The sequence below is a fragment of the Euphorbia lathyris genome, chromosome 8 (genome assembly GCF_963576675.1).
Source record: "Euphorbia lathyris chromosome 8, ddEupLath1.1, whole genome shotgun sequence".
Classification (NCBI taxonomy): domain Eukaryota; kingdom Viridiplantae; phylum Streptophyta; class Magnoliopsida; order Malpighiales; family Euphorbiaceae; genus Euphorbia; species Euphorbia lathyris.
The window spans coordinates 39,100,004-39,172,092 of NC_088917.1; the positions used below are offsets into that span (position 1 = coordinate 39,100,004).

Below are 72,089 nucleotides of genomic sequence, written 5' to 3' on the forward strand. Positions count from 1 at the left end.
AATTATTGTGTGAATCCATAAGCGAGTAATCGAGCTTTATATCTTTCTATTATCCCATCAAAGTTTCTTTTGATACGAAATAGCCACTTGGAGCTTATGATGTTACGATTCGTTGGTCAAGGAATAAGTTCCCATGTCTGATTATCAAGAAAGGATTTTATTTTGTCAGACATCATTTGGCGCCATTCTAGGGCTTTATTAGCTTTACTGGAGCAAGTAGGATCAATGTCTCCATTAGGATGAGTTACAAGTAGTGCCTCAAATCATCTTCAGGAATGGAGAGTGGACTCTTTAAGTGTCATAGGATGTCTACAAGGGGTTGGCCGCAGATCCTGGGAGTCTAGAGATGATGAAGATTCTATGATGGGACATCCTTAGTGAGAGTATAAGTAGTGGGACAAGAGGGTTGTGTAAGAGTGTCGTTGAGGGATTGAGGTATGGGCAAGGCTGGTGTTTCTATCGAGTGTCTAGGAGTTGGGTTTGGGGAGTCGAGTGGTAATATTTCATTGTTGGGTAAGGGAATAGTGTCGAGTTTTGTAATCGGGGTCATGTTTGGGTTGAGATGGGGCTGTTGTGTACGTGTTCTAGGTTTGGGAGTCTTACGGGTTTGGGTAGGTAGAATGTTGGGGATAGGAGTTCTAGTTTCGGTAGTATGGGTAGGCAAAATGTCTAGGTTGGGATTTTTGGGTTTCGTAGTGGTGTGGGGTTGGGTAGGCAGAATGTCCGGGTTAGGAATGCTCAAAATATGGTATGGAAGTGAGGTAAGGTAGAGATTTTGGTGTGAGGTAATGGTAGTGAAGAATAGATCATAAGATATAAAAGTAAATGGAGAAGGATAAATACATGGGCATGAGCCGAGCAGTGATGGCAAGTGATGCATGTTGTCACCTTGAGAAGCCATATGAGAGTTGTCATTTGTAGGTAGTGATGTTGGAAAGACATTCTCTCGAAAATCAGCAAATTTTCATGTGTAGATCATGCCTGTATCGAGATCGAGATAGACATTACCCGATTGATTGGTGGATAGCCCTAAGTATACACATAGTTTGGAGAGAAATGTGTATTTATGTGTGTTTTAAGGCCTAAGGTAAAGGTAGATTCCATATCCAAATATGTGAAGGGATTTGTAGTTTTGGGTTGTGTTGTGAAGTTTGAAGAATATAGATGTATTGTGCAGTGTTTTAGTAGGAAGCATGTTATTGAGACGCACGTTTGAGTCATAGCATAGTTCCAAAATTTGAAGGGATGTGAGGCATTTGCTAACAAAGTAAGTGATCTATCAACTAGATGTCGGATCTTGTATTTCTCAATTTCATTCTGAGCATGGGTGTGTGTAGGGCTGGGCGCGGATCCTGGAGATACTGGACCGGACCGAATATCCGAGGAAAAAACTCCGGAATTGGACCGGACCGTTGACTTTTTTGGAGAACCGAACTGGATTGGACCGTTGACTTTTCGTCAAAGAACTGGACCGAACTGGACCGAAATTTATCCAGGACCGGACCGATAACCGGATTGGATTGGACCGAACTGAAATAACCGAAAATTTAGCAATAATAAATTTATATTTCATACATTAACTTTATATAAAGAGAAATATTATATAATATATAGTTCTATATTTTGTAAGGTTCGGTAAACTAATTACAATAATATAAATTTAGAATTTATTAATAAGGTATAACATTATTATATAGTCATAAAAATTATCCCGATTAATTCCCGTTTATAAAATGAAATAAAAAATATTTACCTAAAATGTAGGCATGGAGAATCAAACAACTAACCAAATGGAACATTGTTAATCGCCTCAACCATCTAAACCAATTCTACTTCTTGTTAACCATTTAATTAAGTAACAAATATTAGAAGTTTTAAATATTAAAATTTTTAAACATTTTATAAAATAGAATCTCGTGCTTCTTTTATCCATTCTCTCTGCTTCGATTTTTTTCTAGGGTTCTATCTCCTCCACTGCACTCCATCGCCGCTACCACCTCGTACATCGCTGCTACCACCTCGCACGCCGCCACCTTCACCTTTTACCGATCTAAACTCTGGTAAGTTTTCTAAACTCTGAACTTTTATATTTCAATTTCTAAACTCTGTGTTGTGTATATTGTGTAGATTTGAAGTTTTATATGTTCTGTGTTATATTTGAAGTTTTATATGTTAGGGTATTAGATATAGTTCTTAATTAATTCACAGAAGCTTCCTCTCATGGAAAATCAATTAGGAAAATTTTCTTCACCTGGTTTTTTAGCCATGGAAAATTGACTAGACAGTCACTCCCACCTTTCCCATCTCATCACCTCTTGTTCAATCGGGTATTATGGGGTCTTATAGCTAAAAAAGCTTTGCTTAATCTGCCAATGGAGGACAACATCAATCTGTGACTGAGATACCGACATTGATGAATTGAACCTATAGAAATGCAGCTATCTTTGAGTGTCAAGATTGGTTGAAAACTTCAACTCAAGCTTTCAAGCATGAAGAAGAAGTTGAAGATCTTGAAGCTATTGAAGAAGGTAATATTTACTTAGCAATTATATTTCATAGTTTTATTTTAATTAAATGTTTATGAATACTAACTATATAAATGTTATTTAATTTGTAGAAATTAGTTCTGTTCCTGAAATTGCATCATCTCTTTTATCCATATTTCAATTGGATATCTAAGGTTTTTTTAACCGAATCAAATGCACTTTGATAAGCATATTTTTTTCCTTTTACTTTTTGCTAGTGTGTTGATTAATTTTATTGAAGTGAAATCTAATTAATTTAACATTTGTTGATTCACTAATATGGTAAATTTTATATGTTTAGGTTGATGTTTGACTTTTACTGCATTTGCTTTGGAAAACAAGTGTTAAGAAGATTCAATTACAAATTGGGATGATGATTAGAGAGATTTTACTAATGAAGTGTTGTCTTTTTTGAATTAAAGGTTGTTTGTTTTTATGGATTTGTTATTTTGTAACTTTGATTTTGTGGGTTTTTTTAGCCTTGTTGTCTACCGTAACTTTTAATACTTTGATTTTGTGGGTTTATTTTAGCCTTGTTGTCTACTGTAACTTTTAATGAATGTTGTTTACTTCCTAAAAAAATATCATTTATTTCAAGTTATGTAAATTAAATTTTATATTTTATTATCTTGTAAATTAAATTTTTAATTTATTTTTTAGGACTTAAACTATTAGATATTTATCCGAATCACCGAAAAATTATATTGGATTGGACCGGAACCGAATCTCCGAATCCCCGAACTGGACTGGTCTGAAATTTTGGGGCAATTCAATTCTGGAGATTTATTCTTTCAATCCAATCCTGGAGATTTCCTTTTATTAATCTCCGAATTTCAATCCAATACTGGAGATTCATGAATCTCCGACTTGGACCGAACTGTGCCCAGCCCTAGGTGTGTGGGCATGCCAATTTGTATATAATGCCATGACTTTAAAAAAATGGTTGTAATGTTTGGAATTCTCCTCCAAAATCTGAGTGAAAGTTCTTGACATTTACATTATATTGATTTTTAATCATTGCATAAAATTCACCAAGCACTGGAGCAACATCACCCTTATTGTTTAGGCAAAATATCCAACTAAAACACAAGAATTCATCCATAATCAATAAAAAACACGGATGTCCCAAATGACATAAAACAAGGGCAAAGCCTCAAACATCTTAATGCAAAGTTTCAAAAATAGAAGTACTTGATCATTTTATTAAAGGAAATAGGAATCTAGAAGATTTCCCCAAAGGGCAGTAAGGACACATCTCAACTAGTTGGGCAGAGGAAAGCTGATGCTATTTACTGATAGTACTGATTGTATAATTTTGACAGTGACCAAGACGAGCATGATGTCACCTTTCAAATGACATATTTTCCCCAACGGAGCTTGCTTCAAAGTGGCTGAAATCATATACAGACCATCTCTACTCGGGTCGCGCAACATGATTTTCCTAGTTCATGATTCTTGACAAGAAAATTATTAAGCTAAAATTCAAAATAATATTTATTATCTTTTATGAATTTCTAAACAGATAAGATGGATTTTGTGTGTTTTGGAACAAGTAGTCCATCACTAATTTTCAGGTTTTTAATTGTAACATTACTAAAGTGAGAAATAGTCAAACTTTGTCCATTGCAAAATTAAACATTGTCATGGCCCTGATAAGGCTGCAGTTGTTGTAGTTGGTTTGTATCTACTGTCATATGATAGGTGGCTCTAGTATCAGGGTACCAAGGTTGTTGTGGTATGGTGAATGGATCATACTATTGTTTCCATGCAAGATGAGCCCGAGGATAAGGTCTGTGACTTCTGGTCTGGGGTAAGGGCCACACTTGGTTGCTTGCACTTATCAGCCCATTGGGTGACACTATTATAACGAAAGCATTGACTACACTTTTTATGTGGTTTCTATAATGTGTCATTTGTTTTAGTACTGACATTAGCTAGAGGTGTGACTATAGTTAGTGTCTCAAGTGTCACTATTGGTGTTCGGGTGCTTGTAATTAGAGTTTCATAGGCCACCAAACGTTATCGAAGATCATAATAATCAATGTTAGCACCTTTCCGTGTGATCAGTGTTTGGATTGTGTTATGGGAGTCCTCCTCAAGGTTTTTGAACAAAAGAGGTGGTAACAGATGCATCAGGAATGGGTTACTTGATGCTGCTAGGTCATCCATTATAGTTTTTATTTTTTGCATGTAGACATTGATATCTCGTCGATTTTCCTTCACCGGATTACGTCCCTGAGAGGCTCCATTTGTAATCACAAAGTAGGGTTAGAATAATGTGTACCTCAAACACCAGATAGTCGGGGTATTTATATGGGATTCTGTAACAATCGTAACAATCCCCCCTTTTATTGCCTTTAAATGTAGCTTAATGCTAGTTTCTTTATATTTGGATGTTAGTGTCTTCAAAGAGTCATTAGTGTTCATTAATGACGGCAATTTCCTTGATAACAGCTTGATGACACCATAGGCGGATCCTCATTCAAGGGCGTGTCTCCGTTTGCCCAGCGGATGTGGGTCTTTAGATGGTGAAGGGGATTGTGGAGGCATATACCTTGATGACTAAGCTCTCTTGGTGTTTCAGATACTATCATACGCCAAGTGCTTGATTCGGCGGACTTCTCTGATGATGAAGGTCCTTTACACCATTTGGTCCTTCCTTTTATGGATATTTGTAGTTGGGCCCCAAGGATAATATCTGGATGTTATCAGAAAAATCATTCTTTTTTAGATCATAGAGGTCAAGGCTTAATATTGAAATGAGTTTTTGCCTCTCACAGTACGATTTATATATTAAGATCATAATAGCTTTATTTATAGGTGCTCTGTAGTGTTTCAGTTATCCTTGCATATGCATTGATTCTTTGCTAGACTTCATCTTCATTTAATTGAGAAATAGGTGGTTGTTTAACAATAAGAACCAAACGATGCGATTAAACACAGTTATAGCCTTATAGGATTATTACAGCTAAAAGTTCCAAGATGATTAATCTTAACACGAGTTTTATGTGTGGATGTATATACATTGTGGAAATGGGTTAAGGAAATGGCTTAATATTGAAACTGTCAATTACCTAAAAATAGACCATAGGTTCTTTCAAGTGCACACCAGATGTCATGTGAGGGAACACATCTTTACTTGTCAAACTCAAATTAAGAGCACCTACCATATTTTCAATATCATTCCAGTTTGTGAAAGTAGGATTGTTCAAGAAATCAGAAGCTATGGTAGCATACAAAACTCGAGGTAGAAATTTTGGTGGTGGAGAGGAACATCACTGATAACATGATCATACAGGTGATGTGCATGTTTGCTTCCATATTCATCTTCCAAGAGCAAAAATTGTGTGGAGCGAGTTTGATGTCGATAGTGACATTGGTGGGTGTGGATCAAGGTATGGGTATTGTCAATTGAGGGTTGTTTGAAAATATTGGGCTGGTATAATTTATGTTGAATGGTGGGTGAAGGGTGGGACTGGATACAGGTGTGGTTTAGGATGCTTGGGCAGCGGTGAAGGGAAAGTATGATTTGGAGGATTAGTATTAGAAATAATATTTTGATATTTCTATTTTGTATTTTGCTTTATCACTGCCAGCTCAGCAGTGTTTCTCTTTCTTCTTTTATATTGTTAGGGCTAGTGGCTATATATAGCCATCCCTGTTCCCTTTTCCAATTAATGAGAAATATCAGCTTCCACAATCTTTCTTTCTCAATTGCTTCAATGATTTTATGGTATCAGAGCTAAAGGTTAGAAACGATCTCATAAGTTCATGGTGAAAATCTCATACAAACAAGCTTTGCAAACTGGAAAAAGTGTTGAGCAAGAGAAATCTGAAGCTACAGAGTCTCATTCAAATTCCACATCTGATTCCGATCAATCTACATCTGAATCAGAAATGTCAAACAAAAATTCATCTCAGAGTGGTGAATGTACAGACTACAACACAGATGCTTTCGACTCCGTTCGAAATCATGATAATCCAGGTCTGGTGTTAGTAACGACGCTGCTTGACGGAAGAAATTACATCTCATGGAGCCATGCGATGATTCGAGCTCTACGAGCGAAACAAAAGCTCGATTACATACTGAAACCAGATCTGAAGCCAGAAACAACTGCTAAGGAGTATCCTCGCTGGGAAGAGGTCGATAGTCTGGTATTTTCATGGATTATCAACACAATCTCGAAGGAATATGCAGAAGGATTTCAATATGCGACATCAGCATACTCTCTTTGGCAGGAAATCAAAGATCGATTCGGTGGAAATAATGGAGTTCTATTTTTCCATCTGAAACAGGAAGCTCACTCAATTACTCAAGGTAATATGTCTATTACCTCTTATTTTACTAAACAGAGGAAGGTTTGGGATGAAATGACTACACTACGTCCTTTACCTACTTGTGATTGTGGTAAAACTCGTGATACGATTCAAAAATTTTATGATGAAGATCAGTTAATGTTGTTCTTGGCTGGGTTAAATGACGAGTATGAACATGTAAGAAATCAAGTGCTATTGAGTGATCCTTATCCTAATCTGAATAAGGCATTTTCAATGATACTTAGAGTTGAAAAACAGAAGGATCAACTTGATTCCTCATTTGAAATGTCCCAAACAGTTGCTAATGTAGTTTCTAGCTCATATAGAGCTCGATTTGATGACAAGAAGAAGAAGACAGTTTTATCTAAGGAGGAGAAGTTTTGTGTTCATTGTCAGCGTGGAGGTCACATTAAGGAAGAATGCTTCAAAATTGTTGGCTATCCAGATTGGTTTAAAGGCAATAAAAAGAAGAAGCAACAAGGTCAACAGGCTAACTTGTTACAGGAAGGGACTGCAACATGCTTAATGTCACAATCTCCTTGTGATGTTGAAGGAGGAGAATATAAGGACATGTTTGAAAGAGGAATGAGTCAATTTATACAGAAGGAAATGCAAAGGTACTTCGCCAAAGGGAAGATGGAAGGAGATTTTACTGCATTTGCCAATGAATGTAGTGGTAATGATCGTTTCCTTGCTCTTACTTCTGCCAATAAATTGTTGACTATTGATAATATGTGGATCATTGATTCTGGAGCCAGTACACACATATGTCATGAAATGTCATTTTTCACTTCACTATGTAAAATTGATCATCCTAGGGTGGTGTTCCTTCCTGATGGATCCAAACAAGTTATTACTCATGTTGGATCAGTGCTGGTTACTCCAAAATTGTTGTTGAAGAATGTCCTGTTTGTTCCAACTTTCAAATACAACTTAATGTCTGTTGGGAGACTGCTTATGGATAATCAGGTGAGCATTCAATTTTCTGTTACACACTGTGTATTACAGGACCTGGCCTCTAAGGCAGAGATTGCTCAAGGAGCATTGATGGATGGTCTGTATCAATTGCAACAAATGAAGGTTAGCAAAGCCACGACATCACTTTCAGCTTGCTCTACAGTTCACAGTTCATCTATTGCGTTATCTGGTATGATATCTCCTGATATGCTTTGGCACATTAGATTAGGTCATGTCTCTTCGTATAAGTTGTTGCACATGCCTGGTCTGAATTGTAAAGTTGATGATGTAGTATGTGAAGTGTGTCACAAAGCTAAACAACATAGAATTAGTTTTGGTCTTAGTGCCATCAAAACTACCAGAATTTTTGAGTTAATTCACACTGATGTATGGGGTCCCTATAGACAAGTTTCTTTATTAGGAGCACAGTATATGCTTACAGTAGTTGATGATTTTTCCAGAATTACATGGACCTATTTGTTCAAGACAAAAGATCAAGTAGCAACTTTGTTAAGCAATTTTATCAATATGGCACATACACAGTTTGAGGCAAAAATTAAAGTTCTTTGCACAGATAATGGAACAGAGTTCATTAGCGCTAAAACACAAGATATTTTGCACAATTTTGGCATCATACATCAGAAAACATGCAGTTACACACCATAACAAAATGGTGTTGTTGAACGAAGACATAGATTTTTAGCTGAAACTGCAAGAGCATTGTTATTCCAAGCTAATCTTTCCAATAAGTTTTGAGGAGAGGCCATGCTACATGCCACTTTTCTAATCAATTTGTTGCCCACTAAGGTACTTAATTGGCAGAGTCCACATGAAGTATTCTATGATAAGTCACCTGTTTTATCAGTGTTGAAGTGCTTTGGTTGCCTTTGTTTTGTGACTGATGTTTCTCCACAGAAAGATAAGTTTTCTCCAAGAGCATTCAAGGGTATTTACTTAGGCAACTCTGCAGGACAAAAGGGTAGTAAAGTGTACAACTTCCTTACACATAAGGTTTGTGTTTCCAGGGACGTGCAATTTTATGAACATATCTTCCTTGGTTATCCCAATCCTAAATCAGCTCCTAGCCTGACTACAAACAGCTTGGTCCTACCCAATCTTAGTTCTCATACAGAAAATTTTGACTTTTATCCTATCTCCCAATCTCATATTCCTGCTTCTTCTTCTAACACACCTCCATCCCCTAATTCTCCTAATTCTCAACCAACTACACCCATTTGTTCATCTGAACCATCAAGCCCTGCCATAAACCTTTTAAACAATACAACAGACTCCAATGCATCCCGGCCACCTATTGCTGAAAGAAAGTCTACCAGAACTTGTAGACAACCTGAATGGCTTAATGATTTTGTGGTGAATGTGGTTGATGAGTATTCAATGTTGAGCAGTATTTCTCAAACAGCATTTTTGACCAATATTGTTAAAACTAAGGAACCAAGTAGCTTTGCTGAAGCAAACAAACAAGTTGAGTGGCAGGATGCTATGAGAAAAGAAATAGAAGCTTTAGAAAGCAATGGCACATGGGAACTCATTATATTACTAGAGGGGAAACAAGCTATTACAAGCAAGTGGGTATTTCGTATCAAATACAATCCAGATGGGACAGTTGAGAGATTCAAGGCAAGGTTGGTTGCAAGGGGGTATGACCAGAAGTATGGAGTGGACTATACTGAAAGCTTTTCTCCAGTTACTAAAACAGTTACAGTGAGACTGTTTCTTGCTATAACTGCTGCTAAACAATGGCAAATACATCAAGTTGATGTAAATAATGCGTATCTTCACGGTTTTGTAGATGAAGACATATACATGGTTCCACCGGCTGGTTATGATAAAGCTAAGCCAGGACAAGTTTGTAAACTTAGAAAATCCCTATATGGGCTGAAGCAAGCTGGGAGGCAGTGGTATAAAGAGTTTACACATTCTTTACTGCAGCTAGGTTTTCAAAAATCTATCAATGATTATTGTTTGTTTACTAGGGAATTGGATGGTCATTTTATGGTGATAGTCATTTATGTTGATGATATGCTGCTTACAGGGTCTTCTCTTCAGCAGATAGCAAATGTAAAGAGTGCATTGCATAAAGCTTACACCATCAAAGACCTAGGTCTTGCTAAATATTTTCTGGGAGTAGAGTTACACAGGTCTGTAGAGGGGATTATGTTATCTCAATGCAAGTATATACATGATCTGCTTATTGAGGCTGGGCAATTAGAAGCTAATTCTGTTTCCAGTCCCTTTCTAAGTGGAGTTCAGCTTGACAAAGAGGATCCAGAAGCAGTTCTCTTCAATCAACCTGAAAAGTACAGACAAGTGATAGGCAAATTGCTTTATCTTGGCTTCACCAGACCAGATATAGCATTCATCACCCAGCAGCTTAGTCAGTTTATGCAGAAGCCAACTGAGATTCATTGGAATTCTGCTTTACATGTACTGAAGTATTTGAAGGGTACTCGTACATATGGCTTATTTTACTCTTGTCACAATGATTATAAGTTGGTTGCGTATTGTGATTCTGATTGGGGCCGTTGTAAGATCTCAAGGAAATCAGTTACAGGTTACTGCATTCTTTTTGGTTCCAGTCTAATCTCTTGGAAAGCAAAGAAGCAATCCACTGTAAGTAAATCATCAGCAGAGGCGGAATACCGTGCTATGGCAACTACTGTTTGTGAACTCAAGTGGTTGAGTTACCTGTTGCCTGAGTTCCTTGTCTCTGTTACTTTACCTATTTCATTATACTGTGATAATCAAGCTGCAATACATATTGCTGCTAATCCAGTTTTCTATGAGCAGGTCAAATATATTGATATTGATTGCCATATAGTCAGGGAATGTGTGGTCAAGGGGTTCATTGTGACACCATATATTGCCACACAAAATCAATTGGTTGATTTGTTGACAAAGAATCTTACCAGTTCTCAAATGAAGACTTCATTGTTCAAGTTGGGATTGTTGCAATTGCTACCATCTCCAACTTGAGGGGAGGCTATTAGAAATAATATTTTGATATTTCTATTTTGTATTTTGCTTTATCACTGCCAGCTCAGGAGTGTTTCTCTTTCTTCTTTTATATTGTTAGGGCTAGTGGCTATATATAGCCATCCCTGTTCCCTTTTTCAATTAATGAGAAATATCAGCTTCCACGATCTTTCTTTCTCAATTGCTCCACTGATTTTAATTAGTGAGATGTGTGTATGGAAACTGGAGGGTGAAAGTTTGGTCATGGGACACATTGGCCCGTCGAATGAATATGGTGTTGTGAGAAGGAATGGTGGGAAGTTGAAGATTGGGACTGATTGAGGTTCCGGATAGAAGTTTCGGTTCTAGTTCGGGGGAGATGTCTGAACTGGTGATAGAAGATGGTGGTGGTTGTTGGGAGGTAAAACGCCATAGGTGAAAAGGCGAAGGTTGGAGGAGGCAGTAGTCTCGGTGTTGATGTGTTCGGAGGATGCTTCCATAGATATATGTATCATTAAATTCTCTTTAGTTCCTCAAATTGAAGCACTTGATGAGGCTTCAGAAAGCTTGTCCCAAGTGTTTAAACTTGTCTATACTGAGACATGAATCCATTTCCTTACTCTTAAGTACTCGAAAGAATGCCTGATATGAAAATAGATACTTGGAAATCTGGATCAAAGACGATAAAAAATGAAAAGAAGTTTTAGTTTGGCCTTTAACCATTATTTGGGAAGGTTTATGGTATGATCCAACTCAATAAGACAAAAGGAGAATACAGTTTCAAAAGGAAAGAGAAATGTATGGCCATGATATAAGGGGATTAAATGCATTATTAGTCACTAAATTTACATTGTTGTTTCAAAATAGTCACTCAACTTCAATTTGTTTCAATAAAATCACTTAATTTTGAGTTTTGTCTCAATTAGATTACTCCGTTGATTTTAATGGTTAAAACGCATCGAAATAATAATAATATGGGTGACACGTCAACATGAACTCAAATCTCTGACCGAAACGATATGTGACAGCCACATGTCGGGTATTTGTATGAAAAAACTAAATTTTAATTTTTTTCATAAAAATAATCGACACTCGATATCCAGGTGGCGCATATGTGGATGTCATGTGTCATTTCGGTTAGAAATATGAGTTGTCTCATATTGACGTATCACTTATATCATCATTCCTATGTTTTTTAATCACTGAAATCGTCGTAGTGACCTAATTGAAACAAAACTCAAAATTGCTTGATTTTATTGAGACAAATTGAATTTGAGTGAGCAATTGTGCATTTAACCTTGATATAAGGCAGAAGGGTTTTCGATGAGCGGTTAAAAATTCCTCACATAAGTATCATTTTCAAAAGCAAATGGAAAAAATTCCCTATGATTTAAGTGGTCATTGAAGAAAAAGATACCAACAACATGAATTGAGTATCTGTTTGCACCGAAGAGTTGCAGAATTGGACAGCTCGTGATCTAACAACTTTAAGTAATGAGCACATGCTATTTTTTTTTTTATATAAATTATATATGCCTAAGGTTTAAAGAAAATAACTGTTAAAATGCGTTGGTTTTCAATAAATAACATTTAGCAAAATATGAATTTTAAAGCCACGTCTCTCTTCACTCCCTATTTTCATAGTTTTAAGAATTGAATTGCACCGGCGGATTCAACCCAGTTTGATCGGAACTGGTTACATTTTTCATGTTAGAGGTAGTTCGGGTTTTTAATCTTTAAAAATCACTCAGAGTCGCTTAAACCGTCTGGGTGAACTATGAATCAATTGACCTGATGTTAGTTGAGCGGTTTGGTCTGGTTAGACTTTAGACATGTCACGTCCGTGTTCTAAATTCATGGTCTTTATACCTCTATTTTTGAATTGTATAAAAAAGAAAAAAAATTATATGGTGAGGTAAGAAATTTAAAAAAATGTTATATTTACATAGTGGTAAATGTAAAATAGTAATTTTACAAATGAAAAGAAAATATATATATTAGAAAATTAAGATAAACACCATTTTATTGTTAAGAGGTGTCCATTTTATATTAAGTTAAACTTTTCAAACTATTTAAAATAATAATAATAATAAAAGATAGAAATAGTATAATTAATTAAGAGCTTTAGCATTACATGAGTATTGGATACATGTCACTTTGCATGTATAATTTCATACATTTGTCTAAGTTGGAACACATGTAAATTTTGCATGAAAAGAATTCATGCCATTTGTTTAAATTTTTATTCCAACCACATTTAATTTATTATTAATGAAATACTAACCCAATTTTTAATAAGGGTTAAATTTGAAATAAGTATAAAACTAATATTCATAAATAATTGATATGTTGGATATTATATTTTTATAATTGGGTAAAAATAAATAAATAAATAAAATAAGAAATACTAAAACAATAAAATGAAAAGATAATTAAAGTAATTCAACTGTAGAATTGTTGAAATATAGTTGATGGCAAAAGAAAAATCAACTAAATTCATGTATATAATTATAATATTTAATTATATTAAAATGATAAGAAAAAAAATTGAAGGACAAATGTCCAACATATATATATATATATAAATTTGCATGAAATTGTGCCACATGTCTCCATTCCATGTTTGAAAAGCCATGTGTTAAAGTCATGTGTCATTTTGAAGCTATGTGTCTACTATGTAGGAATTCCACAATATTCATTTGATGGCCAAAAAGAAGTATATAAGGAGGGTTAGTTTTTGTAAAATGGTTTTGGGGAAGAAATGGTTTTAAGTTGTTTTATAGAAAAATTAAAATAAAAATGATTTTTATTTATTTATTACTTTTCTTCAATCAGAGAAAAGAAATTCATTTTACTTATCAAATTGATCAAGAGTTTAACAATATCTCCGGATTGTGTCGGTTAAAAGTTACGATTTTAGTTCGGTAAGAATATTTTGATTTTAATTATTTTAAATTTTATTTATATTATGTTTGAACAATATAATTCTTTGAGTTCGATTAAATGTTTGTGATTTTATATGAACTTTTAAAGATTATAGTGTAACAACTAAATTATTTGAATAATTTTGATTATACCAGTAAAATGATTACTTGAACGATTAAGATTTATGGTTATGGATTAATTTGGAAATTTGATTGTGGAAAGAGATTTGAGCACATTATGATTTTATGATTTTATATCTATCTAGAGTTATTCGGATCGGTGGTTTTATATTTGAAGTCAATGTTCAGTGAGGGACATGGCATGTGTACACAGTTGAAAGACCTGTCGGGTATGGCAAAAAAGTGTTGAGTAAGACCACGCGGGATAGGTAAAATTATGAGATATCTCGATTCTATTGTGGGGATTGATACGTAAGGGGAGAAACTTTAGGATGGATATAATGTTAAGTTTGTTGATTTCGAATTTGGTTTGATAAACCGTTTGTTTGATTATGAATTTGGTTTTGGTAAAACGTTTATTTAGTTACAAATTGGTTTGATAACCCGTTTATTTGGTTATGAACTCGTTTAATAAAGAGTTATTTGGTTTTGAGTCAGATTTTATAAACAATTTATTTGATTACGGGTTATTTTGATAAAAATGTTAATTCGAAGATATCGATATTTATTTGTGAATTGATTTATTGTGATTTGATTTCATTTGACAATATGATTTTCAAGTTTAAAAATTTATATTGTCCGATTCGATAAAATATTCGTATATAGAATATATTAGAGATACTAAATATTAGTTTATGCTCAATAACCTTATTATGAAAAATAAACTTTGTACAGTAATGAAGTGAAATATACTGTTAAATGATTATTGAGTCAAACAAACAAGATGTGAATAATTAAAGAGAACCACCTAAATTAAGAAAACTACCTAAAATAGGTAGAACTACGTGGCTTTGATTCCCGATTTAAAGATTAAAATTTGATTCGGGATACGTAGGAAACATAGAATTATCGAGTTCAAGCTAAATAATAAATAAAACTTTAGATAGTTCAAATAAATTTGGCTTTTAGACTGTTTGAAGTTCGCTATCTTATTTTCTGTTCATACCCGATACCGTTTTGGGTCGGGTCTGATAATTTGGTATCAGAGCCCTAGGTTAATTTCTTCGGACGTAATGTGGGTAATGACCAAGGAATAGTGGAGAAATACAAGAATGATATTGATATTTTTCGGTTATATGGAATGAGAATCTTCTTTTAGGACATCTATTATGGGACTAGAAAATATCAATTATGGGATATATAGAGGAGTATACTTGATATCAATTATACAGAGTTTGGTTCATTGAAGTTATTTTAAAGAGTAAGTAACATATAATATGATAAAATATACTATTGATAAAATATACTATTGATGGCAAATTGATGTGTTGAATAATGGAATGATAGATACAAAGCTGAATAAATATTAGTAGGAGATTTATCTGACAATAATGAATTTTTAAAAAAATAATAATAAATAAAACTTTAGATAGTTTAAATAAATTTGGCTTTTAGACTGTTTGAAGTTTGTTATCCTATTTTCCGTTTATGCTCGATGCCATTTTGGGTCGGGTGTGACAAGACACCTTAGACAGGAATTTAGACTGTTTGAAGTTTGCTATCCTATTTTTCGTTTATGCCCGATGTCGTTTTGGGTCGGGTGTGACAAGACACCTTAGGTAGGAATCAAACCTTAAACTCTTAAATTATAAACACTAATGTCACCGCTACACCACTATTTCAATTATGATTATTATTAACCATATTCTTAATGATATAAATTAAATAATTAACATATTATTTAGTATTCATTATTTTTATTTTGTTTTATATTTAAATAAATATTGTAAAAATATTATTTTATCTTCTCAATGTTCATAAATTTTAATTAGAATTTAAACTTTAAATATAGACAAATAATATTTGAAAATTTAATAAATTATAAAGAATTATAAAATTTATTTTTTTTAAACATTGGTTGAACCTCTAACCTTTAGCTCTCTATTTTTTTCTGGTTCTTTAACCGATCCATTTTTAACAACCATGCTATGTTACATGCTTATTATGTGTTTTTGTTTCTTTAGTTCCTTCATAATTAAATGTTCGGGAACAACGATGAAATAATTGACATAAGTGATAACATGAACATAAGAATGATTTTGATTGTCAAGTATTTGCTATTCACTAAAATGAAGAATTCGAAGAGGAAATTCCTTTAGAAATTGAGAAATTGGTGGAGAATGAAAAGAAAAATAAAGAGCCTCAAGATGAAGATAGAGACGGTTAATTTGGACACGTTAGAGAAGTGAACCCCAAAGCATATATATATATATATGGTTGGTTTTAATGGTGAGCACTAAATTATCTCCATGGATGGTGAGCGATTAATATCCATTGGATCAAGATCTAATGGTCCATAATTTAAGTTGGCATTTAATATTAAAAAGGGTTTTACCTGATGACATGTCAGTTGTAACTTGGAATATTGTGCTTCGAAAAACGTTTTCTCTTTCCTCAAGATTCTTTCCTCAAGATATAACCAACTTCCAAGAAATAATTTTTTTTCCGAATCTTTTTATTTTATATAAGAAGACGTCTTCTTTTAAGTAATTTTATATTCGTCTAATCAATGTTATATGATTTAATAAATGATTGTTCATTGGGAACACGAAAAGCTTGATATTGAGAATGTACAATATTATTTATGATAATCAAATACAACATTAATGATGTTCTAATTAATAGAGTTGTCTCCCTATTTATTACCTTAGAATTGTAAGCTTAATTTATAAATTTCTAGGATTGCAAGCTCAATTTGTAAATGGCAAAAAGCATTTTGAGACCCTTGATCTTTCATTGTTTGGTGTATTAAGCCCTCGATCTTTCATTTAGACACATTGAGCCCCTGATCTTTCATTATTTGGTGCATTAAGCTCTCGATCTTTCATTTAAATAGATTGAGCCCCTAATCTTTCATATATGGGTGTATTAGGCCCTTCCATAAATCAATTTACATATGGATGTATTAAGGGCCTGTTTGGTTCTCTTAAAAAAAGAGCATGTTTGGTTCAACTATGAGTGTTCAACGATCGGTTTGGTCTGAAAATCGAACCGAAATAACCGAATACCGAATAACACCTAAAATAAAAATGAACCTAACCGATAATTATAACGTACTAATTGATGTACTGTAAGTAATTACTTTAAAAAATATATTGTAAGTAATTACCTTTAAATGTTTAATAATATTCATGAATTTAGTTAGTAGTACGGTGGTTATTTAAATTTAGGATCATGAAATTTAATGTACATATTTTAAATATAATATAAAATAATAATTAATTAATAATTTATTTTTATAAATGATGAAAACGAATACCAAACTGAATCGAACTGAAATAATCGGTTCGGTTTGGTTTGTTAATATAAATCGGTTAGGTTCGTTTTTATTTCAGGTGTTATTCGGTAAAGACCGAACCGATCGTTGATCACTTCTAGTTGAACCAAACAGGCCCTTAATACACTAATATGTTAATTGATTTATGGAAGGACCTAATACATCCATATATGAAAGATCAAGGGCTCAATGTGTCTAAATGAAAGATCGAGGGCTTAATGCACCAAACAATAAAAGATCAAGGGCTCAATATGTCTAAATTAAAGATCGAGGGCTTAATACACCAAACAATGAAAGATCAGGGGACTCAGGATTCTTTTTTCCTTTGTAAATCATTAGGATTCCAAGATCAATTTGTAAATCCTTAATTTTTTTTAAGCATTCATTTATTTATAAACAATCATTAAACTTACAATCTCTATATTTCATATATTCTAATGCCACACTAAAGACAATAATAAATATCTAATGTCATCCATTTAGATATCGTATTAAATACTACTCCATTCATGCAATTGATTTATAACCTCACACAAACGTAATGTAACGTAACGTAAATATCACTGAACAGAAAACTTTACGGAACTCAAACATCATTGAAAAGAAATATTACTGAACTGGAACATTACTGAACTGAAATATTACAGAACTGAATCATCACTGAACTGAAATATTTTGAACTGAAACATCACTGAACTAAAACATTACTGAACTGAAACATTACTAAGCTCAAATATCACTGAACTCAAATATTACTGAACTGAAACATCACGAAACTGAAACATCACTGAGCTGAAACATTACTGAACTGAAAGGTTACTAGACTAAAACATTACTGAACTAAAACATCACTCAATTGAAACATTACTGAACTGAAATATCACTCAACTGACACATTACTGAACTGAAATATTACTAAACTGAAACATTACTAAACTAAAACATCATTTAACTGAAATATTACTGAACTGAAACATTACTGAATTGAAACACCACTGAACTGAAACACCACTAGACTGAAATATTACTAAACTGAAACATTACTGAACTGAAATGTCACTAAAATGAAATATTGCTAAATTGAATATCACTAATCTGAAACATCACTCAACTGAAACATTATTGAAATGAAATATTACTAAACTGAAATATTACTGAAATGAAACATCACTAAAGTGAAATACTACTAAACTGAAACATTACTCAACTGAAACATTACTGAACTGAAACCTCACTAAACTGAAATATTATCGAATTGAAATATTTCTAAATAGAAACATTAATGAACTGAAATATTACTGAACTAAAACATCATTAAACTGAAATATTACTGAACTGAAACATCACTGAACTGAAATATTACTAAACTAAAACATTACTGAACTGAAACACCACTAAACTGAAATATTACTAAACTGAATATCACTGAACCAAAACATCATTGAACCGAAACATCACTGAACTAAAAAATTACTAAACTTAAACATCACTTAACTAAAATATTACTAAACTGAAACCTTACTCAACTGAAACATAACTAAACTGAAACATCACTGAACTGAAACATCACTTAACTGAAACATCACTGAAATGAAATATTACTGAACTAAAATATTACTAAACTAAAACATCACTGAACTGAAATATTACTGAATTGAAACATCACTAAACTGAAACATCACTGAACTGAAACATCACTGAATTGAAACATTACTGAACTAAAAGATTACTAAACTGAAATATTACTGATTTGAAACATCATTGAACTGAATCATTACTGAACTGAAACATTATTGAACTAAAACATCACTGAACTGAAATATTACTGAACTGAAATATCACTGAACTGAAACATCACTGAACTGAAATATTACTCAACTGAAACATCACAGAACTGAAACATTACTGAACTCAAAGATTACTAAACTGAAATATTACTGAACTGAAACATTACTAAACTCAAATATTACTGAACTGAAATATTACTGACTTCAAACATAACTGAACTCAAACATCACTCAACTGAAACATTACTGAACTAAAACATTACTAACCTGAAACATTACTAAACCGAAACATTACAGAACTGAAACATCACTGAACTGAAACATCACTGAACTGAAATATTACTAAACTGAAACATTACTAAACTAAAACATCACTGAAGTGAAATATTACTAAACTGAAACATTAATGAACTAAAACGTCACTGAACTAAAATATTACTGAACTGAAACATCACTGAACTGAAATATTACTGAACTAAAAGATTACTAAACTAAAACATTACTGAACTGAAATATGACTAAACTCAAATATTACTGAACTTAAACATAACTGAACTTAAATATCACTTAACTGAAACATTACTGAACTGAAACATTACTATACTGAAACATCATTCAACTAAAACATTAATGAACTGAAACATTACTGAACTGAACGTTACTTAACTGAAATATTACTAAACTAAAACTTTATTGAACTAAAACATCACCAAACTGAAATATTACTAAACTGAATATCAATGAATCAAAACATGATTGAACTGAAACATCACTGAATTGAAACATCATTGAACTAAAACATCACTGAACCAAAATATCACTGAACTGAAACATCACTGAACTGAAACATCACTTAACTGAAACAACACTGAACTGAAATATTACTAAACTGAAACCTTACTAACCCGAAACATTACTGAACTAAAACATCACTAAACTGAAACATTTCCGAATTGAAACATTACTCAGCTGAAACATTACTGAACTGAAATATTACTGAACTAAAATATTACTAAACTGAAACATCACTGAACTGAAACATCACTGAACTGAAACATCACTGGACGGAAACATCATTGAATCGAAACATCATTAAACTGAAACATCACTGAACTAAAACATTAGTGAACTGAAACATTACTGAACTGAAATATTACTAAACTAAAACATCATTCAACTAAAACATTAATGAACTGAAACATTACTGAATTGAACGTTACTGAACTGAAACATCACTGAATTGAAATATTACTAAATTGAAACATTATTAAACTAAAATATCACTGAACTGAATATCACTGAATCAAAACATGATTGAACTGAAACATCACTAAACTGAAATATCACTGAACTGAAACATCACTGAACTGAAATAGCAACAAACTGAAACATCACTTAACTAAAATAGCACTGAGAATTGAAACCATACTCAACCGAAACATTACTGAACTAAAACATCCCTGAACTGAAACATTGCCGAATTGAAACATTACTAAGTTGGAACATTACTGAACTGAAACATTACTGAACTAAAACATCATTAAACTGAAACATCAATGAACTGAAACATCACTGAACTGAAACATCACTGAACTGAAATATTACTGAACTAAAATATCACTGAACAAAAATATCATTAAACTTAAACATCACTGAACTGAAATATCACTGAACCGAAATATCATTGAACTGAAACATCACTGAACTGAAACATCACTTAACTGAAACATCACTAAACTGAAATATTACTAAACTGAAACCTTACTCAATCGAAACATTGCTGAACTGAAACATCACTGAACTGAAACATTACCGAATTGAAACATTACTAAGCTGAAACATTAATGAATTGAAACATTACTGAACTAAAACATCACTGAACTGAAATATTACTGAACTGAAACATTACTAAACTGAAACATCTCTGAATCGAAACATCACTGAACCCAAACATCACTCAACTGAAATATTATTGAACTGAAACATTATTGAACTGAAACATTAATGAACTGAAATACTACTAAACTGAAACATTACTCAACTGAAATAATATTAAACTGAAACATTACTAAATTGAAACATTACTAAACTGAAACATCACTGAACTCAAACATCACTGAACTCAAACATTACTGAACTTAAACATTATCAAACTGATATATTACTAAACTGAAACATTAGTAAACTGAAACATTACTAAATTAAAATATTACTGAACCGAAATATTACTAAATTGGAACCTTACTTAACTGTAACATTACTGAACCGAAACATTACTAAATTGGAACCTTACTTAATTGTAACATTACTGAACTACAATATTACTGAACTAAAACATCACTAACTGAAACATTACTCAACTGAAACATCACTGAACTGAAACATTACTGAACTAAGACATCACTAAATTGAAACATCATTGAACTGAAACATTACTGAACTCAAATATTACTAAACTAAAACATTACTGAACTGAAACATCACTTAACTGAAACATTACTAAACTGAAGTATTACTAAAAACGTTGCTAAATTGAAACATCACTCAACTGAAACATTACAAAACTGAAACATTACTGAACTGAAACATTACTAAAATAAAACATCACTCAACTGAAATATTACTAAAGTGAAACATTACTGAACTGAAACATTACTGAACTCAAACATTACTGAACTGAAACATTACTAAACTGAAACATTACTGAACTGAAATATCACTCAAGTGAAACATTACTAAACTGAAACATTACTAAACTGAAATGTTACTAAATTGAAACATCACTCAATTGAACCATTACTGAACTGAAACATTACTGAACTGAAACATCACTGAAATATTACTAAACTGAAACATTACTGAACTTAAACATCACTAAACTGAAACATCACTGAACTGAAATATTACTAAACCGAATATCACTGAACCAAAAATCACTAAACTGAAACATCACTAAACCGAAACATAACTGAACTGAAACATCACTTAACTGAAACATCACTTAACTGAAATATTATTAAACTGAAACCTTACTCATCTAAAACATTACTTAACTGAAACATCACTGAACTGATACATTACTGAATTGAATCATTACTAAACTAAAATATTACTGAACTAAAACATCATTGAACTGAAATATTACTTAACTAAAACATCACTAAACTGAAACATCACTAAACCGAAATATCACTGAACTGAAACATCATAGAATCGAAACATCACTGAATTGAAACACCACTTAACTGAAACATTACTGAACTAAAATATTACTAAACTGAAACATTACTCAACTGAAACATTACTCAACTGAAACAATACTAAACTGAAATCTTACTAAATTGATACATTACTAAACTGAAACGTTACTGAACTCAAACATCACTGAACTTAAACATTACCAAACTGAAATATTACTGAACTGAAGAATTAGTAAACTTAAACATTACTAAACTGAAACATTACTGAACTAAAACATTACTAAACTAAAACCTTACTTAACTGAAATATTACTAAACTGAAATATTATTGAACTGAAACATCATTGTATTGAAACATTACTGTATTGAAACATTACTGTACTAAAACATTATTAAACTGAAACATCACTTATTGTAATGAAATGTAACTTATCTTAACGTAATGGTAACTTATTGTAACATAACGTAATATAATGTAAAATAACGTAATGTAATAAAACGTAACTTAACATAACATAACATAATGTAACGTAACAGAACATAATGTAGCATAATGTAACGTAACATAATGTAATATAGACGTATCGTAACATAATATAACGCAACATAATGTAACTTACCGTAACTTATCATAATGTAACTTAATGAAACTTATTGTAACATAACTTAACATAACATAAAATGACATAATGTAACTCAGTGAAACTTAATGAAAAGCAACTTAGTGTAATGCAATGCAACGTGACATAACATAATGTAACATAACGTAAAGTAACGTAACGTAACGTAACGTAACGTAACGTAACGTAACGTAACGTAACGTAACGTAACGTAACGTAACGTAACGTAACGTAATGTAACGTAACGTAACGTAATATAATGTTATATAACGTAGTATAATGTAACGTAACATAATAATTATAAGCTCAATTTATAAACAGTCATTGAGCTTATAATCCCTAACGTAACGTAACATAACATGACGTAAGTTAAGTAACGTAACATAACGTAATAATTATAAGCTCAATTTATAAATCTTTAGGATTGTAAGCTCAATCTATAAATCCTCAAGATTGTAAGCTCAATTTAAAATCCTTAGATTTTTTATTTCTTTAAGCTTTCGTTTATTTATAAACATTCATTGAGCTTACGATCTCCAACCGAACATAACGTAACATGACGTGACGTAACGTAACGTGACGTGACGTGACGTGACGTGACGTAAGTTGAATGGGTTTCTAATGTATTAAGCCTTAATAAATCATATGAATTTAGAGATAAAGTGCAAAAATACCCCTAACGTTGGTAGCTAAAAGCAATTTTACCCTAACGTTGGTAATTTGGGTCCATTTCAGACATTATTATAAAACACAGATATCTTGTTCTTTATTTTGCACAAATTGCATGTCAATTGGTTCTAAAAAAAAGATTTCATGTTTTTATGATTTAATAATAGAATTGAAGATTAATATTTATAAATTCGGTAAAAATTTTGAATTTTTTTTGTCCAATTCGTACAAAATACAGTATGTTTATTTTTATTTTTTCACATCACATATGTTTGTGATTTGTTACTATTGAGTGATAAAATGACGCATGTGTAAAGTGTAGATGATAAGATTCATGACCGAGAAGACAATTTGATGAATTATTTCTTAAATTGACTCAACTTATCAATGTTAGGGGTAAAATTGCTCTTGGCTACCAACGTTAAGGGTAAAATTACATCATTTTAGACATAAGGGATAAAATTACTCCTGACCTAAAACGTTAGGGGTATTTTTACACCTTAACCCTATAAATTTAACTCCAAAAGAAATTATATATTACGTTTTATAATTAACTAACTAAATATAATATATGTATCAAAATATTATTAAAAGATTTTAATTCAAATATCTCCATTTGATTTTCTAATAAATATTGAGAGTAAGAGGAGGTGGCATTGGAGAGAACCATTTGATATATTTTTTTTGTTTTTTCAAATGAAAATGGTTTTAGTTTTTTTTGAATCAAAATGGGTTTAGTCTTTTTTAAGTTCACACAAATTTTCTCTTTTTTTCTAAATGATTTCATATATGATTTTAAATGATTTAATGTAGCAATCAATGGATTTATTATGGAGAGAGAGTATTTTTTTTTTTAAAAAGTGGACAATCATTTATTATAGAGAGAGAAATATGCCTTTAGGTAACTTGATAACCTCTTGGTAACCTACTATAGTAGGTCATTTATTCAGAATCTAATAGTCCCCATGTATGGAGACTCACCATTGAGAACTCTTCCATATATATATATATATATATATATATATATGGGTTCACTTTAAATGGTGATGTGCATTTGTCAGATTGGATTGTGGAGAAGCTCCGTTGTTTGGATTCTGATTGGTGTGTTGTTGGTTCTTCCTTTGGTAGCACTGAAATGCCTTGTGGCCAGGTTTACCACACACAAAACATTCCACTACTTTCCTCTTCTGAATTCTTCCATTCTTCTTGAAAGGCTTGTTCTGGTTTGAGCCTTTTTGGAATTTGGTTGAGGGTCCTTTGGTCCTGTCTTTTGGCACCACAACAGATTCAACAATATTAGCATTAATTGAAACAGATTTTGAGGAAAGTTGTTTATCTTTCATTCTATTTGCTTCTTCAGTTCTCATGTGGCTAACAAGCTCTTGGAGACTGAAGTCCTTTTTCTTGTGCTTCAGATGGTTTCTGAAATCACTCCAGGAGGGTGGAAATTTTTCCAGGAGGACATTGGCTTGCAGCAGATCAGACATTGTCATGCCTTCACCCAGAACTTCAGCAACTAGATTCTCATATTCATGAATCTGGTCAATGATTGGTTTTTCATCAACCATTTGATAATTGAGCCATCTTCCAACCACGTATTTACGTTTACCTGCATCATCCGACCCGTATTTTTCTTTCAGGGTATCCCAAATTTCTTTGGCAGACCTTTTATTGCCAAAAATATCGAACAGTGGGTTCGACATATGATTTAGGAGATGACCCCTAACTGTTTTGTTGTCTTTTTCGTATTTTGCAGAACGAGTGTCGTACTGCTGAACAATCAGAGACATGGCAGGACCATTTGGGTCAGAGGGTGGATCCTGGACAACAACATAGTCCAGTTCGAGCAGTTCAAAGAAAATCAGAATTTTCTGCGACCATCTTTTGTAATTAAGACCGTCCATAGGTTCAAGTTTGGAGAGGTCACGAAGGGATTTCGCAATTAAAGCAGATATGATTGCGAAACAGAAACTCGCTTTCAAATTGTAGGAAACAAACGAGGGTTACAGAAAAACCGAATTGAAATTGAGAACGGAAATCGAACTGTGCCGTGGCGGAGGCCACTGCCTTGAAAGCGATTTCGGCAGACCGAGGTGCAATCTGTAATTCCGGTCACTCCCCAAGGTTAACACAGAAACCTTCAAACTTGTGCACTCAAAGTCGAAGATGATGGAACAGCAATAGTGTAATTTTAAATGCCCAGAAAGTTTGATTGAAGAGATTAAATGAAAAAACTGTATATACAAAGCTGGAAACTTATTGTATTTATAGGCCATAGAAATATGAACGTTAGAACGTTCATATACACGTTAGAACGTGGAGTGAGACCAGGAGATAAATAAGGTTTCGTTTTTTACTAATTAAAATGCTGAAGAAAAATTCAAAGAAGTTGAAACGGATAAAAAATAAAATAAAATTCGGATCCAATCAGGACGGGCGTCGCGCGAACGAACGAGCGAGCGAGCGCGCGCGTGTGGTATATTTGCTAAAAACCACTTAACACAATTTAAAGGCTTCTAAAGCCCAATTCTATATGTACCCACTCAAAGGGTTATAAGTTTCCCATATGGGATTGTAAAAGTGCTCTTGAGAGCAAAGTGCTTAAAGACAAATATACCCCACACTTTCAAAGTCATTTTTATTCAACACACCAAAGCCATTTTTCTAACAAGCTTTACATGGGTTTTAGCCCATTTCACTCATATTCATATGAGGTGATATGTAAAACCAGGTAAAATTGGTGTAAAAGTGCATATAAACCTATTGAAGTTCAGTTATAATTTGATGAAATAATGGAATTAATATTTAAGAACAGCTTTATTCAGTTTTCAATGAGTTTTAACCATTTTCATTCACACTCATATAAAGTGAAACTAAGTTAAATTGGTCTGGAAGTGCATTTAAATATGTTGAAACTAAACTATAATTTGATCAAACATTGCCAATGTTTCATAATAGTTTTAGTCAGTTTAAAATGAGTTTCACCCACTTTGTCATGAGGTGAAATTGATTGAAATTTTGAGAGATTAGAGTGAAAGTGCATTTACACATGTTTAAACTCAACTATAGTTTAATGAAACCTTGAAGTTAATGTTTTAGAATAGTTCTAGTTTTACATGAGTTTCAACCAATTTCACCAACTTTTACATGAGGTGAAATTGAGTAAAATTATGTGATACTGAGTGAAATTGCAGAGAAAATGCATTCAAACCTATTAAAACACAACTATAATTTTATGAGACCTCAGAGCTAATGTTTCAAAATATTTTTAATCGGTCTTACATGAGTTTTGGGTAATTTCATCCATTTTCATATAAGGTGTAATTGTGTGTAATTATGTAAAACTGAGTGAAATTGTAGTTTCATCACTGATAATAATAATGAGAAAGCATATACTAACCAAATAATTTAGGAAAAAGTATAAAAATAAACCTTGTGGTTACACCTGTTTTCGAACAACACCTATGTGGTTTAAAAGTTTGCAAAATGGTACCATGTACTTCATTCCGTTAGCAAACACATACCAAATTGACTAACGGTGTTAAAAGTAAAAGGAAAAAGAGTTAATTTGATCCTTATAGTTTTTTATTTTATAAATTAACACACTTTATTATTTAATTATCACAAATCAACCCCAAAATAAAAATTAAAAATCAAATGCATCATCTCCTATCTCCTTAATTTCTTGTTATTCTTTCTCTCCCTTCACTCACCTGTCATATTCGTAATCTTTCTTTCCTTCTTCATCACCATACCCTTATTTCATGCCCTAATTTCTCTCCAATCCCAAATCCCGCCGACCGCGCGCCTCTCCGGAACCATTTCATCTCAAAAAACCCTCAGCCTTTCCTTCTCCGCCAATTTTCCTTCTCTCAGCATATCCACTGCCACTAACAGCCGCAGAGGCGGCGGTGCTTATGGTGCGAGAATGTCGGCGACAGCTGCAAGCAGTTACGGAGCCGCCCTAGCCGATATCACGAGATCAAACAGCACTCTAGAGGCCACCGCTGCGGATGTTGAGAAAATCGAGAAGCTATTTGAAGGTCCTCAATTGCTGATTTTCTTCTTGAATCCTACAATCAGCATCGAGAAGAAACGGGAAGTGGTGGATGAAATTGCGAAAGAGACGGAACTTCAGCCTCACACTTCAAATTTCTTGAACATCTTGATAGACGCGAAGCGCATCGAAATGAAATCGTGATTGTGTACAATAGAATAACGGATACAGAGCTGGCAACAGTGACTTCGGTGGTGAAATTGGAGTCGCAGCATTTGGCTCAGATAGCGAAGCAAGTGTAGAAGCTAACTGGAGCTAAGAATGTGAGGATTAAGACTTTGATTGACCCAAGTTTTGTGGCTGGATTCACCATAAGAAATGGACAATATGGATTCGAAGCTTATTGATTTGAGTGTGAATAAACAGTTGGAGGAAATTGCATCTCAAATTGATTTGGGTGATATTTAATTAGCTGCTTAGATTGTGTATAAATTATAAAAATGCTTTTATATTGGAAATTCTTGATGTTGGCACTGAGTTTTGAGTTTTGTAATATTGGAACATAATTAGTATATTTTGGTAACGAAGAAGAAAAATGGAATTTGTTTGGAGCATCAATGTCTGTCTGCCAGGCCATAGCAATATGTTACAGAGCTTTATTATTAATTTTACGACTCAAGGACCAAGAACAAGATCGATTTGCAGTTTTATATTCCATCCCAATGAATTTCTCTCTCCTAGACTTCTCGGTGTTGATGGGTATTTGAACAATGATTCGAAGTTAATTAGGTAAAGTGTGAAATTCAATTGATTTTAGAGAGAGAAATTAACATAGAGAGAGAAAGAAGATCAAAAATAAGAAATTAAAGAGAAGATGGTGTATTTGATTTTTAATTTTTATTTTGGGGTTTATTTGTGATAATTAGATAATAAGGGGGTTAATTTATAAAATAAATAAATATAAGGACCAAATTAACTCTTTTTCCTTTGACTTTTAACACCGTTAGTCAATTTGGTATGTGTTTGCTAACGGAATGAAGTACATGGTACCATTTTGCAAACTTTTAAACCACATAGGTGTTGTTCGAAAATAGGTGTAACCACAGGGTTTATTTTTGTACTTTTCCCAATAATTTATGAACATAAAGAATACTAAACCATAGTTAGATTTGGATATTTATCTCTTGGAGCATAGAATATGATTGATGAGTTGTTCGGGAAAGCAAAGAATAACCTCTAAGATGGTGTTTGTTTACCTACTTTTCATCTCATGTTTGCCTTTTAAAAGTTTTAGGTATTTGGTTAGACACTTTTACCTTTTACAGCTGAAAAATAACTTTTTACAAAAGCATGCTTTTTGGAAAAGCAGCGTTTTCCAAAGGCAAACAGCAAACAGTAAACAGGAACAACAAGCAACAAGTAACTAAGATTCTTACGATGATCCACGCAAATTTGAACAAAAGAAACTCACTTCAGATGGTAAAGAAATTTGTGTTATGGAGTTTCTGAAAGTGCTAACTCTTTTAATTTTTATCTCATAAAATAAACAGAACTTTCCAAATACCTGCAAAATTCTCATATATGGGAGGTATATATAGTTTTTTCTTTCCTTAATCCAAATTCTGATCAAAATAGAACTAATAGTTTTAGTTTGAATAATAGAACTAGTAGTTTTACTTTGAATATTAATCTTCATTATATATATATATATAGGGGTGAGATCCAGTGTGACAACGGTTAGGGTGTGACAAGAAGCTTATTCTGTGACATAACAAAACTACGTAGTTTTGATGATAATTAAAAATGGCAAGATGACAAATTTGTAAATAAAATGAAAGAGATAATAGAAAAAATTGTTTTATTTCTTTTCTTTAAAATACATTTTCCCGACATCTCTAACATCGTTTTTCGAAAATTTTTATACTATTAGACTCGTCTAAATTAGACGGTCATTTTAAGATCCCTGAAGCTCAAGTAAAAAAAATTCCGGTGAACGGAATCCGGGTGGACGTTTTCCGACGAGAAAACAATTGCCCAAAAAATTCTCAAAAAAATCCAAAAAATGTAAAATATTATTCTAAGAAACTTTAATTCTTGGGTCGAAGCGGGATTTCTTACGGTTAAGTCTCAATAAAACGTTTTCCTTAATTTTATCCATTTTACATGCTTCAACAATTTGTTGGATCAAAACTGTAAGGAATCTCGCTTTGAGCCAAGAATTAAAGTTTCTTAAAATGATGTTTTAAATATTTTGGAATTTTTTGATAATTTTCTGGACACGTTTTTTATCCTACTTACATTGTTCCAAATCAGTGTATTATTTGTTCCAACATAATACTTATATTGTTCCAACAGAAAATTGTTTTATTTCTTTTCTTTAAAATACATTTTTCCGACATTTCTAACATCGTTTTTCAAAAAATTTTATACTATTAGACACGTCTAAATTAGACGGTCATTTTAAGATCCCTAAAGTTCAAGTAAAAAAAAATCCGGTGAATTGAATCCGGGTGGGCATTTTCTGGCGAGAAAAAAGTGCCCAGAAAATTCTCAAAAAATTCCAGAAAATGTAAAACATTATTCTAAGAAATTTTAATTCTTGTATCAAAGTGGGATTTCTTACGGGTTAATCCCAATAAAACTTGTTCCTTAATTTTATCCATTTTACATGATTCAACAATTTATTTGGTCAAAACTATAAGGAATCTCGTTTTGAGCCAAGAATTAAAGTTTCTTAAAATGATGTTTTACATGTTTTGAAATTTTTTGATAATTTTCTGGACACATTTTTTTGTCCTATTTACATTGTTCCAAATCAGTGTATCATTTGTTCTAACGTAATACTTATATTGTTCCAACAGAAAAATGTTTTATTTCTTTTCTTTAAAATACATTTTCCCGACATTTCTAACCTCGTTTTTTCGAAAAAATTTATATTATTAGACTCGTCTAAATTAGACGGTCATTTTAAGATCCCTGAATCTCAAGTAAAAAAAATTCTGGTGAACGGAATCCGAGTGGGCGTTTTCTGGCGAGAAAAAGGTGCCCAGAAAATTCTCAAACAATTCCAAAAAATGTAAAACATTATTCTAAGAAACTTTAATTCTTGGGCCGAAGCGGGATTTCTTACGGTTTTGACCTAATAAATTGTTGAAGGATGTAAAATTGATAAAATTAAGGAAAAAGTTCTATTGGGACTGAACCGTAAGAAATACTACTTCGACTCAAGAATTAAAGTTTCTCCAAATAATTTTGTAGATTTTCTGAAATTGTTTGAGAATTTTATGCGCACTTTCGGGTTTTTTTATCGGAAAACGCCCATCTAACCGCCGGATTCCGTTGATAGACTAAACCGTAAGGAATCTCATTTTGAGTCAAGAATTAAAGTTTCTCAGAATAATGTTTTACATTTTCTGAAATTTTTTGAGAATTTTCTGGACATTTCTTTCTCACAGAAAAACAGATCGCCGAATTCCATTCACCGGAATTTTTTTGACCCGAGCTTCTGGGATCTTAAAATGACCGTCTAATTAAGACGAGTCCAACGGTATAATTTTTTTAAAAAAAAACAAGGTTGGAAAAGTTGGAAAAATGCATTTTAAAGAAAAAAAAATAAAACAATTTTCTCTTTCCTTTTATTTACAAATTTGCCACCTCCTTTTGGTTAATTACAAAATTAGTCATTGTCACACAATAAGACTTATCACACCATAAGAAATGTGTCACATCTGATCTCATATATATATATATATATATATATATATATATATATATATATATATATATATATATATATATATATATTATTTCTCAATGAGTATTACCCATCCATGTGTATTATAGAAAAACGTGTATATTTACTATAGGTCACTTATAATAGCAAGTTACCAAATTAATAAGTTAACGTGGATTAATAAAAAGTTAAATTTTAATGTTTTTTTTCATCATTTTCGCAAACCATTATTGTGGTGCACCAAAAAACATGTTGGAATTTATTTTATTTTTTTGAAAAGCCCACCTCCAATTCAAATTAATTCTTCATATTAGTGGACTTTGTTTTGTGGACTTTTTAAAACAAACAACTAGCTAATGGATAACCCCTAGTTGTATAAGTTTTTCTCTAACTTAAACAACCAACTAATACTTTAAATTTTTACCTAAAATTCGATTTTTTTTTCAAAGATATTTAAAAGTTATAATTTTGCGTAAATTAAATCCAATTTTATAATATATTATCTTAAAATATAAGATTTATATAAAGTTTAAAAGTTCTACGTAAAACTCGAATTTTATCAAAACTAATGATTTTTTCTTAAAATACAATTTTATGTAAATTAAATCCAATTTTATTTATATAAAAAATATAAGATTTACGTAAAATTCTATGTAAAACTTGATTTTTCACAAAGTTAATAATTTTTTTTTTAAAAAGTACAACTTTATATAAATTAAATTCAAATTTTACGCAAATTATGACTAAAAATAGAAAATTTATGTAAAGTTCAAGGTTTTACATAAAACCTGATTTTTTTGCGATGTTAATGATTTTTTTTTGGTAAAAATACAACATTCCGTAAAGTATGGCTAAAGTTAGAGAATGTACGTAAAGTTCAAAGGTTTTACGTAAAATTCGATTTTTCGCAAAATTAATGTTTTTCTTATAAAATTACAATTTTATGTCTAAAAATAAAAGATTTACATAAAGTTTAAAGGTTTTATGTAAAACTCGATTTTTCGTGAAGTTAATATTTCAATTTTTTGCGAAGTTAATGATATTTTTTTTTGTAAAAAATATAACTTTAGGTAAATTATTTATAAAAATTTACATAAAGTTCAAAACTTTTACATAAAACTCGATTAGTTCGACTCATTAACACCCTTAATACCCATTACAAATGTACGTCATGTTATTTCGATCGCCTAATCGGTCCTGACAGTTTTTTTTTCTTGAACATTAAGCATGGCACATAAATTATAGGTTTGTGGAGCTTCGAGCTCGAGTTGAGCTTAAACATCTAAGTTAGACAAGCTTCGAGCTCGAGCTGAGCCTGACTTTTTTATTCCCAAGCTGAGCTTGCCTAGGTTAGGTATCAGTTCGACTCGTTAACACCCATAATATCCACTACAAATATATATCATGTTATTTCGATTGCTTGACATTCTTTCTTTTCTTGAACATTGAGCATGACACACAAATTATAGGCTTGTTGAGCTTCGAGCTCAAGCCGAGCTTAAAAATTCTAGGTTAGACGAGCTTCGAGCTCGAGCCAAGCTAAAAAAATTATCGGTTAGATGAGCTTCGAGCTCGAGTCGTGCCCGATCTTTTTGATTCTCGAGCTGAGCCGATTTGAGCAGATCTGAGCCTGCCTAGGTTAGGTATCAGTTCGACTTGTTAACACCTGCTAATATCCACTACAAATGTATGTCATGTTATTTCAACCGCCTAGCCGGTCTTGACAGTCTTTTTTTCTTGAACATTGCATGACACATAAATTATAGGCTCGTTGAGCTTCGAGCTCGAGCTGAGTTTAAAAATTTCTAGGTTAGACGAGTTTCGAGATCGAGCCGAGCCGAATAGAGATGAGCCTGGCTAGGTTAGGTATCATTTCGGCTCATTAACACCCCTAATATCCACTACAAATGTATGTCATGTTATTTCGATCGCCTAGCTAGTCTTGGCAATCATTTTTTTAACATTGAGCGTGATACATAAATGATTTGAAAATCATTTTTTTCTATCCATTTAGCATAGTCGTAAATTTTTTTAACTATATTACACATATACTTATTTTACTTTTACAATACTTCTACACCCGCAAATTGAGGGGGGCATGTTAGACATCCCACATTGCTAAATGAGGAAGCTATATGGCTCCATTAAATATGTGAGGCAATCATCACCCTTTGATGTACCTTTTGGGGTGAGTTAGGCCTTTGTTTACATGGTATCAGAGTCATGGTTCAATGTTGGGGCTCCCGCTGATATCGACGTCACGCACCAAATGAATTGGGCGTGAGGGAGGCGTGTTAGACATCCCACATTGCTAAACGAAGAAGCTATATGGCTCCTTAAATATGTGAGACAATCCTCACCTTTTGAGGTACCTTTTGGGGTAAATTAGGTCTTTGTTTACACAAGTAATTATTTGTAAAAAAAAAAAATTATAGTTAACTATATGTAGATTTAGATTTAAATTTTAATTTTTAAGGAACTTTAAATTCCTCCTAATATCATTTAACGATAATTAAAGTAATAGTGGTTTTAAAATTTAATTACTAAATTAATGATAATTATTAAACTTTCTATAATTAATGATAGTAATTTTAATATTTATTAGTGTAATTCGATTGGTTAAGCATTTTTAAAATTGTCTCACGTGTATATTTAATATAATTTAAAGTAATGCTTGGTTCCAATGCAATTACTATTAATAGGGGGCTATCGTATTTGGATGCTTAAATGTTGGGTTTTTTTTGTTTTATTATTTCTTTAATTAAGTAAAGTCAAATTAATTAATATCAACCATTAGATCTTGATCCAATGGTTATTATTTTAGTAACCATTCATGATGGAAAATGAAGAAATTATTGTTGGTGTTGTGGTTGAAGCTAATCTGGTTGAAAACAAAACGGACTGGGTTCTAGATACTGGAGCTACAAGGCACTTATGCTCAAACAAGGATCTGTTTAATCACTTTGAGGACGCTGCCGATGGGGAATGCGTCTACATGGGAAACACCACTGCTGCTGGTGTTGTCGGTAAAAGAACAGTTTTAATTAAGTTAACTTCTGGAAAAAGCTTGTCTTTAAATAATGTGCTGTATGTGCCTGCTCTTTGTAGAAATCTTATTTCTGGTAGCTTACTAAATAAGGCTGGTTTAAAAATTATTTTTGAGGCTGATAAGGTTATTCTCACTAGGAATGAGACTTTTGTGGGAAAAGGGTACCTAGCTGATGGCCTCTTTATTTTGAACACTGTCCATGTGAATTCTGTTGGAATTAATGCAACTACATCTGCTTCTGTTTACTTGAGTGAATCCATTGATTTGTGGCATGGTAAATTAGGACATGTAAATTTTGCTTCCATTAAAAAATTGGGAAATATGCATGTTATAAATGTCACTAATTCTGAAATTAATTCCAAATGCTCTATATGTGTGGAAGCAAAATTTGCAAAGAAACCTTTCTTACCTGTTGAGAGTAGAAGTACAGAACTGCTTGGTTTAATTCACTCTGATTTGGCTGATTTTAAAAATTCTGTTAGCAAAGGTGGCAAAAGATATTACATTACTTTTGTTGATGACTTCTCTAGATATACCAAAGTGTATTTATTGAAATCAAAAGATGAGGCTGAGCATATGTTTATTAAGTTTAAATCAGAGGTAGAAAATCAAATAGATAAGAAAATAAAAAGGCTTAGATCCGATAGGGGAGGTGAGTATGGAACCTTTTTCCTTAAGTCCTTTTGTGAGAATAATGGCATTGTACATGAGACTAGTGCACCGTATACACCTCAACAAAACGGTATAGCTGAAAGGAAAAATAGAACTCTCAAAGAGATGATGAATGTCATGTTAATTAGTTCTGGGTTATCTGATAACATGTGGGGGGAAGCTGTCTTATATGCATGTTATATTCTGAATAGGGTTCCTCATAAAAAGTTAGATAAAACTCCTTATGAACTGTGGAAGGGTTTTGCACCCAATTTGATTTTTTTGAGAGTTTGGGGTTGTCTTGCTAAAGTTGCATTTCCATCCTTTAGAAAGCCAAACATAGGACCCAAGACCTTTGATTGTGTTTTCATTGGTTATGCCTCAAATAGTGCTGCTTATAGGTTCATGAATCTAAACGACTATAGCATATGTGAATCTAGAGATGTAGTGTTTTTTGAAAACGCCTTTCCCCTAAAGAAAGACAAACAGTGTGATGCAACTAGTGCTTCTACTTCATTACCTATTCCTACTCCAATTGTGTCTGCTTCATCTCTACCTCAGGATGAGAATGAAAATGATGTTGCTTTTGAACCTAGGAGAAGCAAAAGAAGAAGAATAGAAAATAGCTTTGGACCAGATTTCATTTCAGCCTTTCTATTAGAAAATCCAGATAACATTACTGATGAGATTATGTCTGCCTATCTAATAGAAGAAGACCCAAAAACATATAAAGAAGCAGTCACTTCTATAGATGCTGATTTTTGGAAAGAAGCTATTAAGAGTGAAATAGATTCCATTATGGCCAACCATACATGGGAATTAGTTGATCTGCCAAAAGGCTCTAGACCTATAAGGTGTAAATGGATATTTAAACGAAAATTGAGGCCTGACGGATCCATTGAAAAATTTAAAGCTAGATTAGTTGTAGTGGGTTATAGTCAAAAGAAAGGAATTGACTATTTTGATACTTATTCTCCTGTTGCTAAAATCTCTACTATTAGAGTTCTGATTTCCATTGCAGCAATTTATAACCTGGTGATACATCAAATGGATGTAAAGACGTCATTTCTAAATGGGGATTTAGAAGAGGAGATTTATGTACACCAACTAGAAGGACACGTCATACCTAGACACGAGGACAAAGTGTGCAAATTGAGAAAGTCACTCTATGGGTTGAAACAAGCACCCAAGCAATGGTATGAAAAATTTAACAGTGTTTTACTTTCCAATGGGTATGTGGTTAATGGATCGGATACATGTGTCTATTCTAAATCTTGTGATTCGAATTATGTGATTATATGCCTATATGTAGATGACATTCTTATCTTAGGGACAAGCTTAGATATGGTTAATGACACAAAATCCTTTCTATCTTCTCACTTTGACATGAAAGACATGGGAGGAGCGGATGTAATTCTTGGCATCAAAATTACTAAGACAGAAAATGGGTTCTCATTAGGACAGTCACATTATATTGAAAAGTTGTTGAAAAAATTTAACAATTTTAATGTAGTTCCAGCTAGAACTCCTTATGATCCTAGTGTAAATTTAACAAGTAATAAGGGAGGAAATAGTGTCTCCCAAGAGGAATACGCTAAGATCATAGGTAGTGTAATGTTCCTAATGAACCATACTAGACCTAACATAGCCTATGCTGTTAGTAGATTGAGTAGATATACTCACTGTCCAAGTAATGAACACTAGACTGCACTTTATCGCTTATTGAAATACTTAAGAGGTACCATGAATTATAGTTTGCACTTTACTAAATTTCCTGCTGTTTTAGAAGGATATACTGATGCAAATTGGGTATCTAACAATGATAAGGTGAGTTCCACTAGTGGCTATGTTTTTGTTCTAGGTGGTGGTGCAGTGTCTTGGAAATCATCCAAGCAAACCTGTATTGCTCGATCAATTATGGAATCTGAATTTATAGCTCTTGAACTGGCTAGTCAAGAAGCAGAATGGTTGAGAGCTATAGTAGCAGATGTTCCACTGTGGGGGAATTCTTTTGCACCCATTTCAATGCATTGTGATTCACAAGCAGCTATTGGTACAACAAAGAATAATGTCTACAATGGAAAGAGAAGACCTATTCGCATTAGACATGGAATTTTGAAACAACTCCTGAAGAATGGGGTAATTGCCTTAGACTATGTGAGGTCGGAAAAGAATCTAGCAGATCCTTTTACCAAAGGGTTACCTAGAAGAGTTGTACTTGAGTCGTCGAGGGGAATGAGACTAAAGCCTGTTGAGTAAAGGAAATATGGTGGACACCATTCGTGGTCAAACGAAACCATATTGTCCTTGTTATGCACTATACTACTCCCATTCCTATGGCAAATAATAGTGCGTGTGTAATCCATAGCCCAATTAAGTGGTGGTTCATGATCATGGACCTGATGGATGTGTTTTGAAGGTTGAGTTACGAGAAACTCTTAATGATCTCATTTTGAGATCACCTACTTGAGTGTGGAGGTGGGCCGCCTTCTATGAAAGACTCAGGCAGTCTTTCTAGAGCACTCATGAGACCCAAGGTGTACACATGGCCTTCAAAAGCATTGTAATGTATTATTGCGGAACAACAAAAGTTTTTAAGGTTATTTACGTGTTGTGGGGGTCTCAGATGAAGTTTTAGAAGTTCAAGAGCAACACTACATATCAATTCAATCGAAAGACATTGATACTTAAGTTCTTCATAACCTTATCGTATTCTTTTTATTTGCCCAGAAAATTATCTTCTTTGTACTATTTTAAAATTGTTTTATAAAGCCATTTGTGGGGGATTGTTAGAAAAATGGCTTTGAAAGTGTGGGGTATATTTGTCTTTAAGCACTTTGCTCTCAAGAGCACTTTTACAATCCCACATGGGAAACTTATAACCCTTTGAGTGGGTATATATAGAATTGGGCTTTAGAAGCCTTTAAATTATGTTAAGTGGTTTTTAGCAAATATACAACACGCGCGCGCTCGTTCGCGCGACGCCCGCCCGTCCCGACTGGACTGGGCCCGAATTTTATTTTATTTTTTTATCCGTTTCAACTTCTTTGAATTTTTCTTCGGCATTTTAATTAGTAAAAAACGGAACCTTATTTTATCTTCTGGTCTCACTCCACGTTCTAACGTGTATATGAACGTTCTAACGTTCATATTTCTGTGGCCTATAAATACAATAAGTTTCCAGCTTTGTATACACAGTTTTTTCATTTAATCTCTTCAATCAAACTTTCTGGGCATTTAAAATTACACTCTTGCTGTTCCATCATCTTCGACTTTGAGTGCACAAGTTCGAAGGTTTCTGTGTTAACTTTGGGGAGCGACCAGAATTACAGATTGCACCCCGGTCTGCCGAAATCGCTTTCAAGGCAGTGGCCTCCGCCACTGCACAGTTCGATTTCCGTTCTCAATTTCAATTCGGTTTTTCTGTAACCCTCGTTTGTTTCCTACAAAACTAACTAAACTGTTATGAAACATTAATTATAAGGTTTCATCAAATTCAAATTTGAGTAGTGGTTCAACATGTTTACACGCGGTTTCACACCAATTCCACTTAGTTTTTCACATGAGGTAAAATTGATAATTAATAATAAAAAAAAAGCTTTAGAAAAGGAAAACTCATTTCATAATTAACAAGAAAATATACGGTAACATTTACTTGGTGAGTGATTAACTTAATAAAGTTTAATTAATCAGTATGAGATTATAATTTGAGGTGGAGAAATGATCTAAAGAAATAAGTTAGTATAATTTTTTCATAATTGTAATTGGGCGAATGTGAAAAGATGAAGATTATCTAGAAAACGTACGTAATGCATGTGCGAAGCAAGTAAGAATAGAGGACCAGGAACATTATTGGGCGACTTTTCATGACAGGGACAGAAAAACTATATTTTAATTTAGTTAGGCAAAAGTATTGGCTCTTTTATAATATATTATGGAGAGACCACTCACAAATTTTAAAATACTAAAGAAAACAGTTTGTATAGTATAAGAAACCTTCTTTCTCATGGATATGTTGTATATACTTTCTTATTCAACCATTCACATTGCCATAATAATAAGTGATCTTTCTTTCTTTCCATATTTTATTTTTTGATGACGACAAAGTAATTGCTCATAAATAGTGCCATATATTCTTATGTCATGCTTTGAGGGATTGCCCGAATAGTAGAAAGGTTTGGGAAGGGGTCCTTCCTCTCCACATCCTTCCTTCCTTTATGGGGTTCTCTGAAGGCGTTAATGGGAATTTGTTGGCCAGTATGGAGCACGGGGCTATTCTCTTCGCTATTATTTGTCACCAAATGTGGAAATGGAGGAATGAAGAGTTATTTGCTGAGAAGACTGTCTTTATTCCTGACCTCCGGTTTTACTTCTCGAAAAAACTCTCTGTTATTACAAAGAGTTTTGAAGGAGAGCCCCTGGTTCACCCCTCCCCGGTTAAAGAGGTCCAGTTAGTTGGTTGGAGGAAGCTCAGGGAAGGGGTTGTCAAGTTGAATACGGATGGCTCCTGCCTTAGTAATGGCAGAATTGCTGCTGGTGGAATTCTTCGGGATGCTGGTGGCGCCTGGCTGGCTGGGTTTACCCATAACTTAGGTACGGGCTCCTCCTTTACTGTAGAGCTCTGGGGGATCTTGTCTGGCATTAAACTCGCCATTCGCATGGGTGTTAAAAGACTTTCGGTGGAGTCTGACAATTTGGAGGCTATCAACAGGATTTCGGATAGACAGGCTGTTTGTCTTAAGAGTCAGAATCTCATTAAAGCCATCTTGAGGCTTCGTCCTGCCTTCGATTCTCTTACCTTCTCCCATATTTATAGGGAGCAAAACCGCGTGGCGGATCGCTTGGCAGCTGCTGGGCATGGGGGGATGTTAGGTGTTTCTACCCTTTCCGTTCCTCCTTCTTTTCTGTTACCTTCTCTTCTTGAGGATAGGATTGGGGTCAGTCTTCCTAGACTGATCCCGGGTTAGGTTTTTGTTTGTTTGTTTTTTTTCTTCCCTTCTTACCAAAAAAAAAATAGTTGCTATGAGCTATTGCCTCTCTTTCACTATTTTTTTTTTTGGTAGGTAAGGAAAAAAAAACAAACAAAAAAAAAATTCAAGAAAAAACCTAACTCGGGATTAGCCTAGAGAAGCTAACTCTCATCACATCCTCCAAAAGAAGCGGAAATAGGAAATTAGGAGGAGAAGAGAAGGTAGTAACTCCTAACATCCTCTCATGGTCTTCTGCCGCCAGACGATCCGCCACCCTATTCTGTTCTCTGAAAATATGGCTGAATTTGATGGACTCAAAGGAAGAACACATCATTCTAATACCTTTGATTAAATTTTGTCTATTTAAACAAATAGAATTATTGTCCGAGATCATTTTGATAGCTTATAGGTTGTCAGATTCCACAATCACCTTCTTCAAACCCAGACTCCTAGCTAGTCTAAGACCAGAGAAGATTCCCCAAAGCTCTGCAGAAAAGGAGGAACCTATACACAGGTTCTGCGTGAACGCATAAATCCACGCACCACCATCGCCTCTCAAAACTCCACCAGCAGCAATTTTACTGTCTTTATGGCAAGAGCCATCAGTATTTAATTTTACCACCCCTTCACTAGGCCTACACCAACTCAAGAGATGGACAACCTTCTTCTGGATCGGTTTAACAAGAGGGTCCTCTTTAAAGCTATCAACAATAGTAAAAAAAAATTAGAAAGAACTCAACCAAATTAAGAATAACAACATTCTCTCCCCCAAAAATCTCAACATTCCTCCAATTCCACAGCTGGTGACAGACAATTGCAAAGATAATGTCACCATACTCAAGATTGTCAAACAACTTCCCAGTAACACCATCGGCAAACCAGTCAAGATCGGAGTGGGAAAGGAAAGCATGCAGCAGCTGGTTAGGAAGGATTTTCCTCCACACCTCTTTACTCCTGGGACAATCTCTAAGGGCATGGCAAATAGTTTCTTCCTGCCCTCTGCATCTACTACATGCACCAGATGACGTCTTTTCCTGTCTGTATTAGTGAGCAACCTGTCCTTCACCCCAAGCCACAGGAAGCTCCTAATGCGGTAAGGAACTTTCAAATCCCAAATAATTTTCCAAACTTCAGAGTGAGGGACCTCCAAATTTTGATTGAAAGCCTCGAAGGCAGACTTACAAGTATAAGTCCCATTATTCGTTAACGCCCAACAGTGGCTATCCCTATCTTCCTCTTTGCTACTAATCTTAACTCCTCTAATTCTCAGGAGAGTTTCCAGACTAAAATAGGATTCAAATCTTGACCAAATCCAATCACCCTCCGAATCCACCACATCAGCAATCTTCCAATTTTGGATACCCACGGGAGGAGGGGAGGTACAACCCTCTAATAAGGATTTTTTACCAATCCAGATATCATTCCAGAAGCTGATAGACTTCCCATTTCCCACAGCCCAACCTATCCTAGAGCAAAACTCTGAAAACATAGTACTAAGGCCTTTCCAAAGAAAAGAACAACTAATAACTCTCTCCTTGGCCCCTCCAAAAATCCTATCGTTTCTATATTTCCCGCATAACAAACGCACCCACAGAGAGGAAGGAAGTTGCCACATCCTCCAAAGAAGTTTCATTAGTAAAACTTTGTTATTGTCCCTCGCTTGTCTTATCCCCAGGCCTCCCATATTTTTCGTTTGACAGACCTCATTCCAGGGCACAAGGTGGATCTTTTTCCCCTCCGCGGAGTCCCCCACAGGAAACGACGATTGATTTTATCAAGATCATTAAGAACAGGCTCAGGCAATCTACAGGCTTGCATAATATGATTAGGAGCCGCACAATTGACAGACTGAATCAAAGTAAGGCGCCCTGCAAGAGATAAGGATTTAGCTTTCCAACTGGCACATTTGTTATTAGTTTTATCGAGAGTCTCTTTAAAGGAGGCTTTAGAAACTCTCTCACTATGGAGGGGAACCCCTAGATATTTGCCCAAAGAGTTGGTCAAAGGAATACCCGAAATTTCACTAAGCCTTTTACAAACTCTCTGATTCATGTTTTTAGAACACAACATCCGTGATTTTTGGATACTGAGCTTTTGACCAGATGCGGCGCAGAAACAGTTAAAAATATCCATGATTACAACAATTTTCTCCTCACTTCCTTCCACAAAGATCATAACATCATCTGCGAAGAACAAATGAGTAATCGGGGGAAAAAATTTATTGATCGAAACCGGGTGAAACTTACCATTGCCAACAGCCTCTTGGATAAGGTGGGTCAATCTTTCCATTGCAATAACAAATAAGAAGGGACTCATAGGATCCCCTTGACGGATGCCCCGGGAAGGGGTAAACTCCTCCGACATATCTCCATTAATCATAACCTGAAAAACAAGAGAAGAAATGCAGACCTCTATTAAATTTACCCAATTATCCGGGATACCAGCTCTCTTCAAACTATTCAGAAAAATCATTACAAAATTTTGAATTTTAAATTTCATTACTTTCATAAAACTTTTCTTTCTACTTAAATAATGAAAACCTTAACTTTAAAATAATAATAGTTTAACGTATAAATTCTAGTAATCAGACTGAAATATGGTGATAATGAATCCATAAAAAAATTACTATTTATTGTTTTCATATACTAATCGTAAGTCCACGAATTGCACGACTATATTTAATATTTATAATAATTTAAATAAAAATTAGTTTGTAGATAACATAAAAATAAGAGTTAATCTCATTTGATGTTTAAACAAATAATATGTTTAAGTTACAATTTTGAATTTATTTTATCTTCAAAATAGAAATTAATATTGTTTCCATATATATATATATATATTATGGATATTGAATAGTGATGAGTCCACCAGAATCAGATGCCATGCGTCGGGATTTGATTTTTAAGTCTGAGCCCGCCTAAATTACTAGTGGGTTCGGTTGGGCTTGGGACGAGAACTTTTATAGAAAATCCCATATGGCTCGGCCCTACCCGACCCATGGCCAGGTCTAACGCCTTTAGTCTATCATTCAGGTCCCTACGGCCCGACTTGGTCGTAGAAGCTGGTTTTTACCCCTAGAGAGCTGGACTAGGGCCATATCAGTATCGGTCGGGCCCTAAACGTGTAGAGTGGGCTCGAAGTCTAAATGTCTTATTAAGAAGTTCCCTCCATTCTATTTAGGCTGACGAGTCATTCGTGCAAGTTGTCGGATCATGTTCTTTTAGATGGGGAGTGATAATGTAACACCCTGGTCCAATACCATGTAGACGTGTTTTAAAGCTGTGAGGCCCAATGTGTTGGAATTGGGCCAAAGCGGACAATATCTACATGGTATTGGACCAGGCTGTTACAATATGGTATCAGAGCTGACTCTCCGCGTACGATGTGTGGTTCGGGGACGAACCAGGCGGAAGCTGGTGGGCCTGTAACGACCCGGTCCGGAGAGGGTGGCACCGGGGTAGAAGGCTTGAGCAAGGAGCGGCCCTAAGGGATGGCGATGGGGTCAGGAATGAACCGAATCCCACATCGGAAATGGAGAGGGAGTGATTGGGGCTTATTAGTAAGATGTGAATCCAATACATGCAGACGTGTTTTAAAGCCGTGAGGCCCAATGTGTTGGAATTGGGCCAAAGCGGACAATATCTACATGGTATTGGACCAGGGTGTTACAATATGGTATCAGAGTCGACTCTCCACGTACGATGTGTGGTTCGGGGACGAACCAGAAGGAAGCTGGTGGGCTTGTAACGACCCGGTCCGGAGTGGGTGGCGCCGGGGTAAGAAGGCCTGAGCAAGGAGCGGCCCTAAGGGATGGCGATGGGGATAGGAATGAACCGAATCCCACATCGGAAATGGAGAGGGAGTGATTGGGGCTTATTAGTGATTGGGGTCCTTGTGTTGGGTTTTCATTAACTTTAATACTTTATCAAAAAATGTGTTTTAAAGGCGGAAAATAATAAAAAACACAGAAAGCCTTTTTTTTGCCAAAGATCACCTAGGTAGATTCAAGGTTAAAGAATTTTCATTACCTGTTGTTAGCACAAAATTTTCCGATCCTAATGATGAAATTAGATTGCATGTGCTCGGTATATTATAGGCGGGCCCCATGTTGCTTCGATCGGGATCAAAGACTGAAACCCAAACTCATTTCTCTCAATCTTAGAGCTTAAAGTCACTTATTTTCCATTCTTAGTCTAACACACTTTTTCGGGCTCAATTCGAAGGTGAAATGAAGAAGTTATGACCATTCGAAGTTTTTCGAACGGAAGCTCCGGACAGTCTTAGATCCATATCTTTAAATCGGGTCATTTTTAGCCTTAAATCTTAAAATATGAAATGTGTGTCTCATCGAGATAAATCCAATGGTATAAGAATCATCAAAATTGGAGGTCGAGAAGGCCTTTTTCGAAAGCCAAAATGATCTAGGGCTACATTCGGGGTTAGGAGGAAATCTACCGCAAACCAGGCGTGGCCGATCAGCCACATCTCTAGCCGATCAGCTACACCCCCTATGCCCGATCGGCTACACCCATGTGGCCGACTAGCCATTTGCGGGAAGTTACAAAAAATTAAGAATTTCATTGTAAACTACCAAAAACAGTTATATTTCAGGTTTTAAGGTGTGGAAATTTCCATGAGCAGGGGGAGGTGATTTTAGAAGAAAAAAAAGAAGTTATAGAAGATAAAATAAGCTTAGGAAAAAAAGAAACAGAGTTATAAAGAAGGGAGATAGTAGAGAGAGAAAACTTGATTTTTCTTCTTCATCTCAAATCATTCCAAAATGATCACAATTCTTCTACAACTCATCTTAAAAATCATTTGAGATCATAAGATTGAGTTTAGGAAGAGGTTTCTAGAGAGAGAAACACTTGAAAGTGAGTGAAAGTCAATGAAAGTGAGTGAAAACTACTATTTCTTTCACTGATACTTCAGGTAAACACCCAATTCAACATTATAATCCTTGTAAGAAGCAAAGAAAGGGTTCAAGTTAATTAATTGAGATAAATTCATTCCTATTTAGGTCTAATTCCATCAATTTGGGGTTTCATTTGCGGGTTTCAGTTGCTTTTATGTTCGTTTGCGTTCATGAGTCTACCTCTATGCAAATCCGATTTTAGCACCAAAGATAATATCCTGAAGGGTTTTTAAAGCCTTCCTTTAATTGTGAAATTTGATTTTGATTCATATATGTCTATTGTAATTTTGGGACATGAAAGCGAATTTCTATAATTTTACAACATGTGGCCGATCAACTAGTCACTATAACCGATCAACTACAGTGGCAGAAATACAGAAATTCTACCTTCGTTGCATTTCGCCAGGTTGAATCTGTAATTTTATATTTCGATAAATTTACATTCCAGTAGGCATAAATAGATGTATATGCTCAAAACACGTAAAATGTGATTAATTACGGGTTAATGGGTATTTTAGGAATAAATATTAAATCTGTTAGAATAGATAAATTTAGTTAACGGGTTGAAATGCATAGTGATATGATTAGACAATAAGATCGAAATAAGTCCTAAGTGACAGAGTCTGGTGTCGTAAATAAATCTAAAAGACGGGTCCCAATGTCCAGTAGCTAACATATATCTATTTTGTTGGTTTAACATATTTATTTAGGGCTAGATCGCTTGTATAAGGCTATTTGTGCCATTTTTGAAATGTAATTTATTTTTCAGTATTTATTTATTGCTTTCATGTGGTAAATTGATATAAACTTAAAATGAATTAGATTATAAATGATATTATAACAGAAGTCAAGTCTACTTATTTATTAATCAAACCCTTTAACCATTTAGTTCACGAACCTAAGTCTAAAGAGATGGCATGTTGTGAGCCCGTATGTCATCTAAATATATGTTGTGGCGACCCTAACATATGTTTATTATCCTAAAAACATGATAAAAGGATAGTACATAATAAGTAAAACATATAATGAAAGGGATACGCAAAGCGTCGTCCTTAAAAATGGTAAGTCACAGTGTAATATTCAACTAGAACCCCTTTTACAGACCAACCAAAATGATAAACGGGTTCCAGTGTGCTCACAGTGGCGACTCTACTAGGGATAAAGTGAATGAATTAAACAATAATAAGGGTTTGGCGATTAATGAATCTAAGATTTACTTCTCGTTAAAATGTGTTTGTTGCATCGCACCACGACACTTGCATAGTTTGCACGTATGCCCGATTAGCCCGGTTTGCCGGTATGTACACTCCATCAGCTCATAGTAGCCTTGGATGTGCATACTTGTAAAACACTCATTAGTTGTACCCTTACAAATCGCAAGAACTCCTAAACGAGGATAGGTGTAGGTATGAATATCGTGCTATAAGAACCTTAACCCCCAAGCCAGGTCGATCCCAAGCTAATCTAAGGAGCCCTAGTAATCTCCTTTTAGGATACCAAAACTTGTATTGGTTACTTTGAGAGACAAATTTATTTGTCCCCTGTTGACAAATAGATTAAGCCAAAACATCTAGGAAAGATGAATTTTGACATATTCATTTTTGGAGGAATAAGGTTGAAAGGGAGTGATATTAATTGCATGCTACGTGTGATTGCTAACCTTGTTTGTTCATTTTGTTTACCTTTAGATTATATATCGATTGAGTCAAATACAAGTCAAATAAGTCATACCATTTAGAGTGTCGCATGCTAACCAGTTTTTGGCAGCCATTCTAAGTACTTATAGATATTAAGACATGTTTATGAGCACGAACTTTTTCCGACCATTATGATGAGACTATATTACATGCGCATAGTTTTGTAGGTTTATTTTATATCCCGGCTTATGGGAGCACAGGTGAGGATCCGAACCATGACTTTGGACAGAAAAATTGTACTTTCTTTTAATAGTACGGTCAGCTACACCCATCGACGACTGATGATTGGTCTTTAAAACCCAAAACTATGTCATTTTTATACAAATAAATGGTTGAAACTGCTTCTACCACATCAGTATCTGGACGGCTATAAGTGTCTCTCGTCAGCTACCAACTTAGTCGGTCGGCTACGAGAACGGTTTCCATCAGTTTTATTTCGAATTTTGGGCAGTTTTCTGCCTAAATTAGTAGAAATAGGAAGAAAACCGCCAAACACATGGGTGAGCAAGGTTGAACATTTTTCCAGAAAGAAAAGGGTACTGAAGAAAGGAATTTTCAAGAGAATAGAGGATTGATTATAATTTTTGGATTGATCAAAACACAATTTAAACACCAGAAGTGAGTTTACCTATGGATTTGCATCTTGTGAACTTAATCTTATTTCTTCTGACATTTTCTGAACACTGTAATTATCAAAATACGATTTTTGGATTCTTGCTCTGTCATAATAGTTACAAACTTCATTCCAAACATATTTGGAGTGTATTACTGGGATTTCTGGTTGCATGTCAATATGCTGAGGTTGGGTTCACATTGTTATTCAGGTTTTCTGTTCGTCTCTGCATAAAATTCTAATGTATTAAAAATTATTTGGGTGATCTGGCATGGAAGTAGTGGAAGTTGAGGGAAGTTGGGAAGAGGTTAGTAGTGGTTAGTGGAAGTTATGGAGGTTATACACTTGTCAATTTGTGGTGAAAATTTGAGAAAAAATAAGGGGTAGTGAGTTGATTAATTACCTCAAATGTCATAACAAAATACTATAAATAGACCTCCAATCCTTCATTAATACTCACCCATTCAACACATCAAACCCCTTCTTAAATGTGCCTTCTAATGCTCTCTTTGAGTTCTTATTTTTAATTCCTTCTTTCAGCTTGCTTTAGCTTCAATTCAAGTTTTAATAGCTCTTTTTTCAAGTTCTTTCCATTTAATTTAGCCTTTCTAAACCTAAAGTCCTCAATTCCTCAGCTAGAATCACTGTCCAAATTAATTTTTCCAGCTCTTGTTATAATTTGTCCAGTTATTTTTCAAACCCGATTTCGTTTATTTAAAGTCTGTTTTTGCATTCGATCCCTTCTAAACATGTGTTCCTGACTTCATGAAGTTAAATTGAGCCTTTTATTTTGTCTAATTCTGTGTTCAGAAACTCCATTTAGCAGCTAATTGTTGCACCTCAAATCTTTTTAGACATTGTGTTTCCAGCTTTTAGTATAATCTGCCCAATAATTTTCCAAGACCGTTTTAGATCACTTAAAGTCCATTTTAGCCTTCAATCCCTTCTAAACATTTGTTCTTGACTTCTTGAAGTTATATTTAGCCTTTTACTTTTATTGATTCCGTATTCGTAAGCACTTATACAGTCCCTCCGAATTTTAAGGTCAAATCTACTCCATATTTATCTACTACAAATCAGAAATTTGCTAGATCAATTTTGCTCTTCCCAATCGATCGTGGTGCTCCGAGGAATTCAAGCCGACACTAAATTCAACGTCTTTCGAGATAGCTATTTTGGCTTCGAGTTTGTCGTTGAATTTTCAATTTATTGTTATTGCATTTCAATTCTTTGTATTGATTTGTTTTTCCCAATTTATTTGACTTATCTATATTTTTAGTATAGAAATATTTCAATTGTAATCAACTTCATTTTTTTTACTTTTGAACACATATACTCAGGGCCGGCTCGAGACTATTTGAGGCCCTAGGCGAGATACGAAATGTGGACCTTTTATACATAAGTAAAATTATATATATTCATGTAAAACTAAAAATTTAATATTTATCTAAAAATTTCTCTAGCCTTTTGAGTTACAAAATCACTAATTAAAATTTTATATTCAATGTCCTTTAATGTCTCATTTTAAAGCTAATCCATTTAATCTTTCTTGAGACATAACATAACCCAAATAATTTTTAATCAAATTTTATAGGAATTGTTAGCAAAGGTCGATAAATAATAAAAGAATTCGGAAACGAGTTTATTCTTTTAATAAAAGATAGTATTTTTAAAGGAGAATCATTTTCTAAAACTACCTTTAATACTTTTAACTCTGGAAATAAATCACGACCATCTATATCAAAGTGAGCATCATGCTCTAATAAATCACTTAGTTCAAGACATTTTTTCTCCAAATCAATGTCATTTATGGATTTTAATTTCTCTGAACTAAATAAAAACCCAAATTTTTTTATCACGATGAAAAATAATTTTTTACCTATTGCTTATAGACGTTTTGTTAGGTTGAAGATAAATATAACATGTTAGTTTCAGCTGCTCCTGTTTGCTATTTGTTGTTGCTGTTACAGATAGGCAGCAGATATTAGTTGATTTTTTTTTGTCTAAAAAGCAGCTGTTTCGAATTTTTACCAAACGTTTTTTGTCTTCTGTTTAGACTTGAAAGGCAAAAAACAGTTCCAAAAAATGAAAACAAACGGGCACATAGTGTATAAAACTTAATGGAGACTAGTTGTGAATGAAAAGTTTACAATCTTTTTTTATACCGTTAAAGTAAAAAAAAAAAGTTAATATGGATTTGATGTAAATATAATATTGGATTTGGAGGGTTTGTATAGAGGAATAAGTCTACCCATTAATTTATTTTATTTGACTTATTCATGCTAATATTCCGTTCTTATATAATATATATATATATATATATATTATTTTTACAAATCTGTAATTTATATCATGTATATATATTGAAGTTCCAGGATGAGCCTAATTCATGATATATGATATAATTTTTTTTTGGAAATTTATAACCTATTATACTGAACTAAAAAATATACATGAGGCCCCAATTTTTTGGTGGCCCTAGGCAGTCGCCTTGGCGGCCTTAAAGGCAAGCCGGCCCTGCATGTACTCAAACCTATATTTATATCAATAAATACCAATTTTTTTACCAAATCTCGTGTCCATTTCGAACTTTTAATTTCCTTTATTTCCCGGTCTTTTATTTACTTGCTTTAACTTAACTAAAAATAATTTATCCAGCAAAATTTTTATAACGACGCCAGAGGCCCAAGAGGGACTTTTTCATCCTTGCATCCCTCGCTAATCGCTTCGTTGAGATTACAAGTTTTGGCGTGCAATTCCATAAAATTAACCATCCATTTTTTTAAGAAATAATTTCTCGGGCACACCCGCATCCTAACCACACATGATAAGGTTCAAAATTAGCATATTCGTGAAATATCGCTAACAGTACCTTATCCCTTTATTTATTTATTTCCAGCAATAAAAACGGTATGAACGGAAATTGTTTTAGATTATAAATGGTACTTATTTATTTAAGTAACAAAAAACAATACTACAATTTTATTAATCAAACCTTTGGACCTTTTTAATTCATGAATCCAACTCTGAAGAGATGGCATAGTGTGAGCCCGTATGTCATCTAATATATGTTCTCGGACATTATCCCTCATGGCGACTCTCAATATAATAAATTAGTTCGAAAATTTGATAAAAACGGACTAATAAACAATAAAGACATACATCGGAAGGGACATGCCACGTCTCGTCCTTAAAACGTTAAGTGACAGTGTAATATCGAACACATAACCCCTTTTACCGAAATACCTTAAAAAAGGATAACCGGGTTCTGCGGGCGCTCATATTAGCGACTCTATTGGGGGGGGGAAGTGGCTGAATTAAAACAACACTGAGGGTTTGACGATTCATGAAACTAAAATTATCTTTTTGTTAAAATATGTCTGTTACATCACTTCACAACACTTTGCACCGTTTGCACAATGCCCTTTTTAGCCTCGTTTTGCTGGTATGAACAATTCAACAACCTCATTTAATGCTCATAATGAATAGTTGTCATTCAAACACTCACACCAATCAGAAGAAGAGAGGAATGATCAACAACCACCTGGACAAGCGTGCGCAGGGCAAAAGGCTACAAGTCCCACACGCAAAAGAAACAATTACCACACGCACTAGAAAACGAAAGCATAAAATAAAGATATCGAAGCAATGACACGTAAGAACCAAACACTCATTTTCACCAAGCAGATTGAACCTTAAAGAGCTCAATTTTGTACTAGAAAGGAGGGCATATGATATCATAGAAAATAAACAACATCACATGGAGCATTGAGAGAGCCTTTGTATCCAACAGCCACGTGGAACATTAAGGTCTTTCGAGTCCATCGAATTGTTTCCCATTAAGGAAAATCCCCATATTGCTTAAACGAGACTGTTTGAAAACACGTTTTCTAATAGAAGACTTCTTCAAATTAGAAGACTTTTCCTAATAGAAGAAGGATTCTTAGAAGAATGGGGATTCAGTAAGACGCTGTAAATAGATAGGTATGACAAAACCATAAAGGTGCGTTAACATCACAAGTTCACAAGTATTTCATTTCCTTCAGCCCTTTAAACCATTGCTTACTTGGGCATTAGAGCGGGTTCGCTAGATGTCGGTCCCTCTCTGACTGTCTGTTCTTTCTTGCAGGTGGTTAAAAGGAGGATTCTGAAGACGCTTAGGAAGTAACATCATCACATATTAAGCTAAACTAAAACACTAAAATTTCGTGTCGATTTCGTATCATGTAACCGGGTCATATGTACTTTTTTCACCTCTGAAATTGAGGGACTATAAATATAATTTATCCATATTTTTTTAGTACAAATGTCAACCTTTTTCAATTTGAATTTTATTTCACTTTGAGGTAGGCAATGAATTATTGATTTCTCCTGTAAAAAGTTAGTAGTAGCGAGAATTCTCCGAGAAAGAAAAAGTTACTAGTGCGAAAACTTTACCTTAAAAAACATTAACTTTTCTCTAACAATTTAAATTTAATTTTGTGCTAAATTATGAAAATAATTTATATGAATTGAGGCCGGACATTCCTAAAAGAAAGAGAGACACCATTCTGACACTCAAGTCAGTAAGTGATTAAAAGAGAATAAAGTAGAAGAATAAGGCCAGAATGATGCAATGATACGTTGGGTTTAGAGGATTAAACACTTTTATATAGAGCTTAAGTAGTCCTAGTGATGCAGCAAAAATATGGCAAACATTAACAAATGTTGATTCGTGCACGAGTACCTGTTAATCAACCTTCAAAATTTATAAAAGTTTGGAAAATATGAAATAGTATTATTGAATAGAAAAAACTGCTTATTACATTTGAAAAGGCTTTTTAAATAGAAAATCAAAATCCTAAACGGGATATGAAAATACTTAAAAGTAAATTACATAAAAGTCCAAAAAAAACTTATTCCTACACGGAATATGAAACGGCTTAAAAGGAAAATTAGACAAAAGCCTAAAAACAGTAAATTGCATTTTCGGTGACCTAAACGAAATTTGACCGAAAAAGCAGAAACATCACTGCAAAGCAATGAGTCTTGTTGGTTGACTTATTTCAATCAAAAGTTGATAAAAATTACAAAACTGCCATTGCATGAAAATATATCAAATCGCTTTAAGAAGCTACAAGCCAATTCTTTAGCCGTATCAAATAGTTAGAAATAATTTACATTTGTGGTTTTCTTTTATATATAGCGATATTATGGTCCGTCGGCAAATTAAAACTGTCGCTACAAATTCTTATCCCGACAATAGGAAATCCGTCGCTATACATTTGAAACACCGTGGGTGGTTCTTCAATGGTGTGAAAACTGTCGCGAATACATGTAGAGGCAGTTAGTATAGCATCTACAGTAAAAAAATTCCGTTGTTAAAAGACAGTTCTTTTTGTAGTGAATATATCAATTTATTCATTAAGAAATAATCATAACTGGAATATATTCCTTTTACTATTATTTTTGCATACATAGTTTGACCCACACCCACATAAATATTTAGTTTAAAATATACAATATAATTGAGTGTAAAAAAACAATGGAATTACAACTCTGTACAAGATAGGAAATTATAGTCTGTGCAATATTATAAATTTATAATTAATCGAATACATAGATTTAAAAATCCAAAAAGATCATAATTATTATTACTATTATTATTGGTTGTTGGAGTAAAATGTGAATGGAGGATGTGAACGTAATATGGGCTGCTGAGACTGACAAAGGAAGCATCGTAGCACATGCCATGCCTATGTTTTATAGGAATAGGAATTAAATACTTATTGCAATTTCTATTTTTATGTGTCTCAAAAGCCACTTTTAAAGGACTCTATTATTGGCCCACGTTTATTTGTGGTCATAGAACTCATTTTCATTTTTAATTAATTTTACATTTTTTAACATTTCATTTTCCTAATCTATATAATATTTCTTTATTTTAAACTAAGCAAAACTTTCTCCATGATCACCGATAAACTATTACAAAGAAAATCACGAGGGATATAACTCAACTTTCCTCAATCAGACTCAGAATCAGTTACTCTAATTAAGATATGAGCAGAATGATTCATAAATTGTTTCACAAAACAAATATTGAAATGTTGGATAACTCCTTTAGAAGGAATTTACAATCTTCAACAATAAAATCAAATAAAGAATCTAAAACCTTTTGACTCTAGATCGCTTTAATATTCAATTATCACATCTTTGAGACCCTTAGTCTAGCCAATTGACCACTTTTTTGAGACTCAATCCTTGTGCTATTAAAGCATCAAAGGGTGAGAAAGAATTTCGTTCTTAATTGTCACTAACTCAGAACTGGAATCTCTGATAACAAAGTCGAAACCAGCGAAACTGAGGTAAAGAATATAGAAACGTCAATATTACATGTAAGGAATTGGTCTCTTCTAGTTGTTGGAAGAGGCCAATTCTCAACGTTTGGAGTAACAGTAGTCACGACTTGCACAAAGAAGTTGCGAGCTTGGTTCCAAAAGGAGAGGAAGGCTTGTGGCATTACTAAAAACACCCCCTTGCAACTTTAGTCACCTTATTCCACATCCAAGTATTTATGTTTTGTCATAAAGGCTAGCAAATTACTGTAGTAGACAATTATTAGCCGCAAAAATAGAAGTCCAAAAATCAACTAAATTACTAAATCGGGAACACCCATCTCCGACATTTAAAAAGACCAAACATGCTTTGCAAAATTACAACTAACCAGAGCATGAAACACCGACACCAAGGCTACATGACACACCAAACCGATTATAGAAATTGAAACATGGTGCCACTGAAGCGCTTCTGTCGTAGGGAGGCGGTCAGAAGGGATGCCACACTAAATTCTTAGTTTTTGACGGAATAGATAAATACCAACAAAGTTATTACCGAAGACTTACCAACAATGCACATTTTATTATTTGGCGCTAAATAATTTTTACCGAGCACTCATTGAGGATAAATTTGATGTTACTTTTCCCGCAAACAAAATTGGTAAATGTGTAAAATTTGGGACGGTATGCCGACATCATAGCATTTACCAACAACATAACGACGACAAATGTTGCAGTTAATAATGACACCTATTAATTCTTTTGGTTGGTCTCCTACAACTTGACAATGATGATGTTGTCCCAAATACAAACGATAATGATTTTTGGTCGGTATATATTTTCTCAAGGAGCAACTCGACTACTAACCCATATTTACTGATGATATTGTGCCATCATTACACTGTTATTTTCTTATGTATTAAGGAAGGAACTATAAGGGAGGTAAACTTTCTTGTTTGTCATTTTATCTACGTGCGTCAAGAACTCCTAAACAAGATAGAATAAGGAGCCACAACTCAAGAAAGAAGAAGCTTCTATAGAAACACCAATCGAACATCCCTGTAATGAGGAGGATCCGGTTGTGTTCCTGAGGTCGTATGTAAAAAATATTCACATTTGTTATCAATTACTTTTTCTTTTTACTAATATCTCTTGGAAAATCCAAATAAATAAGTGAGGGGCAATTGATATAACCTTAAAACATATATATAATATGTTGGACAAAATGAATAAAATCAAGAAATTAATTTAAATACTAATAAACACATTTTTCATGAATAGTCGTATTTGTTTGTGAATAGCAGTGTCTGTCCGTGAATAGTCGTGTCCGTTGGTGAACATAATGTCCTTTCTAGTTATATTTATATAAAATGGAACTGTCAAATTGAAGCTTTTGTTTATATTGTTCTTGTTTTCATACTCTGATGGTAATGAATTTACACTAGATAAGAATTTGTTTGCGTAATTTGTTGTATCATGAGAGACGATCGTCAATAACGACAAAATCTTTTTTAAGAAGATTGCTAATACATTTCCGCTTCGGTTTTCTTTGCCGCTCCAAGTAGTAAGGAAAGATGGAAATGAAAAAAAAAAAAAAAAGAAAAAAAAAAAGTGAAAAGAGATGAAAGAGTAGTAGGCATGTGAATTTCTTATCCAAAAACCACTGAATGGCAATTGTCAACACTCGACTCCAATGAAACGCTCGTATCTTTATTATTAAATAAAATATACTTTTTCTTTTTCACTATAACCCCTCTTTCTTTAAAGTAAGTATTTAAATAGTTATTTTATTAAAAAAAAAATTAGAAAAAATTTGTTATTATTATCCGAGGATGGTGGATAAATTTGATGTACATGTTTTGATGATAAATGAGATAGTTTGAAGTACCAATGAATAAAAAATAGAAGAGAGGTTAATTGCAATTTTTTTTTTTAAATAGGAAAAAAGAAAAGCAGCCAATATTTAGAAATAGGCAGTGATTTGGAACCATTAACACACAAGTTTTGAATGATTACTAAAATTGGTGAAGAAAGTATGTGGAATTTTCCTTGACATCTTCTTCTGGCTATGGATTATTGGATATCACAAAAAGTTAAAATCCAGAAATATGCATGCAGCACACCACAGTAAGAAAATAAAAATTTGATAATTTACATATATATATATTAACAAAGATTAATAATCTTACAAAAAACAAAAAAACAAAAAAGAAATGGTGTATCGGATATGATATCCAAATAGGATAGTTGAACAGAAGGCTGGGCCATCCTTCCTTCCAACTTGTGACGTTAACAAAATAAAATATTTACACTAAAAAAACACATTTAACAAACAGAAATTAGTAGGAGTAGGCCAATCGTTGAATTAATCGATCTCTGAGGATACCGTTGTAAAGAGCTACTCTATTTTCCGGCATTCCTCTGCCTGAGCCACCACCCGACCGAGAAGAAGAAGAAACAATTGCAACATGTTGCCTCCTGAATTGTTTCCCATTTCCTGTTGGATCGACCACATCTTTTGCAAACTGCACCCTCTTTTTCTTCATTTTCTTCTTCTCCTTTCCTTCTTCATATATACCCACCCAATTACATAATTAGAATACAAAAATAAATATTCTCTTTTTCATTGAAAAGCATAAATATGTAATATACCTGAAGAGATGCAGGGGCGTAAAACTTGATTATGATTTTGAGGAATTTGGTCAAAGGGCAATGATTTTTGAAGGCGGAAAGCAAGGAGAACTACGGTGCCCGAAACAGCCATGGCTGTGGCCAAAACCATCCCCTGTGAGCATAGGTTAGAGGACATGTTTCTTTTTTTTTCTTGATGATGAATAAAGAGAATATGCTATATTATGTGGGGGTGGGGGTGGGGTTTTACTCTTTTCTTTTCTTGGGGATACAGCAGCACAAGGATGATGGATTGGATATAATATACATCTATATATACGCATACCCATCTATATTTTGCTTTTTTTAATTACTCTCCTTTCTCTTATATGGGGGTTTTTTTTTTTTTTTTTTCGGACTTAATACATCCTTTAGCCAAACCTGACTTAAAAAAAACTATCAAAGTGTTCGGATATAATTCATCCAATGTCTTAAAAAAATAAATAAATAAAACAACCAATGTCAACATATGCGATTTTAATATTAGAGAAAATAAATTTTATATTGTGCTAGTAAGAATTTACTTTTTAATCTATTTCGTGAATTATATAATAACATTTTAAAGTGCGTGCAACACATCTTCTGAGTAGTTAATTAATTACATTTTACATAAATTCATGGGACTAACCGAACAATTTATGCAAGTTCATGAGATTATCGAGACACTTTTAAAGTTTAGAGAGGTCAATCAAGCTTTTTGTATACTAAGCCTTTATTTAATTACTTCAAAAAAACATTTCATGGTTAAATCTATTAATCAATTTTAAAATAGTTAACTACATTTTAGTTGTGTAATTTTGTAACTAAAATCTACAGGATACAATAAGAATTATATTCCAAATTGAATATCTAGTTTAAGTGAATAGCTAGAAACGTTTTCTTTAAGTATTTTATTTTATTTTTTATTTTTGCTTAGTTATAAATATAAATGCATTAGTAAATGTCATACAATTCGTTTCCTTTCAATATACTTTTTCAGAACTAAGTTGAATTTAAGATGGTACGTACTAGAGTATTTTAATTTCACATTGACTATCAATAAAGACAATGTATAATGCTAAAATACATCTATGCCTCCTAAACTATAATGCTATTCTCTAAACTTCAATTTTTTTTTTTTTTTGCTATAAAATTCTTTAACTTTGGATTATTATAACATTAAATTTAAATCAACAAAAATCTATTAAAAGTTAATAAAATAATAATTTATACAATTTTGATTTCATTATTGATTTTTTCCCATGTCATAATAAATGGGATTAAACCTTTGGGGTTAAATTTGAGAATAATTTCAAGGTTGGGTGGGATTAGAAAATAATTCTTAAGAAGTGGCTGTTTTTCTTACTATAGTTAGTTTAGGTACCATTACGATGTACTTTTAACCGTAATGGTTATTTTTTGGTATAGTGGTTCCATTACGGCGCCGTAATGGCTAGTGGACAGGAATCCCTTTGGGATTCCTGCCTACTAGTGGGACAATGGCTGTATGCCACTGTCCCAAACAAATATAAAAAAAAATTATATTTTTTATAAAAATAAAAATAAAATTTATAAAAAGAATTAATTTATTAATTTATAAAAATAAAAATAGAATTATATATAAATTATACTGATTTATTAAATTCGTATAATTTTCAAACAAGATTAAATTTGATCACACACTATTGAAAATTTAAAAAGACTTGTTTAATTGCTATTTAGTTACATCGAACCTTCTAAACCACTTTGTCGATAAACTGAAATAGTTTCATACATTTTTTTTGTAACTGTATTAATAACACAGTAAAATATTTTAGACAGATTCAAAAAAATAAACCTGCTATATATAAATTAATCATAAGTTTTTTAAAATTATCGAAAATATTTTACTGTATTATTAATATATTAAATATTTTTTTTGTTAGTAATGGACTAAATATTTAACCGTAATGTTTTAAGCGAAGTACAGATTTAGCCCTAATGTATGAAATTATGCAAATTTAGCACTAACGTTTTCAAGGAAGATCAATTTTAACCATACGCTACCGAAAATTTGAAAAAAATTTGTTTGACTGTTATTTAGTCACGTCAGACCTTCTAAACCAGTTTGTCGATAAATTGAATCAGTTACATTTTTTTCGTAATTATATTAATAATATAGTAAAATATTTTAGATAGTTTAAAAAAACTAAACCTGTTACGTATAAATTAATCACAATTTCTTTGAAAATGTCTAAAATATTTTACTCTATTATTAATATACTAATTTTTTTTTTGTTAGTAATACACTAAATATTTAACCGTAACGTTTTAAGTGAAGTACAGATTTAGCCCTAACGTATGAAATTATGCAAATTTAATCATAACATTTTCAAGCAAAATTAAATTTTATTTTTAATCAAATTTATAAAATACAAATTCAATAACATTATTATAATAATAATTTTTTTTTTTGAAAAGAATAATAATTTTATTTTTATAAAATGATAAATTAATTTATTTTTATATTTATTTTTATAAAATAATACTTTTTTTTAATATTTATTGGGGCAATGGCTTACCTAAACTAACTATGGTTAGAAAAACAGCCCCTCCTTAAGAATTATTTTCTAACCCCACCCAATCTTAAAATTATTCTCAAATTTAACCCAAAGAGAGGTTTAATCCTAATAAATGGAGATAACATATAAAAATATATAATGAAAGTGCCATAATGTCACAAACAGTACGGTTACATATCTTGAATATTTGTAAATTGGACAAATTTTACTTGCAACTATAGTATACAATACACTTGAATTCTATTAGCTATACTCATGTTATCACTCATTAAGAAAGTTTTAAAAAATATCTCGCACGAAGACGTATCTTTGATCTAGTGTAGAACATGAAATTTTTTTAACAACTTAAAAAAATCATGTATATACAAGTATTTTTTATCTATTACTAACACTGATGAGTGATAACATAACATACAAGTGAAATGGAGATAGTGAAATTCATTACTACTTAGAGTAGTTTGTTAATAATAACTCAAAATTAGCTTAACTTTCGAACAGAGTTAAATCAATATTCTTTCTTAAGGAAAAAAATCAATATTGTAATAATACAAATTTCTTAAATATTAAAAAACAAAGTTTTCCTAAAAAAAACAAAGTTGGAAACTACACGCTATTCAACAACTACTAAAAGAAATCCTTGTAGTCATATTGTTTTTGGAGATGGAAGAACTGTAATATTTTTTTTATGAGAACAAGGACCGTGCTCGTTGACATTTATAAATCGAGAACTTTTAAGTTGACGTTGCTAAATTTGACTATTAATGACCTCAAAATAAAAAAATTTAAGAATTAAATTTATTTAGTATTACATCATGGAACCGCATTTTTTACTTTCTGAAATCATTATTTTTTTGAATTTTCTCTCTCTAAATATTAATTTTTTTTTTCTCCTCACCAAACAAATCTAAATAACCTCAAAATTAAAAAAAAATTAAAGAGTTACAATTGCTTAAAGTATCATTAAATCTTAAATTTTTTTATTATGAGGTTGTTAACCACCAAATTTGATAGTATCACAAAAGCCATCGATTTGTAAATATCAATAAACACCATCTTCATTATGAAAAAAAAAAAAAAAAAAAACTACGCTGCTTTATCTTTATCTTCAAAATAGTACTGTATAACCTAAGTAAGTTTCTTTTAGAATTAACCCAAATAAAACCTAGCATAGTGTAGCAATTATTATGAAGAATTTGTTAGATAGCAATTATATATATATATATATATATATATATGAGTGCAGTGCAGGATTATAAAAGTGTTGCTTGTGCAGTTGATACAAGCATAGAAGGATGATGTCAGTTCCTTGTTGGGGGAGAAGTAGGAATGGTAATATTCTTAATCTATAATGACCAATAATGTTGCCCACGTTCTATTATTCAACTTTAAATTTTAATTTATTTCGCTTGATTACACTCAATTTGTCCTAACTGATGTTTTTAATTGTTTTGCTTTTAATTTTATTAAATTAAAAGCAGTTATGAGAATTTAAAATAAGGAAAAAAAAAACAGTTTAGAAATTACTAATTTTGTAACTTTTAATTTTTCTTATTTGTGTAAGGTTGCAATATTTAATTCTCCTTACATTTTAAAAGGTTTGTGATATCAGATGAATATAATTTTGGTATGTGGCTTCTAGGTGTTTGTTAGAAGGGATATAGGAGGTGAGATATGGATAAAAAACACGAGATAAGTTATCATGTGTTTCTTTGGAAGATAGAAGAGTGAGACAGATGAGGGATAAGCCAAGAGAGGGGGATGGTATAAGGAGATGAGATAAGCTCCTCCGATTTTAATAGGATGGAAAATTCCATTTTATCCCTTAAATTAATGTTATATAGTTTAAATAAGGTTAAAATAGTAAAATGTATTATTTTATCTCTATCCTTATCTTACATGCCAAACATTGAATAATAATTCTCGACTATCATATTTTTATCATTATCCCAACCATTTATCCTTATCCTCATCCCAATATTTATCCTTATCCCTAATAGAATACCAAACGCCCCGTAAGAGATCTGAACTAATTTTTGGAGATAGAGAACACGTGACATTTCCTCAACGAAATTAAGTAATACAACTGCGTATTAAAAAGCTTCACTCGAGAAATCTCATTAGACCTAGTCAATGATCTAGTCATTATTATAATAATATTAATCACGCCCGATCCTGAGTTATGGGCCTAATGGGCTTGAAGGATGCGTACCACGTCCCGATATCTGGACACAGTTCATCCTATCAACAGGAGACACATGACCCATCCCGCTTCACAACTCATAATCGTCTTTGCTTAAAAAAAAAACTCATAATCGTCTTCTATAACTCAACATGGGTATAAATAAAGTAAGTTCGGCTCAAGATACACAAGTTTATTTATTCTATTAAGCTTACATTATAACTTTTGTTTATTGATTGTGATCATCCTTAAATCCTTTCATAAAATGACTTAGGCATCGATATGGGTTCGATGGACAATGACCCTTCTTTGACCTTCTTTCTGTGCAGTTGCATGTTGATACGTGGACTCTCAGGATTCAACCACCTCAATTTGCAATCTTTAATTTCCAATATACGGTATTGTTTTGTTTTGTTTAAGTCAAATTGTTAAAAAGCAAAAACATGTATACTTAAAATTAGCAGTAAATTGTTCTTTTGTTTGTTACGCGGCCATATTCCGATGATAACTTGCACACATCGTTCGAGTTCGCCTACGTTCCTATTATATCATGAGAGATGGTAGTCAATTGCGGCTAAATATATAAATTAATTAATTTTTTATATTTTCAAATTCATGATATTTGTATGTTCCTCTAATTATTCTATTCATGTATTGTTGTCTTTTTTTTTTCTAATAATTTTTTAGCACTAACTAACTAACATCGGAGTCACTCAAATTTCACATAAAAGTCACTCAATCATGGGCTTTTTAACCTTTCAATCATGGGCTTTTAACCTTCCACCACTCTAATATCACGTAATCATTCATTTTATGACTAATGGAAATAATATTTTAAATAACTTTTTAATTTTTAAACTTTTTGGTTTTGAGTTTATTTAGATCATCTTTGATAGAAAAGGGAAGGGGAATGTTTAAAGAAAAAGCTCTAGAATGGTGATTTGAAATTTTTGAAAACGTGATTTCATAGTAAATATAGTTCTAAGCAACTTTAATATTTTGGATTTTTTCCCTTTTTAGGTGGCCAACATCAATTTTTAGGTATTTTACTTTCATAAGTCGTCGTGATGTTAGTAATGCAAAGTTGAGTAACTTTTATGTGGGGTTTCAAAATTGAGTGGCTATAATGTTAGTCAGCGCTTAAGTGGCCATGGATGTAATTTACCCTAATACATAGAGTAAATAATTTATTAGTTCATATGTTATTACTTCTAACACTACTCAGTTCATACAAATATGTTGGAAAATAAGAAAAAAATAGCACCTATTTAGTATTACGTTTTTATCAATCTGAGGCTTCACTACGTCAAAACCCCCTTCAGACGACGGTTAGAAACCGTCGTCCCGCGAGATATAAATCTGTCACAGGGCTCGCTGCCATCTATTGCACCTTCAGACGACGGTTAGGTTCTGTCATTTGAAGATACTATACATGACATCAGCCTAGTTTCGTACTGTCATATGAACATTGTTACGATGCATCTTTTTATTTATTAACGTCACTTTTAATGTCATCACATGACATACTAATAATTAAAAATGTCAAGTCGCCATATGGGAAATTGGCATATTGGAATTCGCGGTGACAGTTTTTATAATAATTTATGTCGCAGTAACTTGTATCAGATGGCATAGGTCTTATACAATCATGTCAAGAGATTTATATTAGATGACAGATTCTTTTAATTTAATGTCTTTTTATTATTGTTTAGATGATATTTTTTTAAACGTAAATGTCACTCCTTGCCTTCTTTTTCGAATGATTCTGGAAATGAACAAGAATTATCAAATGAACAAGAATTTTTGTATATCAATGATTTTAATTTTATTGGAGACTAATGCTCATAATCTGTTTACATTTGAACTACATAAATTTCTGAATGTAGTAAGGTAAAAAATAAATAAGCAATTAATGTACATCTCCAAATCTGTCAATATGTAGTCAGAGGCGTGGTGGTGTTGATTGGAAAGCCAAATCCAACTTGAACTGAAGCATATCTAAGTCATCATCTCCTAGAATCCCCAAAGTCTTGATATCTGTAAAACCAATTGATGATGCTCATTAATTACGTACCGAAGACAGATAGACCTAATTAATCTCCTTTTACCCTTTCTCCATTCTGAGACCCTTCACTTACCCACCCACATTATAAACAGGAAGCGTTTACCAATTCTCAATAGTCACCCAGGGCAACCTAACACTATACTTACAGTTTGTTATTTCGAGCATGGATAGACTTGTAAGGAACCTTTATCGTAATGTTGTTTCAGATTGACCAACTCCGATATGAGGCACCCAAGTGGCTTGTCAATATATATGGTCCTGACCGGCGGCAATGGACTGCCATGATGAATGACCCTCCAAACACCCCTTATGAAGGAGGTGTATTCATAGTCGACATGGAATTCCCTATCGAGTTCCCCTCCACACCTTCAGTTGTAAGAACATGCATAAACTTATTAACACATATAAGTTCATATCTTTGTAAATACACTCATGATATTACTATTGTTCGCAGGTCATATTCAGGACCAAAATTTACCATCCTAATATAGGTCCCTTGGGGCATGTTTCTATGCCCCAGCTACTTGATCGCCTTGCCCATAGTATTGCCACGGTAAGATGTAAATCTATGTATTTTTTACCCGTAAATTTATCTATTCATGTTTGGGGTCTAGTTTATCTACTCATGTTTGGGGTCTAATTTAATTTATCTATGCATTTTATAGCTGCTGTGGAATATTTATGGACTGCTGGTATAACCCTTCATTGAGGGGCCATTTCCTGGCCGAGAGTGAATTGTTGAACGATGTAGCAACTGCCAGAAGATGGACTGAAGAGCAAGCAGTGGATATATGATGTGCAAATAGCAAGCAAAGGGGGGCATTATGATGTGACGTGCGAATAGCATACATGGGGGGCGTGATGTGCGAATAGTAAGGAAATTTGGATGATGGGCAACCATCGAGTTAAATGGTGTGGACTACTGGATGGGCATAGAGCCAATCTTGAAGAACAGAATAATTACTGATTACAAATGTACTTAGTAATCAATCTGATCTTCAATGTTGGCTTCATGCCCCTCCAGTATTCGACGCCATTTAACTCTAATGGTTCCCCATCATCCCGATATCATTGTTTATCATCTGCACATTCTTGAAGGAAGGAGATTTGGATGCCAAAGAAACACTGAGCTGGATGGCGTGGACTACTGGATGGGCATAGAGCCATTCTTGAAGAACAAAATGATTACTGATTACAAATGTACTTGGTAATCAATCTGATCTTCAATGTTGGCTCCATGCCCCTCCAGTACTCCACTCCATCCATCCATCTCCTTTCTATTCGCGCATCACGCCCCCCTTATACGCTATTCGCACGTCACATCATAATGCCCCCCTTGCACGCTATCCTTTTTGATAGGCAATACAAAGTAGACAACTTATTCAAGTAGACATATATATGTATATTCAAGTGGATCATAACATGCTATAACAAAGTAGTCAACTTATTCGTTTATGTCTATTAAATTGAATCAGTTCTACTTCCTAACACATAACATGTTAAATTGATATGAAACATATGTCTATTCCTGAATCAGTTACTTCATAAACAGAACATAAAACAAGCCAACATGCTTCATACATAGACACATAACACATAACATGCTAAATTGACACGAAACATATGTCTCATCAGCATAACTCATGTTAAAATAGAAAAGAATCAGGCAAGTTCATCATTTTCAGCTTTAAGAGTATGCATGATCAGCTACCTTCCTAAACATAATATCAAGTTCATAACTTATGCTGATAGCATCGAAAACCCATCAACATCCTGAATGGTTTCAATCAGATAACAAGATAAGTGGAAGGTATATTGTAAACTTATCTCATCACCATCTTGAATGGTTTCATAACATTTTCAGCTTTAAGAGTATGCCTAACATGTTATAACAAATAGACAACTTATTCGTGCATGTCTAAAACTTGTTCTCATAGCATCATAAAGCCACCACTATGTACCTGCCACTTGGATTGTACAGTTCATGATGAAATTAGCATGGTGATGAAGTGTATGATACTGTCACCATAAGCTTAGTCATAAACTTGTGTTGTTAGAATCATACAACTTCATCACCATGTTAAACACTTTTTGTTGAAACACCTTTCCACATGATTTTGATTTGACAAAATTATTTATGTGATTGATAAAAATATTCTAACACATTAAATTTAAATGCTTTGATTTATTCACACTAATGTGTTTGTTCAATGTTGAGTTAATTTACTTATAAGACATTAAGATAAAAAGCCTAAAGGCCCATAAGAGGAAGTCAAGCCCAAGTCAACAGATCAAGACCTCACGGCCCAGGAAGACAAAACGCAGTCGTTCAAAGCAAAGCACTAGCTCAGCTTGAAGAAGGATCGAGAAGCCTTCTATCAATTGCTTCAAGATGAAGCTGCTGAGTTAAACGACAAGAAGTACAAGTCAGCGGCAGAACAGAACCAACTTACAGACAAAGTATTTCTACTTTGGGTAAAGCTCAGAAGACGCAGTAACCTATCTGGAAGACTTTACTATAAATGTCGAAACATTCTGTTCATCTGACGAAAAGCTGTTGAGCACTGCCGTAGACAGAAGATACAAGAATCTCATTGGCCAACGACACCGAGCACTGAGTGAAAGCGACAGGAAGCCGTTAGCCTCCAACGGTTATTTCGAAATTCGAAATCACCGGTGCTTGAAGTGTCACTATAAATAGGCCTTTCAAATGCTTCATTCGATGCAGATCTTCAATCAAGTCGAAACGCTGACCAAATTCATACTTGAAGTTCTGTGAGAAAAGCAAAGCAAATCTTACACCAATTCCAATCATTGTGTAAAAGTCTAGAGTGATTTCATTCATCTAAGGTGTCTTAGCAATTGTTGTTTAGGACAAACACTTATCATTTCTAGAAGAATAGAAAGGAGAAGCTGAGTACTCGGTTATAGTACTCAGCGGTACTTATAGGAGTGAGTAGAGGAATAGAGGAAGGTACTCTTGTATACTTAGCTTCTATTGTAAAAGGTTTCATGCTCTACCTTTAAAGAGCTCAGTAGAGGATTCAAAAAGCTCGGAACGAGTTCCGGGGACTGGACGTAGGCGGAGAGACCGAACCAGGATATGTCTGCTGAGTAACATATTTCTAACCTTTAAACTCCTTTATATATTGCTTGCTATAAGACTGACTAAGTAACGAACTCACGCTGAGTTGAGTGCACTAAGAAGCTGAGTTCAGGAATAGACTTAAGTGCTATCTCCTGACTCAAGGAAAGAAGCAGACTTAGTCACCAGTTGACCAAGCGTGTGTCTTAAAATTACTTAGCGCCACTGTGTAAACCTTTTCACAAAGAAAAGAAGTCAGTCTTAACGGATAAAATTTTAAATAGTTCCTATCCCCCCCCCCTTGGAACTAACCTTGTCACGTTGTACGGGTCCAACAAGTGGTATCAGAGCTTAAAAGCTCACTGAGCAAGATATAACTATCTTGAGCTTATCCCCACAATAGCTGAGAACAACACTCGTTTCCTCCCAAGAAATCAGACAACTCAGATTCTTCCTGAGGGACTGTCCATTACTCGGCCTCCTCTGTTCTTCGGGTCTAACTACACCTTTTGGAAGAATAGAATGAAAAATTTCATTCAGGCAACAAATATGAGTGCATGGCGTCCAAGGCCCATTTGTTCCTGTTGAAACTGTTGACGGCCAAACGATTGTTAAAGCTGAGGTTAAGTGGACAGAAGATGACCTCAAGAAGCTAAAAATCATGCTTCGGCTATAAACATGATTCACTTTGCGCTAGATGCTGCAGAGTACAATAAAATTTCAGGTTGTGAGTCAGCGCAGGAAATCTGGAAGAAACTGGAGGTCACATATGAAGGAACCAACAAAGTTAAGGAGTCCAAGGTGAACCAGCACATGAGGTTGTACGAGCTGTCTGAAATGAATGCTGATGAAGGAATCTCTGAAATGAACTCAAGATTCACAAACATAATCAACGAGCTCAAAAGACTTGGCAAGATCTTTACTGAGGAAGAGCAAGTCAAGAAGATACTGAGGAGCCTTCCCAAAAGCTAGCAAGCCAAGAAAACTACTGTTGAGGAAGCTCAAGACTTGACCACCTACAAGTATGATGAACTCATTGGATCTCTGCTGACCCATGAGATCTCAATGAAGAATTTTGAGGTGAAGGAGAAGTCTGAGGACAAGAAGCAAAAGTCTCTTGTCATGAAAGCTGACTCCATGTTAAGCCCAAAATATACCTAAAATATCATTAATATTTTCATCATTTTTATTACAAATTTGTGTTATTTATATCTGTTTAGATTACTTTTACTCTCGAATATCTTTCTTTCTTGCAAGGTACCTAAATATTTGGTAAAATCCAAATAGGAACGAAAAAGGATCAAAACAGAAGAAAAACCCTACAAAAGGAGTCAAAGACGACGTAAATCAAAAGCGCCAAGTCAAGGACACGAACGAGAGCAAAGAAGTGAAAAAACGCACCGTGCCGCGACCGCGAATCCACCACCCACGGCCGCGACACGCGTCCTTCAGCTACTTCCTCCCTTCGTCCAAAGCTTAACTTGATGTTCCCCCATTCACGGCTGAGGATCCCCATTCTCGGTAAGTGCAGAATTCTACCAAAGGTGCAATGAACACATGTTGAAAATCAAGAAACGCGTTCGTTCGGGTGGATAGAAACGACTCTTCACAAAGAACACAATTCTTAACAACGGATACGACTCTTTACCAACGAATACGTCTTTTCACAAAAGGACATATCACTTCAATCACAACCCTTCAACATCTATAAATAAAGAGTTGATGTTGAGTTTCACTTGCACGCCCTCGAAGAACTCGATGCTCCATGTTCTCTGTAAACTTGTATCAATTTATATTTCATCTAATAAAGTCTGTTCTATTCGATAAATCGTTATGCAGCACTTATGGTAACCAATCCACTAAAGTGATTGCTGGTGTTTTCATTAAAACGTAGTTAATTCAAAATCATTACAAGGAAACTTTGTTGAACACTTAGGCAAATTATTATCTCGGTAGAGTTTTAATTTGGTTAAGGGCATTATGCAGGCTAAAGGGTTTTGCCACGTTCAAAGCCAATTAATTAGAGGTTCCGTCATTTATTTCATCATCATAATTAATACAAAGTTTAAAGTTGTTTTCTTTGCTCAATACAAACGAATACATTTATTTGTTTTTCTAAAAGTTCTAAATGTTCCTGTTTTGTAAAATTCATCCCTAAATCAGAAAACTTTTCTAACAATCGATATATTCTAATATAAAATCTTATTCTAGCATTTTCAAATACTCAAAGTCCACAAATTCAATTAAACAATTATTTTTCCTAAATTCAATTAGACAAATTTCACTTTTCATTATCAATAGTAAATCTAACAAGTTCGTAATTAACAGATTCAAAAATAAGTTTTTCGTTAAAAAACGTATCCCTGTGGGATCGATATTTTTATTACTACAAGCGAAACCGTGCACTTGCGGAAATCGCTCAACAAGTTTTTGGCACCATTGCCGGGGATACGCCAAAATTTTTGACAAAATTTTTTATTTTTCATATTTTATTTTCGAATCTAGGTTTACACATTATTTTTATACAACTTTTACATTTTATTTATTTTCAGTTTATATAACATATTTGTTTTCAATTTTGTTTTGAAGGTAGTTTGGTTCGTGCAACAATTTCAAGTTCATGCGCAGTTCGCGAAGTTCGGGCACGCCACCAGACCCTCTTGATCCAGAAATTGAAAGAACACTTAAGAAAAACAAGAAAGACAACAAAAACAAAGACAAAACACCCTTAAAAACCAAAGTAGTCCAGCTAGAAAATATGGCCGATCCACCGACACTTATGGATTATGCTAGGCCAGGAATGGCCGGTGTAACTAATAGTGTAGTTAGACCTCGTATAAATGCAAATCAATTTGAAATTAAGCCTGCTTTGCTTAATATGTTTCAAAACAACGTAACGTTTTATGGACTACCTAACGAAAACCCTAATGCCCATTTGACAAATTTCTTAGAAATTTGTGATACTTTTAAAATTACTGATGTAACAGCTGAAGCAATCAAACTTCGCCTCTTTCCTTTCACTTTGAAGGATAAGGCAAAATTTTGGTTAACTTCTATGCCTGCTGCAACATTTGAAACTTGGGACCAATTAGCCCAAGCGTTTTTATCAAAATATTTTTCTTTAGCAAAAACCGCAAGAGTCATCAAAGAATTGACATCTTTTACCCAAAATGATAATGAAACTCTTTATGAAGCTTGGGAACGTTTTAAAGAACTTCAACGTTTATGCCCACACCACCAATTGCCAGATGCACTTTTAATGCAGACATTCTATAATGGATTAAATCCTACGACTAGAGGTTCATTAGATGCTATGTCTGGAGGGTTATTTATGAAGAAGACGTCCGTCCAAGCAAGAGAACTTTTGGAGGAAATGGCAATCAACAGCAGTATGTGGCCCACAGAGCGTGGACATATACCAATGGCGAAACCATCATCCTCAGGTACATCATCGGTTAAAGGTATAATGAATCTTGATCTAGTTGCGATGTTACAAGCCCAATTTTCTGTCTTATCGCACAAAGTTGATAGGTTTATGGCACCGTGCGATCCTAATGGTAATCCGATCCAGACAGACATTGATTACGAAGGTATGAATGAGATAGAACAGGTAAATTTTGTCCAAGGACAAAACCAAACTACTAATCCTTATTCTAATACTTATAATCCTGGATGGAGAAATCATCCTAACTTTAACTGGAAAGATAGTAATAATAATAATAATGCAAATGCTAATCAATATCGTGTAAATAATTATCAAAATCAAACAAGAGACACGATTAGCACTTTATCTTCAAAAATCGACAAATGTATAGATGCTATGAATGGAAAGGTAAGTAATCAAGACGATGGTTTTAAACGGATCGAAAGTAAATTCGATCAGCTTATCAAAAACCAATCATCTAGCATCCATAATTTGGAGGTTCAAATTGGACAACTTGCTAAATCAATTCCATCCCGCAAAGAGGGAAGTCTTCCCAGCCAAACGGAAGAAAATCCGAAAGAGCATGTTAAGGCTATCACTCTTCGCTCAGGGAAAAACTACTTAGGTCCGGAAATGCCCGGAAATTCAACTTTACCTGGAAATGATTTACTAAAATCCAAAGAAGATACATTAAAACAAAAAGATACACCAATTGACTCTAGTACGAAACCTTTTGTACCAAAGCCACCTTTTCCACACAAGGTCCGAAATAAGGACCATGATAAACAACTTTTATCATTTTTAGATAAACTTAAAAATTTGCATATAAATTTAACATTCATGGATGCAATTACGCAAATTCCTAACTATGGAAAATTCTTGAAAGATTTAATTTCAAAAAAGATTAGTTGGGAAGGAATTTCATCCATTTCACTTACTGAAGATTGTAGTTCGATAGTATCAAGCAAATTACCTACTAAACTCAAAGATCCCGGATGCTTTACCATTCCGTGTAAATTGGGAAATATGGAATTCCCAAGTTGTCTTTGTGATTTAGGAGCTAGTATAAACTTGATGCCATTGTCTATTTTTGAAAAATTAGGTTTAGAAGAAGACATCAAACGTACCAATATGGTTTTGCAATTAGCGGATCAATCCACTAAAAGACCATATGGTATAATTGAGGAAGTTTTAGTAAAAGTTGACAAGTTTATTTTTCCTACTGATTTTGTTATCTTAGATTTTGCTTATGATGCTAATTGTCCGCTAATCTTTGGTAGACCGTTCATGAACACGGGACGTGCTCTAGTTGATGTGTCGGAAGGAAAAGTAGTTTTAAGAATAGGTGACGATAAGATCGAGTTCGATATGAATCAAGCAATGAAATATCCTATGGAGGATTTCGCCTATATGAAACTTGATTTAGTTGAAGAATGTGTTAATGACATTGTTCAAAGAGAAGAAATAATAGAACCTATAATGGGTGAAGAATTAGAAGATAAGGACCCAGAGCCTTTGATTCGAGAAGATGGACCAGTTCCGCCTTCAGTAGTAGTTCCATAAATTAGAACTTAAAGAATTACCAAACCATCTGAGATACACTTTCCTAGGCGGAAGTGATACTCTACCTATAATCATCTCTAACAAATTAACAGAAAATCAAGAAGAAAAATTGAAAGACGTTGTTAGAAATAGAATAGGAAGTATGGGATGGCAGATTTCAGATTTAAAAGGAATTAATCCTAGTATTGTAATGCATAGGATTCACTTAGAAGAAGATAAGCCACCTAAAGCGGATAGACAAAGACGTTTAAATCCGAATATGAAAGAAGAGATTACTAAACTTTTAGACAATGGAATCATTTATCCTATTTCGGATAGTGAATGGGTTAGTCCAATCCATTGTGTACCCAAAAAGGGAGGCATAACTGTAGTAAGGAATGATGAAGGTGAATTAATACCTACGCGAACCACCACTGGTTGGAGGGTTTGTATAGATTATAGGAACCTAAATAAGGCAACTAGGAAAGATCATTTTCCTTTACCTTTCATGGATCAAATGATCGAAAGGATAGCCGATCATGCATTTTATTGTTTTCTTGATGGTTATTCCGGATTCTTTCAAATATATATTTACCCGGGTGACCAAGATAAAACAACCTTCACATGTCCTTATGGAACATTTGCATATAGGAGAATGCCTTTTGGTCTATGTAATGCACCAGCAACTTTTCAACGTTGTATGACTGCAATTTTTAATGATTTCATTGAAGATATCATGGAAGTATTTATGGATGATTTTTCAGTTTATGGAGATTCTTTTGATGCATGTTTAAAAAACTTAGATAAAGTTCTTTCTAGATGCGAAGAAATGAATTTAGTATTAAATTGGGAAAAATGTCATTTCATGGTTGACGAAGGAATTGTTTTAGGTCATAAAATATCTGAAAAAGGATTAGAAGTGGATAGAGCAAAAACTTCAGTAATAGAAAAATTACCCCCACCAACAACTGTCAAGGGAGTAAGATCATTTCTAGGACATGCAGGTTTTTACAGACGATTTATAAAAAACTTTTCTGTGATTTCCAAACCACTTACTAATTTGCTTATGAAGGATTCAACCTTCGATTTTAATGAAGATTGCATTAAAGCTTTCGAAACATTGAAAACAGCATTAGTCAGAGCACCCATAATTGCTAAACCCGATTGGGATTTGCCTTTTGAAATCATGTGTGATGCAAGTGACCTAGCTGTA

General features: G+C 33.5%; 1 non-coding gene and 1 pseudogene across 1 annotated transcript; one reads left to right on the forward strand and one right to left on the reverse strand.

Annotated features, from left to right (window-relative positions):
• The first annotated feature begins 27,042 nt into the window (after positions 1–27,042).
• On the forward strand, positions 27,043–28,044 carry LOC136203086 (ATP synthase subunit delta, chloroplastic-like; annotated as a pseudogene).
• A 41,002-nt stretch (positions 28,045–69,046) lies between these two features.
• On the reverse strand, positions 69,047–69,153 carry LOC136204346 (small nucleolar RNA R71). The gene has a single exon (XR_010675190.1). It is a non-coding gene; the product is annotated as a small nucleolar RNA R71 (small nucleolar RNA).
• Positions 69,154–72,089: the final 2,936 nt, after the last annotated feature.